Source organism: Populus nigra, chromosome 7, assembly GCF_951802175.1.
Source record: "Populus nigra chromosome 7, ddPopNigr1.1, whole genome shotgun sequence".
NCBI classification, from domain to species: Eukaryota; Viridiplantae; Streptophyta; class Magnoliopsida; order Malpighiales; family Salicaceae; genus Populus; species Populus nigra.
This window is the reverse complement of record NC_084858.1, coordinates 603,486-674,122: the sequence shown is the minus strand read 5'-3', so window position 1 is coordinate 674,122 and position 70,637 is coordinate 603,486. Positions and strand designations below refer to the sequence as shown.

General features: G+C 33.7%; 7 protein-coding genes across 12 annotated transcripts; 2 read left to right on the top strand and 5 right to left on the bottom strand.

Moving 5' to 3' along the window:
• Positions 1–1,102: 1,102 nt before the first annotated feature.
• Positions 1,103–4,474, top strand: LOC133699038 (protein NRT1/ PTR FAMILY 4.3-like). Its single transcript, XM_062122163.1, has 5 exons — positions 1,103–1,406; positions 1,602–1,819; positions 1,998–2,438; positions 3,041–3,186; positions 3,307–4,474. The coding sequence occupies exons 1-5, from the start codon at positions 1,268–1,270 to the stop codon at positions 4,196–4,198; spliced, it is 1,836 nt and encodes a 611-aa protein (XP_061978147.1). The 5' UTR covers positions 1,103–1,267; the 3' UTR covers positions 4,199–4,474.
• Positions 4,475–13,215: 8,741 nt separating this feature from the next.
• LOC133699888 (pentatricopeptide repeat-containing protein At1g71210, mitochondrial) lies at positions 13,216–18,016 on the bottom strand. Of its 3 annotated transcripts, XR_009843334.1 has the most exons (3): positions 15,089–18,014; positions 13,970–14,156; positions 13,216–13,509 (listed from the first exon to the last, which is right to left on the bottom strand). XR_009843334.1 is itself a non-coding variant. In XM_062123396.1 (2 exons), exon 1 carries the CDS (start codon positions 17,791–17,793, stop codon positions 15,112–15,114), a length of 2,682 nt encoding a protein of 893 aa, XP_061979380.1. In that variant the 5' UTR covers positions 17,794–18,016; the 3' UTR covers positions 13,511–14,245; positions 15,089–15,111. The 3 variants fall into 3 exon arrangements, 2 of the variants coding, with proteins under 2 accessions (XP_061979380.1, XP_061979379.1); XM_062123396.1 differs by lacking the exon at positions 13,216–13,509 and having other exon boundaries at positions 13,511–14,245; positions 15,089–18,016; XM_062123395.1 differs by lacking the exon at positions 13,216–13,509 and having other exon boundaries at positions 13,511–14,156.
• Positions 18,017–19,499: 1,483 nt separating this feature from the next.
• On the bottom strand, positions 19,500–23,603 carry LOC133699621 (uncharacterized). The gene is made up of 8 exons (XM_062122942.1): positions 23,352–23,603; positions 22,543–22,611; positions 21,747–21,854; positions 21,472–21,542; positions 21,287–21,362; positions 20,708–20,884; positions 20,157–20,285; positions 19,500–19,881 (listed from the first exon to the last, which is right to left on the bottom strand). The coding sequence occupies exons 1-8, from the start codon at positions 23,421–23,423 to the stop codon at positions 19,720–19,722; spliced, it is 864 nt and encodes a 287-aa protein (XP_061978926.1). The 5' UTR covers positions 23,424–23,603; the 3' UTR covers positions 19,500–19,719.
• Positions 23,604–24,887: 1,284 nt separating this feature from the next.
• On the bottom strand, positions 24,888–37,065 carry LOC133699232 (cullin-associated NEDD8-dissociated protein 1-like). Its single transcript, XM_062122399.1, has 29 exons — positions 36,937–37,065; positions 36,394–36,478; positions 36,073–36,242; positions 35,269–35,479; positions 35,010–35,175; positions 34,366–34,495; positions 33,901–34,015; positions 33,641–33,798; positions 33,427–33,550; positions 33,101–33,151; positions 32,944–33,026; positions 32,254–32,338; positions 32,026–32,127; positions 31,823–31,921; positions 31,091–31,201; positions 30,891–30,974; positions 30,657–30,797; positions 30,392–30,484; positions 30,142–30,263; positions 29,869–30,031; positions 29,548–29,787; positions 29,191–29,439; positions 28,936–29,112; positions 28,686–28,832; positions 28,465–28,581; positions 26,788–26,956; positions 25,945–26,022; positions 25,725–25,863; positions 24,888–25,452 (listed from the first exon to the last, which is right to left on the bottom strand). Exons 2-29 carry the CDS (start codon positions 36,427–36,429, stop codon positions 25,356–25,358), a joined length of 3,657 nt encoding a protein of 1,218 aa, XP_061978383.1. The 5' UTR covers positions 36,430–36,478; positions 36,937–37,065; the 3' UTR covers positions 24,888–25,355.
• A 5,108-nt stretch (positions 37,066–42,173) lies between these two features.
• On the bottom strand, positions 42,174–51,155 carry LOC133700219 (CLP protease regulatory subunit CLPX3, mitochondrial). 4 transcript variants are annotated; one of them, XM_062123762.1, is made up of 15 exons: positions 50,490–51,155; positions 47,738–47,799; positions 47,430–47,530; positions 47,203–47,286; positions 46,688–46,734; positions 46,535–46,609; positions 46,374–46,451; positions 45,797–45,859; positions 44,893–44,963; positions 44,700–44,799; positions 44,425–44,529; positions 44,064–44,126; positions 43,827–43,949; positions 43,327–43,470; positions 42,174–42,485 (listed from the first exon to the last, which is right to left on the bottom strand). In XM_062123762.1, exons 1-15 carry the CDS (start codon positions 51,075–51,077, stop codon positions 42,420–42,422), a joined length of 1,770 nt encoding a protein of 589 aa, XP_061979746.1. In that variant the 5' UTR covers positions 51,078–51,155; the 3' UTR covers positions 42,174–42,419. The 4 variants fall into 4 exon arrangements, with proteins under 4 accessions (XP_061979746.1, XP_061979747.1, XP_061979749.1 ...); XM_062123763.1 differs by having other exon boundaries at positions 43,336–43,470; XM_062123765.1 differs by having other exon boundaries at positions 47,738–47,783; positions 50,490–50,628.
• A 7,809-nt stretch (positions 51,156–58,964) lies between these two features.
• Positions 58,965–64,841, top strand: LOC133700032 (protein root UVB sensitive 6). The gene is made up of 13 exons (XM_062123596.1): positions 58,965–59,442; positions 59,525–59,623; positions 59,724–59,837; positions 61,662–61,733; positions 61,810–61,920; positions 62,001–62,120; positions 62,466–62,567; positions 62,683–62,755; positions 62,903–62,986; positions 63,100–63,164; positions 63,304–63,405; positions 63,494–63,676; positions 64,296–64,841. Exons 1-13 carry the CDS (start codon positions 59,107–59,109, stop codon positions 64,356–64,358), a joined length of 1,524 nt encoding a protein of 507 aa, XP_061979580.1. The 5' UTR covers positions 58,965–59,106; the 3' UTR covers positions 64,359–64,841.
• Positions 64,842–67,331: 2,490 nt separating this feature from the next.
• Positions 67,332–70,049, bottom strand: LOC133698633 (zinc-finger homeodomain protein 4). Its single transcript, XM_062121626.1, has one exon. It carries the CDS (start codon positions 68,540–68,542, stop codon positions 67,655–67,657), a length of 888 nt encoding a protein of 295 aa, XP_061977610.1. The 5' UTR covers positions 68,543–70,049; the 3' UTR covers positions 67,332–67,654.
• Positions 70,050–70,637: the final 588 nt, after the last annotated feature.

Sequence of the window (70,637 nt, the reverse complement as noted above, 5' to 3'; positions counted from 1 at the left end):
AAGCACAAAACAAAATTCAATTAAGATTTTTAAATTAGTGTGGTAGACAAATTAAATCATTAAACACAAAGCTAAATTCATTTAAAAAATTTAGACAATAATTTCTTTTTTATACATATGAAAGGCTGGATTATGAACAAACATCTATTATTGAATTACCCGACCTTGATAGTTGTTAAAAAATCTACCTCAATCTAAAAGTTTAAACTGTTAGATGACGTTTTAAGATATGATTTATATTATTTTCTAACACACATCATCGAGTGAAAGCCTTTTAAACTTGAAGTTTGCACAATTTCACATTATCTTGTGCTTAATTTTTATCAAATAAATATAGGTGGTGAGATTCGAACTCGTGACTACTTGATCATCAAGACTCTGACACCATGTTAAAAAACTATCTCAACCTAAAAACTTAAGCTATTAAATAAGATTTCAATATATGATTTATATTATTCTCTAATAATAGTATTCACTTACAGGGCCACTTAATTGATAAGTTCATGGATCTTTAAAATGGATTGTGTAACAAAAGAATCCCAGTTTCATTAGAAAAAGAAAAGAAAAGAAAAGTAAAACACATTCAGCATGCTAATTTTATTTTATCTTGCTGCACTTAGTAGCAAAAAAACGTGAAGGAGGCAGGTGATATACAGGGAGGGACACTAAGTTTTCGATTAACGAGATCTAATGTGTTGATTCTTATGTTGTGATTGCATTAAAAAAATGAAAATGGATGGAAAAAAAGTATGAGGATAGATCAAGAAGAGTGAGAAAAATAAATAAATAAAAAAACTTAGAACTCTGTCCAACAACACAACACACTTTCTTACCATAAGATTAGTTAAAATAGAAGGTGGACCACCAAACAAACATTAATGCAAGGCCAGAAGGCCACTCTTCAACCCTGTCCAACAACACAACACACTTTCTTCGAAGTTCCAAGTGCGCAAGCTAATCGAGTATTTGTCTGAGTGATTAAAATCACGTTTTACTGATAACAAAAATATATTAAATTGACGTTTTGACGACTTAGCCAGGCCAATAATCATACCAAGCAACACCACTTTTTTGTTTTTTTTCCCTTCTTGGTAGAGGTGTTAACCACGTTTGTTAGGCTGCGTGTGGGTTTAGAAGTTTCAAGGAGGGCTTGAACCTTCTATATTTAGGACAATACTCCTGCCTCAGTTTCAGCATAGGAGTAAAGACAACACTTGTTTCTTGCATTTTTCTGTCAGAGGAGAAAGAGCTAAGACGTGCAAGAGAAATGGACATGGAGGCAAGGAGACATGATACCAAGGGAGAGAGCGTGTGTGTGGTGAGTGAAGAGATTACAGTTGATTGGAGAGGCAAGCCATCCAATCCCAACAAGCATGGTGGCATGAGAGCAGCGGCATTTGTTCTTGGTATGTCTTATTTCTTCCCCAGCAGATCTTGCTGTTTCATGGTTTCCCTTTTCTTGGATATTAACTTTGCCAAGTGAAAGCAATAAGTTTTTTCGCATAAAGTAAGGATATGACTTGATTCTCTCTATGATAAGTCATGATATTGTCTACCCTTTTCTGCAAACACTTGATGTATTTTCTGGCATGGAATCTCAGGGCTTCAAGCATTTGAGATAATGGCAATAGCTGCTGTCGGGAACAACCTCATAACATATGTGATAAATGAGATGCACTTCTCTTTGTCAAAGTCTGCAAACATAGTGACAAACTTTGTTGGAACTATCTTTATCCTGGCCCTCCTTGGTGGTTACCTCTCAGACTCTTATCTTGGGTGCTTCTGGACCATGCTCATCTTTGGTTTCGTGGAACTTTCTGTAAGGGCTCCTTTTAAGCTTTGCATACGTATTCTCCCTTCTATAGTTTAACACAAGACAAACTTGTATGTATGTATGCAAAGGACAAATGAAGAATTATGAGGAAGAAATTGTCTGTGTGTAAGTAATGAAGATTCCTTCTGATGAACACTCTCTCTTTTGTTCATTGAATTCGTAGGGTTTCATATTACTATCAGTTCAAGCTCATCTTCCCCAACTAAAGCCACCCCAGTGTAACATGTTAACTGGTGGAGAAAACTGTATAGAAGCTAAAGGATTCAAGACCTTGATCTTTTTTGTAGCCCTGTACATGGTGGCATTCGGGAGTGGATGCGTTAAACCCAACATGATTGCTCATGGGGGTGATCAGTTCAATCAAAGTAATCCAAAGCAATCCAAGAAGCTCTCTACCTACTTCAATGCTGCCTATTTTGCTTTCTCCATGGGTGAACTTTTTGCTCTAACACTTCTAGTATGGGTTCAAACAAATTCTGGCATGGATGTTGGCTTCGGAGTCTCTGCAGCTGTCATGGCAATGGGATTGATCAGCTTGGTTTCCGGTACTCTATATTACAGGAACAAAGCCCCTCAAGGAAGCATTTTCACCCCCATAGCTCAGGTAATATACCTTAACCTTTTCTTTCGTGCATTATCTCTGGCTACATATTGCATGCAATTCAAATCCTAACTCCTCCTGCTTTGCAAGAGCACCAAAATGAGCTACCTTTGTTCGAAATGCATGCACTCCTGTAGATTAAAATCATGGTTTTCTCTCTAAATTCTAACAGAGAAAGAGAGAAATTGCACTTGCATATTGTTTAGTGCCTCTTTTGGTCTCCATCAAGAACTGGAAGTTAGTGGTTGTTTGGATTTTTTATGTTTTGGACTCAACTGTTTGATGTTGCTGCTTGTGTCCGCAATTTTGTCTTGCTTAATTATGCTATCAGCTAAATAAATACATGAGTTGATGCTTTGGCTACACGGTCATCTTGGGATAGACAAAAATAGAAAACCAGAGCTACTTGCGCCTTAATTTCTTGCCTAACATAAGATTATATAGACAATAGCAGAAAGGATGTCTGCTGACTCATGGTCATGGAAAAAGTTGTTCCAGCCATTTTTGTCCTACTTTCTATAGAATAATTATGAAAGAATGCTGGACCTTTCATTTTTCTAATAGTCTAATTGGACTCTATTTATGGTCTGTCTGGGGTTTCTCAGGTTTTTGTGGCTGCCATGTTCAAGAGAAAGCAAATCTGTCCCGCTAATCCGCAGATGCTTCATGGAAGCCAAAACAGCGTGCCAAGTAATGGCCTGGTAGACCCGTCTTCTGAACCTTGCAGGCTAGTTCATACACAAAGGTTCAGGTAATTCAGAATTTTTCTGAATTAATTAAGCAGAAACAAGTGCCAAATTAACTTGTATTTTCGCTTCTTTTAATTAATCCTTTCAAATATTACATTAATCTCTCTTGAACTAAATTCCAGGTTCTTGGACAAGGCCTGCATCAAAGTTGAAGATGGAAGCAATAGGAAGGAGAGTCCATGGAGATTATGCAGTGTCACTCAAGTGGAGCAAGTGAAGATACTGATCTCAGCCATTCCCATTTTTGCTTGCACCATAGTTTTCAACACCATCTTAGCTCAACTCCAGACATTCTCAGTCCAACAAGGGAGTGCCATGGACACCCAACTTACCAAATCCTTCCACATCCCTCCAGCTTCACTTCAATCCATCCCTTACATCATACTCATCTTTGTAGTCCCTCTATATGAAACTTTCTTTGTACCTTTTGCAAGAAAAATCACTGGTCATGAATCAGGAATATCGCCTTTGCAAAGGATAGGAGCTGGCCTCTTTTTTGTTACCTTTTCCATGGTTTCTGCTGCCATTATGGAGAAGAAGAGAAGGGATGCGGCTGTAGATTCAAACAAGATATTGTCCATCTTTTGGATCACCCCACAGTTTCTAATATTTGGATTGTCAGAAATGCTCACTGCTGTTGGTCTCATCGAGTTCTTTTACAAACAGTCTTTAAAAGGGATGCAAGCATTCTTAACAGCTATCACATATTGCTCCTACTCGTTTGGTTTTTACTTGAGCTCCTTGCTAGTTTCTTTGGTGAACAAGGTCACCTCCTCAAGCTCTACAAATAAAGGCTGGCTTAGTGACAATGATCTCAACAAAGACAGGCTAGATCTTTTCTACTGGATGCTAGCAGCCCTTGGCTTCCTCAACTTCCTCAACTATCTATTCTGGGCTAGATGGTATTCTTACAGTCCAACATCTGTATCCATCACAACACAACAAGGTACCCATGGTGATGACTATGGCTTCACCAACTCTTCAAAACATGTTGGGGATGAGAGCATCCCTTAGCTGATTTTTATACCACTCCTTGATCAAAAGAATATGCTTTCATCGCACTACATATTATATAGGCTTGTAATATAGGCACAGGAATATAAAAATGTTAAGGGATCATCTCCCTTTATCATTAGCCCTTCTGTTTTTTACCTTCTCCTTTCTTTCCTTCCAGCCTCGCTGCAGGAAGTAGGCTCCCTCTAGAGGGAGTTTTGTAAAATGAAGTGAAAAAATAGGGAACCAGTCTATAATTAGAATAATGCTATAAAGGCAGCTTGTGTTGAGCATCAAGCAATCCCAAGCTCAAATCAATTTTTAAGTTTCTAATGATATGGTCAAGAAGCAAATTTCAAGGGTCCCAAAGAAGATCCATTGCATGCATCCTCCTCAATTTAGCACTTTCCTTGATCATGGGGAGCTCATCACTCAATTTGCTGGAGCTCTTGAAGAAGAGAGGTGTTTCCTAGCTAGCAATCTAACTTCTATGAAGTGATGAGTGCATCAGGAACATAATCAAAGGCTCTATCAGGAAAGTCTAAGGGCAAAAACCTGTTACAAAATGTAAAGGAGAAGCTGTTCCCATCAGGAAATGTCCGAAAAAAAAACATGTCTCAGACATGTCTTGGTATTGGAGCTAGGTCCCTCCAAGCACAAACCTTTTTTCCCATCTGTTTTTATCTAAACACTAATACTCATCAAGATGTTGGCTAAAAACAGGCATAGACAGGGCCCCCCTTCAAGAATATTGGAGCTCCTACCTTATGGTCAAGGATCATATAATAGCTGGCTTTACTACATGGAAGCCAAAAAAAATACAGTGATGGTAGATTGAAGAGATACATAGAAAAGACAAAATTATATTTGTAAAATCTCGGGTTAATTCGTATGCTTTAAAAAATAAAATCTAAGAGATGTTTTAATTAAAAAAAATCAACATGTTAGGGTTAATTTTGACTGGCTTAACCATGTTTTTTTTTTTTAATTCGGATCAGTTCAAATTCTTGTTAGCTAGTTCAAATTTTACGACAAAACATTAAAAAAAAAGACTAAAACTTTAATATAAATCGGTTCCATATTATAAAATAATTAATTATTTTAAATTTCATTATAAAAAAAATATCCAAAAAAATATTTCTAATTAAAATTATATTTACTAATCTAACCTGTAAAAAAAAATTAAAAAGTTTTCAAAAAAAGTACATTGTCTAAGTGACACGTGTCCTCAACGGTCAAAATCTATTTCGGCACTAAATTGAAGAGGATGGTGGACAAAGGGATGGAAAAGGACGCCAAAATCAAATACAGGGACTCAATTGTCTCTTATCAAACCACAGGCATGCACTGACCCAATTCCTAAACCATACCCTACGTGTGCAATTCAAGTTCCAATGAATCTCCTAACACGTGACATGGGCATGGGGTATATCATTCGACAAATCACGGTATCCTGTGGATAAGATTTTATATTAATTTTTAATATAAAAAAAATATATAGATATCATAAACATGTTTTTTGATGTAATAAAATTTTTTAATTGAAAATTGAAAATTTAAGATATGTGTTAAATAAAATAAAATAAACATTATATGAACCAATAAATTGTAAAAGAGCTAGGAATGTTAACTAAAAACCAAAATGCAAAGTTGAAAAATAGATATATATTAATAAATTTCATCTTGTGCCACTGGGGGTTCCTTGAAGTTTTTTTATTTTAATTATATGGCAATTAAATTGAATTTTTATAAGAAAAGTTATAATTTATATTTCGTAAAAAAATATAATTTTTAAGTTTAAATTCTCCTTCTCTTATTAACGTAATTTTTTGATAAAAAATATTTTTTTTATCTATGTTCTTACTTCATAAAAACTTAAAGCAATTAAAATAAATATTCAAAAAGATTTTAGCAATAAAATAGGTATCTATTTAATCAAAACCCTTTTTCCTTTATTAATCAATGCCTTTTTTACAAATTTTTTTAATTAAAATATTGTTTTTTAAATAAAAACTTCTCATAATCTTAGTTTTGATAAATAAAAATAACGAATCAATAATTTTAAAGTAAATATATTAAAAAATAATAAACTTGAGAAAAATTATATAAAAAATTCAAAATAAAAAAAAATAAAAGATAGATATTTCATCCGCATTGAGTATTCAAGGTTCATATATCATTATTTGAAAAACAATTGTTAATATTACCATAAAATATGCTAATATTATTTGAAAATAATGGCATAATTAAATAATTATCTAAACATCATTTGAATAAATTTATTTTAAGAAAAATCTAATCATAAAAAAGCACTATGGTTTTGTGATAGGTCTCGATTTATAGATTTTTCACTTTTTTATGTCACAAGAGTTGGCTTTTCCAATTGCTTGTTTGTGGGGATTGTACCAAAAATCATGCAACTAGGTACGAGAATTTATTAAACAGAAATTAGATAAATATAACATTAGTTGATTTAAACTTATCTAGTTGCGCTATAATTTTTCAACACTATCTTGATAAGTGTTTCGTTGCTCTTGTCCACCATAATTTTTTCTTAATTCATTTCATACATCAACTAGTTTTGAAAATTTATAAAACTAGTAACTCTAATTAAAGATTATTTATTGAACTATAAACTTTTCCCACCAAGCATCTATAATATACATCTATTCATATGCTTTTCAAATTAACTCTATTTAAACAATGATTCTTTAAATGACCACTTCATTATAAAGATAATGGAACTAGCAGCTTTAATATAAATGAACTTGAAAATCAATTTAAGCAAGTTATTTTTATATAATTGTAAAACTTAAAATAACTCAACACAAATAAATAATATCATGACATAAAATATTAATTACATTAATAGGTCATCCTTATATTCTATTATAATTTTATCTGAAATGAGCTCAATTGAAGAAAGGATGCCCTGCTTTGTTGTTCTTATTGGTTGAACCTTGGTCAATAACTTCTATATTATGTGTCTCTTCATAATTATCATCTAAATTCATGTCATGATCATTGACACAATTACTTGGACGTGTTTTTTCTTGAATGCATAATACCTAAAAGAAAACAACATAATAATAATAAATCAAAAGATGACAAATATTTCTAGACATTCATAAAATTAGATTTTATGCTTTGCATATTCGTATAAAAGCATATGTCTATTTCTCAAAGTCAATACTTGCACATGCCAAAGAAAAATAATATGATTTCACTATAATGATAATAAAGAAAAGATACAATAAAAAGAGCAACACTCAAACTTTGAACACAATCAACAAAAAAGCAATACAAAGAATACCTAAATATCAAAAGAGGATTACAAGAATCACAAGATGATATTTTATAAAGAGAGAAACATTTAAAATTCTAAAAGACCAATAATATCCAAAGATATATCATAAAGCTCAAACAACAAAAGAGAACCATACTTTGGCATGACGACTTGCAATTCACAAACACAAAAGGAATATTAAAAGTACTTAAAAACACTTAAAAAATCCTATTACCTAGAAAGATCCATCTCAAAATGAAGACATCATTGCTATGAAACTCCTATATAAAACATATGGTTAACAACCTTAAATATTTTCCTTCAAATTATCTCAAGTTTAAAACAAAAATAACTATTATTGTAAACCCTTGATCCAAAATTATAAACTAATGTTAAATAAAATAATCTTTAATTAAAAAATAATAAATGTAAGAGGAAAAAATTACGATCAGAGATGAAGGCCCATGAGGAATTATCTTAAATATCGGATGAAATAAAATAATAAATTGCAAGACAAAATGTCAACCCATGATAAATCGTGTAAATCCCCAACTGGAAAATAAAAAAAATAAAAATAAAATATAAATTTTGTCTCATTATTGGTGAAAATTCTTGGTTATTTAGCGAAAAACCTCAGATACAATAAAGAATATTTTTTATGCAAAAACATTGACGGTCGATGTGAACCTTATGCATAACAATGTATTTTCCAACAAAAAAAAATTAAGGTAAATTTTATTATGATAATTGATGGAAAATTTTGAGATAGCTATGATAAAATTGAATGCAATAATAAAAGATTTGATGCATGAAAAATACTGATGGAAGGGATTTGATAGAAAAAAACATATAAGGGAATTAAATAAGTGGCAATTTTTAAAATAAGGAAAAAATTTTCCCTCCCCATTAAAGAGAGAAGGTGACGGGATTGAGGAGGAAAAAATTTCCATGAACAAACTTTCTTCTCCTCTATTTTTCTTCATTTCTCAACCTATGTTTTTTGAAAATAGAGGAAAGTGAAATCCCAAGTTTATTATGAAAGAGATGTTTATTGACTAAAAATTAGGTTAATTGGTGTTTAGAAATTAATGAATTGAGAAACAATTGAAAAGATTTGGTGTTCAGAAAGTTTTATTAAATGTTAGTTTTGAGAATTTTTCTGACCATTTCCATTTCCATTTCCTTTTAATTTAGAAAAGAAGAAACATGTGGCCTGATTTATTTATGGTATGTCTTATAACTTGGTGCAGTATTTTGTAACCCCATCAGAACTCGTTCCTAAATAGGCTTGACCTATTTTGTTCCTTTATCCGTGTTAATCTTTTTTATGAGAAGGTGGGTGGACTTTGTATATCTTTCCTTCGTTTTTGCACATTCCTTTTATTTAAGAACTTGTGTGCATTTATGCTTTCTTCTTAGCTGGCTAACATCATTGAACTTCGATGCCTTGTTCAGATACCCAGGAGAAAGATGCTGCAAATGTATAATCTTCTGCATACCATGTCAAGAAATGAAAAGGACTTTGATTCCTATCATCAGCATGGAATACATTGACTGGTTCAGTTATCTTTATCTGTCCTGCAAACAGGCTATTCATTGGGAAAACTGGGGTTGACGCTTCTCTTGTGTGTTCTCAGTATCACAAGGGTAGCAACACAATTTAGTCGGTCAATGATAAAAGATAATGAATTTAAAGGACAAGCCCTTTTTGCTCGTTTCTCAACGTGCAATTTGCAGATTAGGATCTCACAAAATGAAACTTGACTTCTGTCTGAGCATGCTGTGCTTGGATGGGGGATATCTTCTTTGTTTACGCTAGAAAATTTAGATATTAAAGTTTTGTAATATGTTATGTTTGTTTCCGGTGGATTTAGAGTTTCTATGCCGTGTCAATAATTATGATAAAGCTATCCATGCAAAACTCTAAATGTCTAGTTTTGATTGAGTTAGGATTTTGCAAGTACTAGGGAATATAATTTGTAAATTTGGCCAACATAATCACTCTTAGATCTGTTTAGCATGTTGGAGGTCAATAAGACAACCTGATACTTGTAATAACAGAAAAGAACTTAGAGCTAACAAACTTTACCTTGAATTCAAAAGCTGCCCATAATATTAAAAATGATGAGTTCAATAAACCTACTAAGTCAGTTGTAGTACTAACAAAGCCACAATATAAATGGTCAGAGTGGTTCGAAATTGATTTTGAGCTTCATTTCTAGAGTTTTGATCCTTACTTGCTCTTTTTATAGTAGACTTTCTATAATTGCATCACTCGCACTTTATTTTAGATTTTGTTTGTCGAGCCACCATAAGCATATTAAAGTAATATCAAATGATTTATCATCTCTTATGTATAGTGCTCTGCTTTTATATGTTAAAATTTAAATGCTTGGTTGTCTTAGAAATCAAGGACAACCGTTCTTTTCCTCACCTGGTCGAGGTTTGATAACTACTATATAACTCTATGGATTACATGGCATATTGTTTTTCCATTATAATCATCTCTTTATCATTGAAAATCCATGTTGACTCTTATAAATAAAAGTAGATGAAGTTACTAGTTCCTTCAAATATACTAATAACTAGTACAATAAGAGATGAAACTGGAATTTCTTAAATGAGATTTCAATTAACAACATCAAAAGTAAATTAAATTAAGATAATATTTTTAACTACAAAATCAAAGGATATTACTTAATAACAAAATATTCAATAACATTTTATTTAAATTTCTTTATAATTCAACCTTCATTTCTTAAAGATCTAAATCAAGATAGGGTGGAGGAGTCGATTATTTACGTTCACCTATAAACCTTGTAATTAAATAAAAGCTTGCAGACTTATAATTATACAGCAACATACCGAAATCTATATAAATATCAGCATTTGTTTGTTTGAAATGTTCTTCTATAGCCTCACCTTGCTCTTTTAAGTATTTTAGTCTTTTAGTATATGAATGTAATGACTAAGATGGCTCTCCCTCATGATCAATTCAGGACTTGGTTTTTCAAACCATCAAATCAAACAATTTGTTGTAAAATAAAATTGTAAATAAAGATGAAATATAAAAATAAACATAATTAATTATAGAAAGTACTTAATCATAGAATCAAATTTTACAAAGTTAGTATCAATAAAAAAAAAAATTAAAATGCATCACAAACAGTGTAGAACTTCATTTTTTTTTTCGAACCTCATCTCCACTGCAAAATCTAATACCATTTTCTCGGCCATAACCTCAACTTTTAATATGACATCTATTTGCAGAATTTCTGACCTACTATAAGTTTTTCAAGTTTTCTCATTCTAGTGCAGGATAAAAGCTCCTAATGCATATTTGTTAGATACATCAGATAAATCACATGCATTGGCAAACAATAACAAATCATAAAGATCTTTCAGGTTCTAGGGTGAAATGGGTTGTATTTTGTAAATAAGATTGATTAGTCTGTGTTTGTAAGAAATATAATGTACTTTGATGTTTAAGAAAATCAATAACAGACTAATGCATATTTGATAAATAAAGCAGATAAACTAGATGCATTGGTGAACAGTAACAAATCATAAAAATCTTTCAGGTTCTGGGACAAAAGGGACTGTATTTTATAAATAAAACTAATTAGTCTATGTTTGTAAGAAAAATAATGTACTTTGATGTTTTGGTTTTTTTAAAAATCAACAATACTATTTCAAATATATAGAAGTTTATTTTAAAATACCATACAAATCCACCTTGAAAATGTTGAAACTTTTTTCATAGTTATGAAATATAGATGGTAACAAAATTTTTTGATCTATATAACTATTAATACTCTATTTAATCTGGAAAAAAAAAACACAATAGTTGATTATTTTAAAATGAAAAAATAAAACAATAAAACCCAAACACAAAATAAACTTAAAACCTCACTTGACTAGCTGTAAATTCATGAGATTTATACTTACTTACTTTTGATAAAATGTCTAAGATATAATATAGGTTGTTTAAAACATAAAACTATTTTTTTAAATAATATGTTTATGGTTTTTTTTTTTCTAAAAATGAAAGATTTTTGTGGAGAGAAAAACGAACTATAAGAAGAAAAACGAACAAAGAAGAGGAAACAAGTAAAGAAAAAAATTGGTCTCTCTTAGTACAAATCATATTAGTTCACTGCCGATCAAGTGAGTTTTTTAGTTTATTTTGTATTCAGGTGTGTTTTATCGTTTTATTTTTTCATTTTAAAATAATTAACTATTGTGTTTTTTTATAAATTAAACAAGTAATTAATAGTTATATAGATAAAAGTTTTTTGATACCACCTATATTTCACAATTATGAAAAGAGTTATTATATTTTCAAAGTAAATTTGTATGGTATTATAAAACAAACTCCTACAAATTTAAAAGAGTATGTTGTTGATTTTCTTAAAAACCAAAATATCAAAGTAAATTATCTTTCTTACAAACACAGACTAATCAACCATATTTACAAATTACAGCCCCCTTCGCCCATAACCTAAAAGATCCTTATGATTTGTTATTGTCTACTAATGCATCTGGTTTATCTACTATATCTACCAAATATATATAAGGATTTTTTATATAGATTTTTGAACATTGCTGCATAATTACAGGTCTGCAAGCTCTTATTTAGTTATGAAGTTTATAGGTAAACATAAAGAATCGACTCCTCCACCCTATCATGATTTAGATCTTCAAGAGATGAAGATGAAAATTATGAAGAAATTCAAATAGAATGTTATTGAATATTTTGTAATTAAGTTATATCCTTTGATTTTGTAGTTAAGAATATTATCTTAACTTAGTTTACTTTTGATGTTGTTAATTGAAATTGAAATATCATTGAAGAAATTCTAGTTCCATTTCTTAGTGTACTTATCATAGTTACTAGTATCTTTAAAGGGACTAGCGAACTCATTTACTTTTATTTAAATGAACAGCCAACATAAATTTCTAATGATAAATGATAAAGAGAAGATTATAATAGGAAAACAATATGTCATGTAATCCATAGAATTATACAATGGTTATCAAGCCTCGACTAGATGAGGAAAAGAATGGTTGTCCTTGATTTCTAAGACAACCAAACATTCAAATTTTAACATATAAAAGCAGAGTACTATAAGTAAGAGGTGGTAAATCATTTGACATTACTTTAATGTACTCATGATGGCTCGACAAACAAAATCTAAAATAAAGTGTGAGTAATGCAATTACATAAAGTCTACTATAAAATGAGTAAATAGGAGCCAAAACTCTAGAAATGAAACTTAAAATCAATTTGTAATCACTTTGATCATTCATATTGTAGCCTTACTAGTTCTACAACTGACTTAGTAGATTTATTGAACTCATTATTTTCAATATCATGGGTAGCTTTCAAATTCAAGATTCAAGGTAAAGATTGCTAGCCCTGAGTTCCTTTCTGTTATTACAAGTGTTAGGTTGTTTTATTGGCCTCCAACATCCTAAGCAAATCCAAGAGTGATTATACCAACCAAACTTACAAATTATTTTTCTTATTACTCATTAAATCCTAACTCAATCAAAACTAGACATTTTAAGTTATGTATGGATAACTTCATCACAATTATTGACATAAAAACTCTAAATCTGCTAAAAGCAAACAAAACATGTTACAAAACTTTAATATCTAAATTTGGTTGTCATAAAGTTTCTTCAGTAGATAGAACAAAATCACAAATATGCATGCACAATGTACTTTCAACTTTCAAGAAACTGGAGATGTTAAACCATCAAGATTATCAAATTTCCTTTGCAGTTCTAGCATAAACAGAGAAGATATCCCCATTTCCATTCCCGTCCAAGCACAGCATGCTTAAACAGAAATCAATTTTCATTCTATGAGATCCTAATCTGCAAATTGCATGTTGAGAAACGAAATGAAATGATTTACAGTAAAAACCAATCTCTTTTAGTTTTTTTTTTTTTTTTGTTAATAATTAATAATACATGTATTCAATGTCCTAAAACGAGGCTCCATATAACTAGTGGTAAAGATAATCAACACCAAACGAACCTGAGAGAAGATTTTAGACTGAAATTAATGCCAGAACAGGGAAATCTGATAAGGGTAAGATCCATTACATTACAACAATTCATGGATACTCCTTTGAAAGATAAAAAAGAAAAAAGAAAAAGAAAAGGAATTTGCTATTCCTCCGGGAAAAAACCTCTTCTAATAATTATGAACCTAATCTCAATGCATTCAGTACTTTTGTGTTTACAAGCCAAAGTTTTAACACAGTCACTAAATTCTAGCTTCAATACAAAGTGAAGCATTTTCGTCTTATTTTTTTAGCCCATTTAAAAAAATACATGATGAAGAAATCAAAAGAATTAATTCAATTAACCCCATATTTTATTGATATATTATCATATAAATATATTTTGATTTTCAATATTCCTATCTATGCTTGTGCTGTTGATTAAATGGCACCCAATTAACCTTCCATTTCACTTATAAAATTAAACGTCACCTGTTTAATCATTCAATCATGCAGTCTTCGCAGCCATTCCTTGGTATTATATTATCAGCAAGGCATCTTGTTGCAGAAGAAGAACAGAAGAAGTCCATTTTGGACCTCTGCCAAATTGTCACTGTTTGTTGCTTTGTAAAGGACTCAACTCTGCTGCGTTAACTGAGGACCATACCAGTTCAGGTATCTGAGAAAAAAAAAAAAAAAAGCTTTTTGACTAGGAGAGACATTTGCTCAATCAAATGCTGCCTTTGAAAGCTTAGGATACACATTTCCCTGGTAAGACAGCATAAAACGAGCAACACACAGTTGTGAAGAAAGTTTATACATACATACATACATGCATATATATATATATATATATATATATATATGATTTACCATCCAGAATTGCAGGTGCAAATATATATTACTTGTTGTAAGGAATTATATATGTCGAGCATGAAAACAAGATACTATATATTGAATGTGTAATTTAGCATCCCTTCAACTTGACTGCCAGTCATTGCCATCTATCCCATCTGTGTATAGTGGAATTCTACTAGTTCAGAAAATAAAATCTATTTGGATCAGAAACAGTTGCAACCTCCATTCTAATTCAAAACTAGTATACTTTTACGTTCACTTCGATGCACACGAGACTCGTCTAGGGTGATAGCAAAACTACCAGGTTTAAAATAATGTATAAATCAACCCCTTTGGATGGTTAGCAGTTACTATACAAACACCAGAAAAGCCCCCAAATCAGCCCCTTCTACCTTACGCAAAAAAGAAAAAAGAAGGAAAAAAAAACCCATGTTCTCTCGATATTTTAAAACCTTGCCCACTCATTTTGATTACCGAACAATCTAACTTCGAGACAGTCCTATATCATTCTTTATCTAAGGCCATGATGAATGGTAACAATAATAAAATTGCATTATTTCTTTTCTTGTAATTGATTTCCAAAACCATGAGACATAAAAAGAGAAGGGAATGATAACAATTTTTAATAATAATCATAATTTACATGAGGTTAATGAGATATTCCATGTAATTAATCAATTTCAGGCATCTTATTTTCATCTGGAAATTTTTTTGTAGAACTCTGTGAATGGTTAAGCAAAAAGTAGCAATTACCGGGGAAAGAGTTGTAGGGTACTTTAAGTTGGATCAAACCCCTTCCTCGACATCTCATCCACCCACAGCCTACCCTGAACTTGTCTTCCATGCTTAAAATGGCCATGTGCCATGATGTCAAAAGTCCATCGATTAGGTTCAAATCCTTTGTCACGTAGTCTATTGAAGTACTTCTGAGCACGGTCCAAATCCCTCATGCATAGCATCCTCAACAACATGTTGCAAGTGTAGATGTCTGGGGGGAAGCACTGTTCAATCAGTCCTTCCAAGTATTCGAGGCTCACTTCAAGATGACCAGAAAATGCACTAATTAGGAGTCCAAGGTTTGAAAGATCAGAAGATGTATCATTCTGCACATCTCTTGATCGAACCCAAGACTCATATAGCTCATTACTCTTCAGGGAATGCAACAGAAGTACATTACCAATAAGGGATGTAAGCTTACGCTGGCATTTCTTCAAGTCATTAATAATTTTTACCACCATATCATAGTTTTTGGTAGAACAAAGCAACCTTACAACAGCCTCGTAGCATTCCATGCTTGGAACCAATTCCTTACTCCGCATTGCCTTCAGAAAATCCAGAGCAAGCTCGGTTCTTTTGACTTCACAGAGCCCAACAACCATGGCACGGTACAGCTTTTCATCCATCTTGCTATCATGCGTTGCTTTAAGGAAATTTAGAGCATCAGAAATTCTTCCATTCCTCAGAAAAGCCTTCAAGATAAAAACATGTGAGCCAATGTTGGGCTCGATTCCATTTCTCTGCATCGTCTCAAATACTTCTCTGGCTAGTTCAGGTTTCTTGCTACGCCCAGCTTCATCAATGAAGAAGTTATAAACCTTAGTGTTGAATTTGTGACGGTACAATTGCATCTCCAGCAATTTAAAGAAATGCATTTCTGGATTTTCCATATCACATAGACAGCGAAAGACAGCTCTGAACATTTTCCGAGTTGGCTGGTGACCCTTATCCTGCATTTCAATAAGAAGCCTAGAAGCAACATGTCCCCTATTGGACTTGCTAAAACCATGAATCAACTGCCTGTAAGTAGCTACTGTAGCAACTCTATTCCTTCTGTTAAATTCCCCATGCATCACATAACCATCTTCAAACCTCCCAGCCCTGCACAATGCTGATATGACTCTTTCGTATGTGGAATCACTGAGCCTAAAATTCTTTGATAGAGCAAGAAGAACCAATTCCATCACCATGTCAAGCTTCCCTTGTCTACACAAAGCATCAGCAAGTATAGAAAATGCTCTTGTACCAGGGAAATAACCTTGTTTAATAGAATTCTTCAGTAGAGAATAAGCTTCACCAGAGGACCCTTCTCCACATAGAGAATTGATAAGATAATTATACGCCATGGTATTAGGCGAGAATCCAAACTCCAACTTCGACTTGTACAACTTATGTGCAACCTCTACCATTCCAACTTTGCAAAAGAAACACAATGCAGCGTTCATGGTGACGGTGTTAGCAGATATCTGATTCTCCTTCATCTCAATCAGCAAATCACAAGCATCCTCAAGACGGTTATCCTTCAAAAGCCTGAAAAGCAATGAATTACACCAAAAAATGTCTGGAACATACCCTTCTAAGGACTTCTTGCTCTTCATGAACTTGAAAGCTGCATCGATCTCTCCAGCATGGACAAGGTTCTTCAACCAAATCCCATAAGCAGACTCCATTGGCACCAACTCCAACTTGCTAATTTCCTCAATCAACTCCCCGGCCTTGACAAACAAACCATTTTGACAAAACCCATCAACAAGAACACTCAAAGCATGTGCATATCCAAATATTTCACCTCTTCTACACTTGTCAACCTTACCCTCATTGACCAGCCCACGAAAATACGCCTCCGCCTCATCCAACAATTTCTGCTTACATAAATACTTCATCTTCAAAACCCGGGTCACCACACCCTCAAAACCCCTCAACGAAATCTGCTTAAAGATAGCCTCAAAACCTTCAAAAAAAAACCCTTCAATCAAAGAATTGAGAAGCACATGATAAGAGAAAGTATCCAAATCAAGACCTTGAAAGCGCATTCTACCAAGCATTTGGAGTGCAACATCAGGCTTGCCCGCAACAGCATAACCCATAACCAAAACGGTCTGGAATCTCATATTATGATGAACATAAACATCTCCTGTCCCCTTACAAACCTCTAAGAAATCAAGCATCACACTCATCCCTTTCGATTCTGTCAAGATCTTAAAAAAAGCATGAAAAGTAACACGAGTATGAAAGAAACCGCCTTTATGACCAGCCCAATCAAAGAATTTAACACAAGAATAAATCTCGTTTCTATTTTTACCATAAGCAAGCACATCCAACACAAATGACTCATTCAAAGGAAGACGCAATTGCGAAAGAGCAAGCCCAAGAGCTTCTTTGTCTTCACCATGTTTCTGAATTGTGATAAAAATTCGATTCAACAACTCGTTGTTTCCTTTCTTGAACCATTCTTTGAAGGATGTGGCTATGTCCTTTGCACTTGTGACTCTATCACGAGTGCCTCCTCCTCTTGCTGCTGCTGCAGCAGCAGCTACAGCTGTTGAGTAATCATAGTAAAAGCAACAGTACAGGGATGGGGATGTGGTGGAGATAAGAGGGTAGTTGTTCTTTAAGTTGAAGAGAAAAAGGGAAGAGAGGAAAACCCTTGAAGATTTTGCTACTTGTTTGGGTGCTAGCATTTCTTTTTGGATTTGGCCTTCTCCTTCCTTTTCTTCCTTCCTCCACAACACAACTCTTCCCAACTTCAAGTCTTCGACCTGTTCGGTTTCGTTTATTAGTGAGCAAACCTCAAAACATACCCCCGAACTATTTTCCTAGAATCAATTTTGTCACCAAGTAGGTTTTTTTTGTGTCAATCTTACGCTCAAACTCCGAGACAAGAATACGGGTGGTAAACCGACTCAAACAGTAGGAAATTGTTAAACCCAATCAATCTCGAGTAAAGCTTGAAGGCAAAATATCATGTTTTAGGTTGCGTATAGATATTAGTTTGTTTGGCTTAGATAACCTTAAAATTTTAAAAAATTGCATATATACTAAGTTAATTATATACAAGATAGTTCTAAATTATATCATTTGAATTTGGAGTTCTAATTCAATTCCAGTTATAAATATCTCTTGAATATGTAAAAATAAATCAAAATAAATTAAGGTATGAAAAATTCATATATGTTCGGATTGAGTTTGGATTCTTTTTATAGGTTCATGTTTAGATATGAATAATACAAAACTCGATCCGTGGATATCCATTATCATTCATAATCATGAATTTTTCATTTTTTTTTTTAAATATATCCATGTTTTTATTTAAATGATATATTTTATTTAAAATTCATATCAGCTGATAAAAAAACTTAAACTTAGTATTTAAAAAAAATCTTAATATCACCTAGCTATGTAGGTATTCTCAATATTATCACTATATAATTCTCAATATCGATGTTATCATTAAACTCATAAAGTTTCAATTAAAAAGATTTTTTAATTTTTAAAGCTTTGCATTCATATTTTTAACTAAATTATACTATTTTATATACGGAATGGCATCGTTTTGTAAGGAATTGAATGTTTTTTAATTGATTTTAATAGGAATAATTGAGAAATTAAAATAATTTAGAAGTAAAATTGATATAAAATATAATTTGTTTTTAGTTAGGTGACTCTAGCAGAAATCATGTTTTTTTGGTAAATTACGAACTGGTACTTGTTATCTGGGGCGAGTTTCAATTAGGCTCTTCCTTTTTCTATTTTATATTTTATGACCCAATAAACTTAAAAAGAAAAACAATTTTTATCACTAAAATGATTGGTACGTAAATTGTTCAAAACCCAATCAAATCCAAAGATACAGAAGTCTTTAAGCATTCGAGAATTTCGACACGTCAATTAATATATTGATAAAAATAAGAAATTAACCTAAATTAAAGGGACATTTTTCAACTCTTTTTTTTTAAAATTGAATTTTAATATCCATCAATCATGATATTAGCCTTGTAATTATTGTTAAAAAAAAAGGCAATGTAATGCGTGCATAATGCTTGCAAAAATACTTTACAATTAAAAATATATTAAAATAATATTTTATTTTATATATAATTTTTTAAAATTTTTATATTTACACATTAAAATTAAAAAAAAAACACATCAAATTTAATTCTCACACAAAAAAGCAACTTCAAAAACATTTAAAAAAACAAACCCTAATCTTCCTCCAACAACCACCCGAATCAACTAAGAAAATGTATATGCTTTTCCACTTTTGCTTTCGGCAGCTGACGAGTTGTCAATTTTTATTTTTATTTTTAATTTATACATGATTCTTCTTTCCGTTTTCTGCACCCAATTGAAAAGGTTCTTAAGAACGACAGATACTTGCAAGAGGAAGAAAATGAAAGATCAGACACTCTCCTAATCGGCGAAAAATAAATCCGTAGAAGAGGTTTTCTAAAAGCAAGACCTACACGCACAGATACTAACAAGCTCACCACATCATCGAGACTCTTGGCTACTGGATCAGTTTGTGCAAAAGCCTATAGAGTAAGGTTACAAGGTAGAGGAAAAAAAAAACAATGTAACTGTAGCATCTAATGTTATGTAACTCTAATCTAATCATCGATCTCAACGCTTCCATCCTTGAGATGCAAGTGCTTTTCCCTCTTCTGGAACTCTGTCAAGCCCTTCCCACTTCCAGTCACACCAACCTTGCCATTGGGATCATCAGGAGATTTGAAAATGCTCTCTCTCTTGCGCCCTGAGAAGAAACCAACCTGAAAGAATAAACGAAAAGGGCATCTTATAAGTGCAGATGGTATAGTAGAAAGGCGAATTCTAAAAGTTACTTTTGTGATGTTTAGTCCCCCAGGGAAGAACCTGATGATAAGAATTTAGAATTCAACCTTGAAAATCCAGAGGTTCAATCTCATTGGGAGAGGGAAGTGGGGGTTTAATGGAATGGGGAAGGGGTGCCCTTTTATGTAGCTTGCAGTTTCCCAAGTATCAAATTACTACAAACATGTGCGTTCTCCATTTTGCAAGTATTTACCTTCTTAGTCTTGCCTTTAGTTGTCTGGAACTGCTGCCATGCATTCTGTCGCTTATTCTGTGCGACTTCAAGTTGCTCGAAACGCATCTTTGACTTGAACGAATGTATCTTCTTACGCTTGGCAGCTTTCTGTAGAAAAAACAAAAATTAAATCAAAACGCTTGTGGAGGAGAAGTAATAGCATAGAAAAAACTGAGGTGGAAGAGGAATAAGGGATAGAGAAATGTCATATAAACCATTTTGCTTAGGAAAAAACTATCAATACACCAACCCATGTTACACACGAAAGAGCAAGTTGCAGAAAAGCTAATCCTTGAAGGCTCAAATTAGAGATAGAAAGTATTCACTGGTGGCCCAGACATAGGTAACATTTTGAATCCAGCCAAGCCCGAACCAGGTATCCTCATTCATTTTTAAATGAAACTAACCAATACGGAAAGCAACTAAGGATTTCAGAATGAGAAAAATGAGATTAATCAATGTCATTTTATTGCTACAGACACCAGTAACATGCATGCATTGTAAAAGTAGTGTATGTAAGCACTACTTACCACATCCTCTGAGTCGTCAGGTTCTATCCGAAGCTTTGCTGGTAAAGTTCGTGATTGAAAGTCAACAGAAGCCGCTTGGGCAATCTTTCTTTTGATAGCTTGTTTTGTAGCTTCAGCTACTTTTTCTGCTTCCATTAAGGCATTGAATTCAACTGGCCTTACATTGTCAGGGTCCACCTGGGTTTAGCAACAGTCAGTCATGATCCACAATCCAATTAAGAAATAAAAAACAGAGAGAGATTTGAATGCGTAGGATGAGGCAAGCAAGGCACAAGAATGAGTAAGTAATACATAGCAAAAAGAAAACAATCCATGTAATAGTATGAAATAAGCCCACTGTTATGACAGAATAGTGAGACAGTTGCTTTTGTTCAAAATAACTACCAGAAAATAGTTAAGAAGAAAGAAAAAACAAGTGAATATTCTACAACTTTTCAAGATTTGACAGTGAAGATAGATGCAATATAGCTACAAGCCTAGATCAGAAGGAGATGCATGCACAAAGTTATAGCCATGATGATGATGATGATGATGATGATGAATTTGAAAATTTTGAAAATGGGGCCACAGAAACCATACCTCTTCCCTGTTTCCCCATCCATCAAAGGTTACATAATATCCATTAGGAGTAAGATCCTCAACCGTTGCATCATACCTGACCATTTAACTAATCAAACACAGCAAAGATAAAAGACAAAACAAATGAAAAATACAAAATAAAGCAGAATGATAATTTTTGGAATCTCTTTGAGCTTATCACATACCATTCCCCATCTTCACTCCATACAGCTTGAACTTTTGAACCGATGGGGAACTTCTCATGTTGATCAGCCTCCTGTTTAGGGGAAAAGGAGGCGTTGTGTCAATGCCTCGCATATATCCGTAAGATATCTGTAACCGTGTAATACTTAAATATGGTATTTATATATACTTTTTTTCCTCCATTCTAAAGCACAGCCTCCCTGCATGAAAGCATAGAACAAGCTTCCCAACAAATGCAAAATGAAAGCAAAGAAGTGTAATTTACTGTTCTATTCACCTGAGGTTCAGGGTAACCAGGAGATGCGCTAGCTCCTGTTCCAAGATGTGATCCAGAAATCTCATTCTGCTTTGCAGTTTCAAGGAGTTCTTCTGTCAGAGCAATGACCTGCATCTTGACTATGTTAGCCAAGTCTAATAATATACAAAAGAAATATATAACATCACAATACATAAATGGCTATCTTCATTAAAATTCAAACTTAATATCTCAGTGTGAACATCACAAATCAGGTGACGAAGGGAAGCAGGCTGGCCATCACGACACATAGCACACCTGCAAATGAACCAAGATAGAAGTGATGGGCATCTTGATGAAGTTCTAAGCTTTTAGAAAGATCTCCAATATTTTAACTCCACACAGTTCCAATTTCCGGAGTGTCTGAACTAGAGTTAGCACAAAAACCACCTCACCTTTTTAACACTGAAATGAAAACAAATCTCCTCGAGAACCATTAGCTGCTAATAACTGTTGCTTGGTTTTAGCAACATGTTGATTCCTTCAAGAGAGATGCGGTAAAGACAAAGAAAGAAAGGCAACTGCATCAAAAACCTAGACGCTCAAATAGTAACACCCACCTAGACACCTAAATATGAACACCATCAACTGGTTTGTGACCCACAGTGACAGAGAAAAGGTTGTCCATTTCCTCAAGACAACTATACAAACCGTAACTACAGTACACAACGCAAAATGGGAAGATAAAACCATATAAACATTGTGCAATCATTTCCAAGGAAAACCTGCAAGAAAAGAGAGAACCAACTACAAACAAGCAATCATAAGAAAAGATCACCTCAATAAGCTCCTTCTCCATGTCTACATATTCAGAGTTTCCAGGATCATCAACCAAAAGCTGTCTGACCTGGTCCACAAGCACAAGAGAGGTCATAACATGCAGCAACACATGGAGACAAACCAAGAGAAAAACACTAGTGCTGACTTAGCAGATAATACAGCAAATGTCCAAACAGAAAATTATAATTCTATGATACAGATTACTCGTCTTTTATATTAGATTGTGATGGCAAAAAGTCCACTAAAACACAACACTTCTTGACACTATCAAAACCGTCTAATCACATGATCATAATAAGAAGCGGGCATTTATTAAGGGATATACATGTATATCATCAGAAATTAAGCTATATAACCAATAAAAATCATGAAAAGAAAACCCATCACTTTATCTACAGCAGCGCAAACCCCTGTTATTTTATAACTGTTACATCACATGATTTTGAAATTCATTCCGGCTATCACTTAGGGTAATAATAATCAAAATGAAATCAGACCCATAAAAAGGCATCAAGAGTATAATACTAACCAAGAGAAACCCTTAATTCCATAAAAAAGAAAGAAATAAAAAAAGAGGAAACAAAAACCTTAATTCGATATAAAAATTCATTACAATCCAAGATTAAATGCAAAAAAAAATCCCAAAATTCAATCAAACTTCCAAGAGAATAATAACCTAAAATATGATTTAAACCTCAAAATTACTCTTAACTAACCCCAAATTGACAAATGAAACAAAAAAAACCCTAATTCGAGGAACCCAATTCACAATAATCTCGAAAATAAAGAAACAATAAAAAAAGGTACCTGGTGAAGCTGTTCTTTGTAAGTGGAGAGATTAGAAGCGAGCTCCTCTATGCTTACTTCTTCTCCTTGCATTTTTATTTTCAGTTATTTCAATTTGATTTTATTTCTTATTAGGGTTTCGTTTTTATTATTTTGATTGAGAGAGAGCGAGAGAATATTTTGACTGAGAAAGAAAACACAGGCACTAACCTATAGAGGAGTACTTGACGACTATCGATATATCTTTGCTTTTTTCAGTTGTAAATCCCGCACCGCCTCACGGCCAGGATAAATAATAAAAAAACAAAAAAAAAATAGCTGATACCATTAAAAAAACAATTTCGAGTTAACTCATTAATCACTTAAATTAAATTAATTTTAAATTTATGAAATTTTTTATTAAAATAATATTATTTTAATTTCTAAAAAAATAATTAATTAATTCTTTCAATTTATAACCTTAACTTCACGCAGTGAGAGCATTCAATTGTTTGCATAAAAGCCTCTCTATTTTTTCGCTTTTTATTTTCGGAGGACTAGTTTGCTACTAGAATTAATGCTAAAATTTTATAATACTACGAAAGCTTAATTATAAAATGTTTTTACCCTTTTTATTTTTAATTGAATTCTTGTAATAAATTATGTAAAAAAAATTTATAAATCAACAAGAATTAAGAATTTAAATTGAAGCGAAATGTAGATAATATATATTAAAAGAATTAGTTTAATTCATTTCAATCAATAAATAGCAAATCATATTATTTAGTAAATGTATGGGCGTGTAATATTAAATACGTCCTAGCTTAAAAAACAATCCAATTGGTTAACACCTACAAAAACTAGGATCCAATGGTTATAAAAAAAATAAAAATTGGGATTTAAATTAAGCATTTTAAGTTCACGAGCATCAAATTCGATGTCATTCTCAGTTAAATACAACAGAAATAATGCAACTGAAGATAATTATATTTTCTTAACACAATGTTTCAACAAAATTATTACACAGGTTGAATGTTATTATGGTTAAACAAAATTCCTTATTTACAAATAAATAGACATCAAAATCAAATTACCTCCTCAAAAAAACATTGATAAACAATATGGCTCCAACAATGCATGCAATTTAAGAAAAAAACACGACCAAAGTTGTAGGACCTGAACAGACCCCGCAAGTTAAACTAGAGCCTGTATTAGATCAAGTTTGAAAAAAGAAAAAAGAAAAATCAGAACTTGATCAAAACTCAAAACTCAAACCTAAACCCATTGACTTACAACATTATTTTGATAATTTAATAAATAAAAAAAGTCAACTTTCTACCCTTGCCCTAGACACTTGCCTCAGTACAACCATGCATGCCTTTTATATTTGTAATGAGACAATGGAGGTTTCAAATATTTTTTATTTAGAAATATATCTAAATAAAAAAAATATTTTTAAAAAATTATTATTAACATTAACATATTAAAACGATCTGAAAACATTAAAAAAAATTATTTTAAATAAAAAATTAAAAAATCAAACAGCATTACCAAACAAGCCTAAACATGTAGAATCAATTATTCAAGTAAAAATTCATTTGCTCGAACGAAGACTGGCCAGGCAAAAACATCAAGTCTCCAATCCAAATATTGAGGTCAGATTCTATGAACCATATCACTTACATAGCACAACCAATTGTGTACTCATTGGCTCCAAATGGGAAAAGCAATATTTCCATTTTCTATGCTCACAATAGGGCTAATTTTCAAGATGAGAGTGAAGTAATTTGACACCCTATACACGAAAACAGAGATTCTAAAAATGTTTTTTAGTATGCTGGGGACACGAAAATGGGACTTCACATAATCCTACCAAAACTTAGGATTGGTAACCTCCATTAAACATCCAACTCAGGCTATAACTTTTTCACCATTTTCTTTTTACCCCAAAAGAGCTTGGACTGCAGCCGCAGTCATCAAATATTTTCTCACCCCCTAACAAGAACTTCAGAACGATGACTGGTTAGCATGGAATCAGCATGTTCATCATTCATTTCGGATGGAATAATACTTGTCCCAGAGGGTTGGAGATTTTGAAATTTCACTCATAAGGTTTTTGAATTTAAGGCTGCAATCTCCTCCGCTGCAAAATAAGAAAGCAATGATCAAGCACCAGCAGAAGAGGAAGTATTCCATTCATTCAGCTCATGTCGTGTTTCCGTTATGCAGTTAGAAATAAAAATCCGAAACAATTTTTATCCAATCAGAGTAGAAATATGTCTAACGTGTTTTCTACCTACAGATGAAAGCCATGCTGAAGCATTAAAGTCATACCATGGCACAATAAGGGAAGTTATCTATAATTTTGGCAGAAGAGCAAACAGCTTCAATTTAAACAGTATAAAATCCACAAACCTTATGCGATTCAAGGATGCAATTGCTCGAAGAGCACTGCGAATCATGTCTTCATTACGATCCACTTCTTGCTTTACAGCAACTTGCTTAGGCTTAAAATTGATAGTTTTTTGGAGGGGGTCCACCAATGAGTCCAACACTGCAGTTCACAATTAAGAGATTAGAAAATTTGTAGCACAGAGAAACCAGCAGACTAAAGTAGCTTGATCAACTCACTGACCTGCCAATACAGCAGATGGACACTTATCTGCCAGTTTTGAGAGGATAAGATGGCAAGGCATTTTAACATCATAATGATCTGGAACATCCAAAATAGTCAAGTCAGCCAACAGTTGATAAAATTAACGATAACCATCATGTATACTCCAATCTTCACAGACGTCATTTGCTAACTAGATCTAATTATTGATATTGAATAATCATTTGAAATTAATCTCACTATCATACGGAAAACCAATGAAACAAGTAGTCTTAGTGAAATTTAGATAGTTAAGAGAATAAAGAGATTAGAATTCTTCTCACAAATAGTCTTTTTGAAAAATAAGATTCATATATGTACATGGATTTTATCCCTTAGTGATGATGCAAATGTTGCAAATTGAACGGTTTCTTGTCCTAGTTAGAAAAAAACCAAACATGTTTGAAATGTTGTAACCCAACGATGCAGATAAAGAAAGAAATTTAGTAATTAATTTCATTTATCTCTTAATTCTGAAAATTTTAGTTTTTCTAAAAAGATGAAAATAGGAAAATGAAATCATAACAAAGGAAAACTCCAGATTAATACTATCATTTATAGATAAATTTAATCCTGAACAGAATTAAAGATTGCTAAGATAGATTGAATCTTATATAAATAGGTTTTAAGAAAAAATGAAAGAAAGAAAAGAAATCAGGCTTGAGAAATAAATCAATATAATTCCCAATTTCCTTATATTTATTTTGTTTGGTTGCATCACTCAGCATCACTTTTCATGCATAAAACCAAACCAAATGAATCACAAAATTAAAATAACCATACAAAAAATAAGCGGGCTTAGGGAGGAGGGTATGGAACACGAACCATCCAAGCCTGATTTGAGGTAAGGAACAATGAAAGATGAAGGGTTCACTTGATCAAGACAACTGTCCAGCAATGTGTCTACGCATTCAAAAGCTGCTTTCCTCAACTCAAGGCCATCATCCACAATATGCTTGAAAGGCCCAAGATCTACTGTTCGTATCAATTCTTGCTGCAGCAAGCAGGGATTAAAAATCAGAAAATCTGACAGATATAATATGGGTGATTCATTATAAAATAGCCAGTATGGTAAAAATCAGAAAATCTGACAATTTGAAAAAACAGAATCATTGTGAATGACAAGAATATTACTCACAAAATCTGATACAGAAAAATGGTTTTTAAAACGAAGTGACAATCACAGCCATGCTGCTGCAGACAATCGCAGATGTTTCATAACTGTCACAATGATTTTGGGATTGTGGATGCAACTTGTTTGAAAACCAAATAATTTTGCATGTGGACAATCTATAATGCAAGCCTAAATATTGTAATACCAGTCTCCAATGTACACAGCAGAAACTAAGCGATTTTTAACAATGTGCTGCAAAAACAATGAAATAGCAGCTTTTTCAAGTCTAGCAGCTGAATTATTTTGCAATGTGACAGCCACAACATAATGTGATGTAGCAGCTGTATCAGAGCTGCCATTATTTGAAAACTTGGTTGCAGAACTCGTAAAAGGCAAAGCTCAATGGTGTTTTTTTTTTTTTTTTTTTTTTTGGGGGGGGGGGGGGGGGTTGGAAAGGAAACAACATCCACAAAACAAAGCAAAACTGGCCACACAAAGGATACTGATACTCAATCATGGCAGTGCAAAAGTACAAAAATTGATTTGAAGGACAATTCCATCAGTTCAAGCCTTCCCCATGGTATCCTGCCCTAGCAACTGAGAATCCTTTCAGGTCAATTCACTTTTGCATCCCCTTATTCATTGTTTCCGATCAATAGCAATAGATATATTGGCTCAAGCTTTAATTCACTTAAAACTTTCTTATTTTTTCGTGATCTTTCAATCAGCATTAATATAATCATATCATACATATATTGTTATAATAGCTTAAGCCACAAGGAATAAAACCACCAAATGTTTTTTAACGAGCATTATCTTGTAACTAAGCTCCTTGAAAAATATTTATAATAACTTGAATAACAAAGCAGACCTCAAAACAAAATTTCCAGAAGTCAAGAGAATATATGCCCTTATAAGCTGATCTAAGTTCATCTCAATCAATCATCCTATGAAATCCACTGGAGTTGCTATTTTTCATGCATACAAGAATGCATAATCCTAGGCTCAATGCAAAATGAACCAATGATTGTGCTCCCACATATGATGCCAGCATGTACATTATACAGACAGATTCAAATAACTAATTCAACATTTCATACAAAGACTAGCTAATACAAACTCTCGGCACTGCAATAAGCAAATTAGAAACAAAAAGATTAAACACAAATAATAGTTATAATATTACTAAAGCATTGAAATCATAAGCAGTGCATATGACCTCTCAGCACCATGCTAAAACAAATATAATGCAATGGGATAAAAAGATATCATTATAAAAGACAGGACAAGTTAAAAAGCTCAAGCAATAATCCACTATTTCCACTGTATTTAGACAAGCAGCGCATGAAACTCATCATTAGCTCAGAGAAGAAGAAGTTTTCAATTACCTTAACAATTGTTTGATCATAGAGAAGTGGCAATAATTCAGGAAGGAGTCCCTTAATAAGGTTAGGTTTGTTGTGAGCAAATGTGCTCAAGGCCAAGATAGCTGCACGCCTGACATGCTGCATGCCATATTGAAGAATAATCATTAGGTTCAAAAACCATGCAGCCCACCAAAAGAGAACACTGTGCTTATTCATTAGAGCAATATATAATTGCAACTTACCCGGTCATGATCCTTGATAAGCATAAGAAAAGATGAGATTTCAGGGTATATAATCTCATCAATCTTCTCAAGTCGCTCAACTATTGAGTATTTTACAGCAATTACTACTGTTGCTCTGGTGAAGGCAGCTGGACTCGTTGTTCTCACCTATAATGAATTTAGAGCACAAGTAAAACACAAGCCTTTGGAGCCACAAAAGCTAAGAACAAACTTAAATGAAACCCAGAATGCCATTTGATGTGTTAGATACCTTAAGCGCAGGAACAAGCTTTGCAGGTTCAACGAGTGCAATTTTACCGAGGCACTCAGCTACAACATTCCGGACGCCCTCTTCGTCACTTTCACAGTGATTAAATAGTAATTTAAGTATCTTCTCAACAATGGAATCCTGGAACTCCGCTTTATCTACCGACTGTCTTACTATAACCTGCATATTCAGGAGGTTAGAAAAGGAGACATGGTTTGAGGAAATAACCTTCAGTTTGATATATATATATAAACATACCTCCTTCAGAGAATGAAGCAGGAGATACTGTTTCTTCTGTTGATTATCAATCTGGTCCAAGATAAATGGTAGGTACTTGGAAAGATTACTGACAGCAATATTGCCAAGAGCATAAGAAGCAGCAGACTTTATCTCTTCAAAAGGGGATTGGAATGACTCGATAATAATGGTTTCTATATTTGCATGCAAGCTCAGATCTTTCCTTCTCCCAATTTCTCCCAGGCATAACAGTGCAAGGTGCTGCTTAGCCTGAAAAACAGTTACAAAATGCAGAATTCAGATATTTTTATAGAGAAGGGTATCATCAATCCAAAGACCATGTTACTTGATAGAAAATTTTGATAGTGGCAAACTTACTGAATTGGTGCTGCTGTCATCTTTAAGAATCTCAGTAAGCATGTCCACAGTAGATGAACATTTTAGATCGTCTGCAGCAAGGCAGAGAACAGCCACACATTGGGCTATTGAATGCAAAGCCTTTTTTGCAACACCTCCTGACTGTGGAGCTGGCTTGGCACTTGAAAGGAGCGAGTCCAGTAAAGTGTCGAAACTTGTATTTGCAGAATAGACTAAAGCAGCAAAAAAGTTTCGCAAAGCCTGAAATATCAAGCAGACAAAGTTTAAAACCAAGCATTAATTTGGACCAGATGTAATCTTTGGTACGGAAGAGAGTGTTACCAACAGGGCTTGACCCTGTAGCAATGGGCTTTTAATTAATGTTAGTGCCTGAGGAAGAACTTTATTTCTAACAGCCAAACCAACATTCGGGCTTGATTTCCTGTCAGTCATTAAGGTGCAGCAAAGTTCCAGAGCAAGAGCTGCCATGTGCAAATCTGAATCACTGGCACACAGGCAAAACCAAGAGAATTAGCATTTCGAATGTAATCACAGACAATAACCATTCCACGCTCCAAGAACCCACAAAAGCATAGCGTCAAAGGTGTGCAAAACCTTATCAGAGTAGAAAGTTCCACGATAATAACTTCATAAGCAGATGAACCAATTTGGTCACCATATGCTACAATTAGATAATTCAGTGTCCCCAAAGTTGCCTGCCTTAAAGCTCGATTAGCCTATGTTTCAAAACAATAATGCAGAGTTCAGAATTTATACACATACTCAAATGCACATCAGCCTATCTACAAATCATCAATCCAACATATTAGTATGTATATATTTTTAAGTAAGCAAACTTTCATACCTTCCGTAGGAATGCAGTCAGCTCTGCAATGACATTCTCCAGGACACATGACAGATCAATCCGAAGAGGAGAAGTCGCAATTACAGCAAAAGCCTAGATTCAGAAATTCAAAATGGCTTGAGTACTTGTGCATCATTGTGATCAAGAAAACACATTATAACTTCAGATGAGAAGGCCTAACTAAATTGTCACCACGACACCCATGACTGGTGCCAAAAAACCCATGGAATATAAACAATCACATGGCAATCTATGCAATACTGACCTTCACAGCAGTAAGTCGTGTTATCTCATTCCCCATACGATCAACAAGTACAGGGAGGCACACAGGTAATTCTGTTTTGAGATTATCACCAAATGTTGAAATGACAAGCCCCATGCAAGATATTGCACACTCCTTAACCTCCTGGATAAGAAGAAATTTGCCGCTTTAGAAAAGAATACAGAGGTTAAAAGGATTCTCGGTATGAGAAAAGGCTGCAGAATCAACTCTACTGACCTGGTCTTGATCTTGGTTTGTCAAGCGTGACATTATGGCATTATATATTGGACGAACATAAGGTTTGAAGTCAAAACCAAAGCCCTACATCAGAACAACAATTAAGTTATAAGAAATGGACTTTCATAAAAATAAAAATAAAAATAAAAATGTCAAACAAAATCTTGAAAAACATCAAAGTTAAAAAATAAATATCTAACCTGGATATTGGGACGGACAACACGAACAAGCTCCCCGCATACTCTTAAGGCCTCTGCTGTGACCTTGTAGTATCTCTCACCAACAGCAGATAAAACAGGACTAGAAAGGGCCTGCAATCACAAGCAATATAAATAACAGTAATCTTATTATTACTCACGAGTCGTGATTGTTTTTCATTCATAGAGGCTGTTGTTGAAAATAATCAAACCACAAGAAAGTTTCCAATTCATAGCAATACAAATAGGAATGTATACAAAATTTGTAAATGCATTCATAATGCAGACTAAGGGCAGCAATAAATAAGAGATCAAATTGGAAAATTTGCAAACCTATAAAAAAATGAAAAAACACTATTTCCATTAACTATTAAAACTCCTCTTGAAGATGATGAATTGTTACATCAATCCGGATGATGTTGTTGTTTTCAGGGGGACTGATCATTATCCCAACGAATCCTATTAAAAGAAAAGATCTTCACAGTGTAGCATTGACCGGCAAAGTTTTTCCAGACTTTAACAAGTTAACAAAAAATCATATATCCTCAAGCCATACAAGAGAGAATTCTTCAAAAATTAAAAAAAAAGGCTTAACATGTTATCTTTTGACATTTTAAGTTCATGCCAATAGAACATTGCGTAAGAGAAAAATGCTAGCAAAAAGATTAGAAATGAACTTGAGGATACTTGAGTATTATAAGAGGTTTCAAATTCCCGAATAAAACTATTAATTACCTTGATATAAGGGTGGAAAACAGGAGGTGAATGTGAAGCCAGTACCAATTTTGTAAAAGTAAGAGCCTCAATCTTCAAATTTGAGGTCGAAGATTTGTCCTGAGGAATGTTGTACAGGAAAAATTGCACCAATTAAAGATAGACTGTGAAAGGGAAAATCAAGCACCATTGATACACATCTGACTCGATGAAAATTCACTTACATTTAATGCCTTCTCGATTCCTGGAATAAGTGACCCAATCTGTTCTGAAAGGCAATCTGGCAAGACAACCACAAGTTCTCTCAACACTGAAAATGCCCCAACCTATTGGCAGACAAAGGTAATACATTTTATTTATTTTCTGTAAGGTGTGGGTACAATTCATCTAAGAGATGGCATACAATTTTTTGAGCATGCAACCCTTAATCCATGACATGTATCAGCTCTTACCTTAGTCTTGATGGATTTCTCACGCAGTTGCCTATTTATAGATTTGACAATCTTTGGCACTTCTTGCTTCAGTAACCATCTTGGGCTGCATAACATTAATGCTTGCAAAATTAGTAAACTGGGAGACCACACTCCTGAAACAATAAGCTAATTACAGACAAAGCAATTTTGTGGACACTATTTTATCATCTAATTCCAAAGTATAGCCATTATGTAGGCCCATGAACCCAAGTTTTAACACTTGGCCAACTTGTTTTGCATTGTAGTTTACAACTTTCAGGAACTGTGATTTTGTCCCTTTTGGATGGTACAGAGTAACACCATTCATTAGGCTTATAAGAATAAAATAAAAAGAAAAAAGAAAACTAAATAAAGAATCTCATCCTCTAGGGGACTAACCCTGATAAACCAGTCTCAATGGAATAGTGGCAGAGAAGGGCTGTGGTTATCAGTACACCCATTAATGTCAATGACACTCCACTTGGTTTCTATACAAGCTCTTAAAGTTGATTTAAAAGCAATGTCTCTGCCCTAAAAATGTTTCAAAACCAAGAAATTTACTCAAAAAAGAGAGGTGAAACACACAGTAAACAAAGAGAAAGAAAATACCTAGACATTTACCAGGAGAAATTCAAATAAATGATTTTAATATAAGGTAAATTTTCCATGCATAACAATACAGAAACTTGCCTTGATTCATTCATGTCAATCTTCCCTTTTGTAACGTTTCCAGTTTGACGTAGTAGCTCAATGAATGTATTGAAGACATCCATCTGAATCACAACAAACTCAGATGAGGATTCAGATGCAGTGCCCAAATTTCTCCAGTTAATTGATCAGGCCTTACCTTGACATTTTCTTCCCTTTCTTTAAATCTATCAATCAATTTAGGACAGGCCTGCACAAAAGAAAAACAGAAGCTTAACAAATTTTGTTTTTGATACCGGGATGTTGAGCAAGTTGGAATATAAAGAAGTTGAAAACCAATTTCTTTGATAAATCAAAGGATGCCATATCACATGAAAAAAAGAGAAGGAAAAAAACCATCCATGTCATCCACCTAAAGGCTTAAATCCAAATTCAAACATAAACCAACCACCAAAACTTTAGGCAGGTTCATACCAGACCACATTAAGAAATCACTTTACATGTGCCTCAATTATGGCAGCATACCTCCTCATACAGTTTTGCAAGAACTTCCGGACGAGAAACAATTAATGCCGCTAAGCATTTAGCGGCTGCCCTTCGAACTTTCCAGCTGACATCTTCATCATCGGTATATTCATTTTCACTCTCACTACAAAAAACAACGGGATTGAAGAGATTAATAACAAGTTCAGGAAGCATATTGAAATGAATTACAAATATGAATTTTTTAAAAACATACTCATCCTCCTCCTCCTCATGACTCTCGTCATCAGTATCTTCTTCCATGTTATCAGTAAAGTTTGGATCATAACTTAGGTACTCCAGAGCAAGATGAAGAATTTCGTCACAGTACGAATAAATGTCTCTGGGACATCTGAGCAGAAAACTTTCCAGTGCCTGCAGCAAAAATTTTAAGCATGCAACCAGAAGCCATGATCAAAGACAAGCAAATGATTAGAACCACAAGAGTAATAAAATGGATGGAGACATTTACAGCACCTGCAAGCCATATTCACGAAGCTCCTCATCATTCTCTGATGCACTTGTGCAGTAACTAATTAGCACTGGCACCGTGTCTCCAAGATGGGGTCCAAATCGATATCCCACAGCACGGCTTAAACACCAAAGCATCACACAATTTGTAAGCATAAAAAGTGTTGGCTTGTTAGGATGAGTAGACAGTGGGACAGGTGTAATCTAAAGCTCAAAGAAGAAACTTTTTCATTTCACACTTCGATACATTTAAAGTTCCAAGTCTACAAGTAGATATACATAAGCATGCCACAGTTCACACATTCAGACTACAAATCTTGTTATCAGACTGGCTCACATCTTGTAGTGCCAATGGTTTACCCTCAACAATACGAAGTTTGACCTGTCCTCCACAGTTATCAGAAAATTCTTTAATAGTGAACCCAGGAAAGTGAAAGCACCATATGGTAAACAGATACAGCATACCATTACCTCAAAGCACCAATCATTTGAATGTTTGTTCGGATCATCTCAGGTTTTGCACCCTTAGTTCTCAATTTCCGAACAACCTCAACTGTCGCCTTCCCCAATAAATCATCTGACAAGCTTGAAGCAAGAGATGCTGAACATCAAAGAATAGTTTAAAGCCACGTCAACAATCTTTAGGGTGGATGATTTCACATCATACTTATCAAAGTCGTAAATTAGCCAGAAATAAGGAAAAATCATAGAGACAGCAGGTTTGAAGGAATCTCCCATCTTAATTTGAAGTAAAAAGAACTTTGAATTGTTTTTATAAAAAAAAACACCCACCCTTCTCAAGTACATATCTGGTTTTAGGTCTCGCTACACAACTGCTACCAATACCAAGTTACATGCATAAAAATCTCATTGTTACCCAGGAGTGAGTGAGGGAGGGAGAGATGAAAGATGGGAAAGAGAGAGCAGAACACCTAATTTTAGCCATGCCTAATGGTTGAGGATGTGCCAAATTTCTGACTGCTCTGATATTTTGGTTAGGATCCAGGGCAAAAACCTTTCTGTTTCCCCCAAAGAGTGAATCAAGAAAATCTACAATTAATTCAAAATAATGGTATTGCAAGGGAAATCGATGACGAATATCAGTTCAGTCTTACCAATGCACGAAACTGTCCTCTTTCTAACGGTGGCTTGATTGGAATTCAATTGGGACAAAAGTGCATTTAAAAGCAACTCATGATCATTTGCCATCAAATTTCCAAATTTATGAAGAACATCACACAAAATATCAAGACATTCACATTTGATCTCCGTGCTCATTCCCTGTGGCAGAAAAGAATGCAAAGGGAAGTTATGGAGAAGAGGAGAAGAAACTTCCAGATGACAAGACCTTGACACATTGTATTTAGAACTCACCGGACTTGTTATTCCTTTTATCAACTGTGGAGATAGGGTGACAAGAATAGACTGAGCCAGAGATATTGCTGTGACTTCAGATGCAATAGTCTTCAAAGCAATGCTTGCGATGTCACGATGCTGATCTTTACCATGTAGCAATTTCTCACATAGTTTATTAGTCATCTCCACAACTCGAGCCTCGCTGACCTTCTTCACCAATGGAGCAAGACTGCAACACCACATTAATAAAAAGCATAAAAATCAAGCTTGCAGCAACACTGATATTTAGCATCTCCTTCATCTTCTTTTCCCTCTTGTTGTTCACACTTGAAAGAGCGCATGTATATGGGGCATCCACAAGGCAACAACCATGCCAAGTTGAGTCTCTCAGAAGTTACAATGTCCATATTGCATAAATGAAGAAAAAACAAGCCCCAAATCGAAACACGAGAAACAGGAAGCAAGAGTTCCAGCGGTAACTTTTTAACACTATTGACACAAAGCATCCATAATTTGTCCACATGCAAGTTGGAATTTTAAATAGCAACTCTTTGATGCTAAATCAGTATTGTCACATAAAGCACATATATACGAGAGTATGCACTACAATTTATGTAGTCTACACTCTAAAGGATATACAATACACAAGGACCAAAGTCTTAACGTGTGGAAATATAATGACAGGAGTGAAATATCTCTCCTTATATCTCTCCCAAATTTTGAGGAAACATTCCTGGAAAATTTTGGATGGATTTGGCCAACACCAAATACACAAATGTCATAATGTTTATAGCAATCAGAGAGAGAGAGAGAGAGACATACCACTTCACAGCCAATCCAGAAACATCACCAGCTACATCATCAAGTTGCTGTAGAACAATATTTGACAACTTTATCTCCAAATCAGTATCAGCTTTAAATCCCTCCTTGTTTAACTCATTCAACAAATCAGATGTTGCCATGTATCTGTAATCTTTATCCTTACCCGTCATCTGCAAACAAAGCCAAGCAAATCAAAATATAAATACAATTAACTATCACCAGCTGAAACACCCGAATGAACCATCACAAAAAATCTCCAACACCATCTCCTACCAACAAACAGTTCATCAAATGAAATCCCTGATAAAATAAAAACCATACCTTTTCCAGAATACCCGTCATTTGTAAATTCGCCATCTTTGCACGGCTATACGACCAAAAACACTCTTCTAACTAGAATCACACCCTAAGCACAACAATGAAAGCAAAAGATAAAGCAATTGCATAACCACACTACATAAAATTTCATGTGAAACAATACAAAAGCTAATGTTTTAAGGCATAAAAAGCACTAATTTTTCTTAAAAAACAATTAATCATACAATTTCTTGATTCAATAATCCAACATAATTTGAAACAAAAATTTAAAAAAAAATAAAGCAAAATTAAAATATTGAAAGAGCAAAAAGGGAAAGTATCTAAAAGAAACAATGTAGCACACTAGTAAGCAAACCCTAATCTAAGTTAAGCAGCCAAGAACCAATTTTTTGTTTTCCTCCAATATATTAAAAGCCGAAACCCTAAATAGTTAAGTGTGATCAGTGTGATGCGGTCAAAACCCAAGAAATCGAGAGGGACACTCCCACCCTGCACTGAAATCGAAAGCAGAGAACAAACAATAATCAATCAAAGCTCAAAACTTACCCAATGAGAGAGCTTAGCAAAGAAGATTTTGATTTTGATTTTGATTTTGATTTTGAAATTGATTTTTTTTTTCTTTTTATCGGACTCGGCTGGCTGGCTCCTCCTTTTTCCAGTTGTGGGCTCAGAACCTCTCCATATACTGCACAGTCCACGGCCCAGAGGGAATTAGAGATTGTCTATTATTAATGTCAATTAATAATTATAAAATAAAATAAAAAAATAATAGAGTCTTTTTATTAATTTTATGAATGGTAAAAATACTAAAAATGTCTTTTGAGACAAATAATATATGCCTAGTATGGGGTAGTTTTGGTTCTTCATTTTTAATGAACATTTAGATTTCTTCAATGCCCTTCAACATAATATATATATATATATATATATATATATAATTGAGGGTTTTTTTTCTTTAAGTTAGTTTTTTTTTATTTAGTGCTTTGACGAGGGCATTATGGTCTTTCAACAAAAAAAATGTAAAATTTTAAAAAGTTGTTACGCATGAGAAGTGATTGTGCGCTTTAGATAACACATGTGATATCTTCTAGTATTGAAATTTATCATTCTATTATGTCGTTGGATACACCTCAACATTCTCTTTCTCCTGGCACAGCACGTGTAGGCATTGTATTGGACGGTTTGTCATTAGTGGATTTTTTTTTATTTTCTCTCTCCTCCCTCTTAAATTGTATGTTGGTCTTCTTTGTTTTTTATACTTCTACTTAGTTCCTTTGCTTTTAATTTCTAATTTTTGTCTTTGGTCATTTCATAAAAGTTTTATTTTTTTTCAATTCAATCCTTCAATTTCAATTTGTCATATATTATTGTTTTCAATTTGATCTTTATTCTTTTTATTTCTATTTTTTTCTTGGCCCTTTCATAAAAAAGATATTGGTTTTTAATTTCACCCTTCAATACAAGATTATGGTGTGTAATTTTATTTATTTATTCCTAATTCTTTTTTTTGTTGGAGTTATTTTTATTTTAAATTTAACCCTCCAATACAAAATGTTTACCACTTTTCTTTTAATTTATTATTTTTGTCCTTGACACTTTTTTACAAGTTTTATATATTTTCAACTTAAGATATCAAATTTAATTTTTAACAAGTCAATTAATTGAAATAGGGATAAAATCGCAAGAAAATCAAAGTTTTGGGATTAATTAGAGGTTAAATTAAAGAAATTCACAACCAATGACCATTTTGCAAAAGGCGTTGAACTATGGGACTCAATTGACAAAAATCATGGGTAAAATTGAAGAAATTAAAATTTTAGTGGTGAATTAGGGGTTAAATTAAAGAAATCCGAGATTGAGGAACAAAATGAAAAAGGTGCTGAAATCAAAAGCTAAAATTGAAGTTTTTCCAGGGACCAAATTGCATAAACTTTAAAGTTTGAAGACGATCAGGTGTGTAGATGAGAAAATCAAAAATTGAATGACCAAAATGGTGCCATTTTGGTTGCTGGCCATCTTCTTCTTCAATTTTCTCTGAAATAACAGCTTAGTGAGGCTATTTTGTAGGTGCATTTAATGTCTCTAACCTCGACCAAATTTGACAACACCTAAATCAAAATGATTGCCTAACATTTCTCTAATATCTAGTATGGTTAGCTTAGACTAATTGACAACACAACGGTCGTGGCGTCGGCCTAAACATGCGAACTCATGCAGCCTTCTACTGACAAATTTGATAGTTCATGGTAGCTACTTTGAATTAACAGTTGGGATCCTTCTTAGCCAAACCAAGGGCCAAGATGTGGCATCATTAAAAAAATATCTTCCACCCCCTATAAATAAGGGTGGATTTCATGGCCTGAGCATGGAGAAAATCGGATCCAAAGTTGGCTAGAAGTCAGGTTTTTCTCCCCATTTTTTTTTTCCAACCGACATCTCTCTTTATCGCCTCTTCAACCATCACCACCTCAAAACCACCATGAGAAACCACAACTCAACCTTCTTCTTTAACCTATCCTCTTGTCGGTGACAGAATAGCCAACACGAACATCTCTCTCTCTCCTCTACAAAACTCTTCTTCTCCTTATAATCAACGTCGACCACTATTCCTTCTAGTGACGCCCCCTGAGCCATCGCCCAGACCTCATCATCACAGTCACGACCCCCACGCCAGGTAACTTTCTCCTTTTTTCCCCTTGATCCTCCTTCCTTGCCTGCAACGAGGTTGCTACATGCGGAACGATAATTTGTTCAGCATGCAGCACAAATAATTAACCCTTATTTTGGGCTGGATCCGTGCCAGCCCATCCAAAAAAAAAGACCAGACCCGTTAGGCTGAAATCGGCCCAACCCTTTTGGGGCGATGCAACCCAACTAGGTTGGGCTCGTCCTAGATTGCCGAGTCTAGCCCATATTAAAAATAGAGGAAGGAAATGGATTTGTTGGGCCGAGATCAGCCCAACACTTTTAGAGACTAAGCTCAGCCATATAGTTGGGTCGACCCATCCCAATGTATTAAAAAATTATAATGTTATTATAATAATATAATATTATATAATTAAAAAAAACAAAAAAAATCCAAAAAACAATCCTTTCAAAAAAATTATGATTTTCTTGCATATTTTTCTATCAATTTTGCATAATATCGGGTTGTATATTTGCATTATAAGATTCAGATCCGGTATCTAAAAATACGGTTTTCTCCTAAATATTTATTAAAAAAAATAAAAAATTTCAAAGAAATCTTAAAACTTTTAAATTAATTTCCCCTTTTAAAGAAATAAAAAAATATTTTGTTTTCATACATATAGTCAGATCCTAAAAAGTTTTCCAAGCATATTTTCATAAAAAAAATGCATCTTTTTTATATTTTAAAATGCAAAAAAATGGATACCTAGTTTATGTTTATCCATTAGGATTTGATCAAAATATCAAAAACTCTTTGCCAATCATTTTGTTCATTTTATATTATGGTTTAGATGTAGACTTTAATATTTAGAGGTATAAAACTACACGGTAGAGTATGCGCTCAAGTATTAATGATACAAAGTGCAAAATGAACGTGTTGCTAAAATTCAGGTTTTAGAATGATTAAGATTAAACTTTATGAGGTAAAGACTTCCTGACGAACGAAGATTTGCCTGGGACCTTAGACGAAACCAACAAATAGAAACACAACTTAGAAAAACAATCAAACAACAATGCAACTTACCTTAGGTAGGTTACACTGAGGGTGATGCGTCTTCCCCTTGCACAACCAATCCATTACTCAGACTCTCGTAGACCATTAAGTTTCCTAATAACCTTAATATTAAGTGGCGACTTCTGAATCTTAATCATAATTTTATGATTAAATCCAAAACTCTTTTTCTTCCCAACAACAATACCTCTCAAGAGGCACAATAGCTCGTCAGCCCAATGTCGCCCCCGCGACAACGTCGATGGCCATTCAATTGAGATTTGATAATGATGGTGTTGAATTATTCCAATTAGGTTGTTATGAGACATTAATATAATACATAAATTTGTGTCATTTTTTTTAGATCTAGGTATGGATCCAAAATTTATGTAATAATGGCAATGTGATGATCCTGTTTAAGAGGGGATATTATCGCAGTTAAACCTTATGGTGTGGAGGTACAAGATCGATATACTAGACCAATAGGTATCTTACATCATGGTATATCTAAATTGTTTCACTTAAATTGTGTTAGTTACAATTTCATTAGGGAATACAATTTATGAACAATAAGTGGAAAAATAATAAGGTGAGAGAAAAAAATGAATGGTGAACTTGATTAGTTGTCCAAGATAAATTGAAAATTGATGATACTCTGATATTGACATTTACTCGAATAAAAACTTGATTAGCCATTTCAGGATATAGATGCTAATGATCTCAATATAATTATATTAACATCAGCACGTTACCAAAAGTATGGAAAGGAAATTGTTGAACGAAACTTGATTAGCCTTCTGGGTCATGAAGGTTAATGATAACAACATGATTATATTGGTATTGACAATTACATGGACTTGATCAGTCATTCCAGATCATGGAGGCTAACGATGTTAATAGGGTTGCACTAGCATCAACATCATTTGAAAACTTGATTAGTTATCCATGAAGTAGAAGCTAATAATATCAGAATAACAAAAATATGATGTCAACATAACCTTAATTTGTCACCATTGAGATGATGACTAATGATATCGATCTAGAATTGATATTGACGTTGATTTGGTTAACCTGAGTTATGGATGATAGAGGACATAAAGGTGTTTAATAATAGGAATTTCTTTCGCATATATAATCCAATGAAAAGAAAAAGATTCACCACATTGAATTATTGAAATACAATGATTTACATTCTTATCATTAATGTTAAGTAAGAGGTTCATCTCCTTCGAGACAAGAATAGTTCTTAGGTGAGGCTATATTTATTTTGCTATAGTTTAAGCAGAACTTCCTCTTAATGGATTATAATTAATGTAATGTATAAAATATTTTGGCGATGTTAATGTAAACTTATGTGCAAATATCTTTATTTGGGGCCATTTCATATTAATGTCTAGCTAGCATCTATCTAAATCAATAACATGAAATGTCATTATTATAAAAGAAATTTTGCTAAAATTTTAAATTAAAAAAATTCCAATATATTTTTTGATATGAAAATATGTATTTTAGTATTGGAAAAGTGGGACCATTACACTTTTTGTTCATATTGTTACAATGATGTGATTGTTGAATTGATACACCAACAATGCCTATATCATGTTATATTTCGTGTTTGACAATATACTTGTTCAATTATTTGAGTTGGTAAATGTCATTCATCTATATTATATATGGCTAACTATTTATTAAGACTATAAGCTTTAAATAAATTACTTCTTTTTATGTGTTTGATTTACTTTATTTTTATTTTTTAGGTAGCAAAGCAAAGGCTGGAATGGTGGAGGTATTAAGTATATTGAGGTCTATGATATTTTAAATTATATTGTTTTTATTTAATATTGTATACATTATTTGGATTGCTATTTGTATATAATTTCATTCATTATTGGAAAGTCTTTGATGAAACCAAAAAAAAAAAAAAAGCCACAAGCTTTCTCCTCCCTTTTGTTTTCTCTTCTCCAACTCTTTTTCTTTCTCTCCTCTTTTCTTCATGTGTATTTCTTTTTATAGTACAAGATGCTATTAAAAATATGTTTCATTCAAATATACATTAAAATATTTTTTTTTATTATATCAACACACCAAAATCATAAAAACACCCTAAAAAAAACATCAATTTAATATTTTTTCAACCAAACACAAAAACAAACAGTGCTGAATCATCTTTTTCCCGAGGTTTCTCTCATCCCAGCCACCAGAATGTATAATTTTCATTTTGGGTGGGGTGCATCTCGCTTTAAGAGAAGAACATGAAACAAGAGCTTGAGAAAAAAATCCATTTGCCCTAGTGATTGTAATGTTTACATATTGGCGTTATGTACACATGGTAAATTAGTTAATGACATGCTCAAGGCCCTTGAGCAAGGTTCTGGCTCACCCTGCATTTCTCCATGGGCAGCCCCACCACCTCTTCCTGCAAGGAAAAGTTTAATTTGGAAGTAATTCAACACACCAGGAAGTGCTCCTGGATGGCATTTTAAAAAAGGACTAACATAATTATGAAGCTGAAAGTATCATCAGCATAACAGATTCATCACTGTATATAGTTCAACAACACCAGCATAGAACGAGTCCGTTTGGCATGGCTTTTGACATAAAAATGAGTTAAATTTGAAGTATGTTAGGTAGAAAATGATTCGATGTAACTATTATGAAGAAAAAAAGCTAGTATAAGTTGGAATACATATATCAAAAGTTTCAAATTTAACTTTTGATTAAATCAAAATTTTGAGTCAATTTTGTAACGAACTTTTGATTTAAGTCAAATTATTTCTAACCAAACATGATTCCCACTTTTCTTTTAGTCAAAAGTTAAAAACTAACTCAAAACTGAAATCCAAAAGTCATGCCAAACATAACCTAACATAATCTTGATAAAGAACTTTTGCATCAGATCCTCTCTCTCATTTTCTTTCCATTAGTTCAAACCACCCAAAAAATTGAGGAGAAATTAGGATCTTTCATCATATTCCCTTTTCTTTCCCTCCCTATTCTCCCCTCTCAAACAGGCAGTGTAGAAGCTTGTTCTTTTATTTACTGACAGCAGCCATATTGATGAACACTAAGGCCTGATCTCAAAGGAGAAAAAAAATCCAGTCTCCAAATAATGACATCAAGGGTAGAAGAAAACCTAGTTTGGCATAAAGAGCATGCCAAACTGAGGAGGATATTGAAAAACAGACAACGAGGATAGAAGAAAAGCCTAGGTTGACAAAATAGGTGGGGCAGGAGAATTGTGTTTTAAACTCCTTTACCTTTCTCACCTGCAATTTATGCTCCAGTGCACTGTCTCCATGGATAATTTTTGCTCCGCATCCCCGTGTATCCATCAAGCCTACAGCCTCTTCATCGACCAAAACAGCAGTTATGCAATTAGATTGTGACTTGTTTTCTGGAGTCTGTGCACCAAGAGGATAAGTGTCAAGAATAGAAGTTCGTACCTTAATTTTGTTTCCCTATGTCTACTTTTCCTACTTTAAATTGGTAGCTTAACCAGTTTCATCAAAATGTCACTCCCATAACTCATTGCAAATACTGATATGTTGTCAATCACAACTTTCAGAAAAAATAGAACCTAGCACTGCCAATCATTTCACCTTCCATATCAAGGACACGAGGTCTATTAACTCTCTTTCACAGAGAAAGTATGTAAACTCAACTTTGTGAAGCATCAATAATTGACATCCAAGGAAATGCAATAAAAATAAAAGGTGAATCAAACTTTGACCATATACTCAGATCTATCAATGTATACCTCAAACATTGCTTCTGTCAGGATGTTTTCCAATATGGCTCTTAAACCTCGGGCCCCAGTGTTCTTTGCCATTGCTTTCTTCGCAATCAATCTCAATGCATTCCCCGTAAAATGTAAATTAACCTGAATTATTATAGGTATAACAAGTTAATACTATTTTGGTAAATTACCAAGTTGCTATTGACAAGGCTTGTCTCGTCAACATCAGTCACTAGGAAAGAAGGGACGCAAACTTACATTGTTCATATTGAAAATCTTCTTATACTGTTTACCAAGAGCATTTTTTGGCTCCATGAGGACCTGTAGCACAAAAACCATGCACATCCTTGTAATTGACAAAATGACAACATAAGGTAGACAGTGAAATAGAATCATCAGTTTCAACGTTCCAAGTCTTCTTTTGTTTGTTGCATGGTAAATAAAATACTATCATTCACTTATAAGTGAATGAGGAAACAAAAGAAAGTTCAAAGGAAATTTGAGTACTCCTTTATATCTCTGCATGCTAACAAAGCAGATTCATTTTCTCAACAAGAATACCAGAACACCAAACAAGAATCAAAAGAATAACAAATGTCATCAGAAAGACAGAACACACCTGAACAAGTTGGTCCTCATTTAAAGCTAATAAGCTTGCTAAAACAGGAAATCGTCCAACAAATTCAGGAATGAGGCCATACGCAACAAGATCACCACTTTCTACCTGCAAGTCCAACAAAACTTGAGGCTTCCTACTCAAACAATTGAAGACCATGGATCCAGTGCATATTTGTAATAGAATAACTCATAATAACATCAAGCCAGGAAATAGAAAGTATAACACCATAAAAGAATACATCTGTTTCTTTAAGCATTTTGGGTTTTGGTTCTCACAGATTCCAGCAGTGACGACGTCACCATTGCATTAGTTATTGCACCAGCCCTCATGTTTGCACGAACTGGTGCTCCAAAGCCAATAGAAGCATCTTGTCGTCTGGGAAAGAAAAGACAATTCTGATCTATCAAACTAAGCAAACTTTGGCAAACAAATTCTATTAACATACATCACCTAGAAAATGAAATTTACCGTTCTGAAATGGTTTTCTCCAAATTTACAAATGCCCCACCACATATGAAAAGGATGTCTTTTGTATCTACCTGCCACCATAAAAACTGAGTTATAAGATGCACAAGATAGTGATATTAACGACCAGGAAAACAAAAGCAGAGACAAGGAATGGTCCTCAGGTTGGTATGCAGGAAAAAAAAGACAAGAAAACAATGAAGTATTAGTTGATTGACATTCTTAGAGCTTCTTCAGCATTGGGCATAGGCCTCAGTTTTGTCTGCAAGAAAAGCCATTACGAATCCTGATAACTTGAGGAATTGGTCAAAGAAAAAGAAGAGAAAAGCAAGCATTAAGGACCTCCATGATGACATAAGACAAGAAGTACACTCAGAATAAAATCACCAAGTTATGTTTTCTCCTCTTAGTCCTTTGGTTGGAAGAAAGAAGCAGCAGCTATATATTTACTCGTTCTCCTTTTTTATTCTTTAGCCTGGGAGAATCACCCCACTCCCATCACAATATTTTCAAATTTAATTTAACAATAAGGTACAAAGTATTCATCCCAAGCAGCATATCAAACAACGGGAGAGCATATACCAAACCAAAATGAATTTTTCAGGTTTTCATTCAGACTAGAGCAACAAAAGCGGTAATTTTACCAAACCACCTGTACTGGATATTTGACATTTTGAATGTTAAAATGCCTAATTGAATATAAAATACCAATATTCCTCAATAAAAGAAATATCGAACAAAATTATGTTTCCCAGACATGATCAACACTGAGCATGTCAGCGTAGATAAGTTTCTATTCAACAACTTGCCAAGCAAAATCAAGCACAATTTGGAAGTTGCATACACATGCACAGAAACAGAAGGATGCCTGGGCGAACACAACCAAATAGCTTTAGGCCTAGTATACCTGGATTGTATCACCACGAGGATGCTTCCCAGGTCCTTTATCAGGAACTGGAACATTTACTGCCTGGAAAAGGAAATATTAGATCATATAAAACCAGATGAAAATAAAATCAAATTTTTCAAACAAGAAATCTCCAGTGGAACATATTCAATAATACAAATACCTAAGACAGATAATTTGGTAATTATCAGTAAGCTACCTAACACTATGCTGTCTCTTCCACAAATTTTTAGTATCACAATGTTGTAATACCTAAGACAAACTAAGCCAAGTGCAACAATGCAAACAGTGGGAAAATCGCTATTGCAAAAACTTTGAGAAAAAAATTCCCCCCACGTTGAACATATTCTAAGATTTTAAATTTCAATCATGCTTGCATATTAAATTAGGGATAAAACATCCAATAATACAAATTTGACTTTCTTCCCAAGCTCAATTCATCTAAAACTAAGAGGTGCAAAATCAAAGAAAGAAATTAGTAGATTAACTGTGAACAGCATAATTCTACAAGTTCAACCAGATAGTATAGCTAATAAGAGTAAGAATTCTTTAACTGAGAAATAAATGGTTCACTCACGGTTCCTTCCAACATTTTCAACAATGCCTGTTGAACACCCTCTCCAGACACATCTCTTCCAATGCTGGAACTCCCGGCCTGCACACAACTTGAGCAGTTATCATACACTGTGAATCAAATTATAGATGAAGGCAGAATCCACTTGTCAACAAATCATAGACCTTCATGGTTATTTTGTCAACTTCATCAATGTAAACAATCCCTCGTTGAGCTGCTTCTACATTGAATTCAGCTACCTAGATTGCCAGCTAGAAAAAAGGTTATCCAAGATGAACACAAGCAAAAAGTTGTAGCCAAAAGCTGGCAAACCATACCACTAGTAGCTTATATAATATTGATTCCACATCTTCTCCAACATAACCTGCCTGGAGTGAGAAATGGGGAGTCAGAATTTAAAAGTCGAATTTAGCCAAGTAACTGGATAAAGCTTTCACAAACAGCATCAACATCCTTTTAATATATATGGTGTAGTACACTGAGTAGAAATTCCATCCCTTTTCTTTGTTTATTTTTTGCAGAGAAGAAGTTCAGAAAAGTAACACTAAGCCCACAAATCATATGCTCCATGTTCATATCATAAACAAATATGAGCAATGCCCAGTTCATTTAAGATTTTTCTAACCTAACATAGCTCCAACTTATAGGAATTACTTTGATTTCAAGATGGAAAAGGAATCTGAATATACAACTTACCAAGACCAGCACGAGTATTAGAGTGGAAGCAAAGGAAAGGAAAGCAATTTAGACAAGGGTATGTAAACAAACAGCACCAGAAATGACATTAAAATGTGGAGAATGTGAAGATACAGAACTGTGCAACGAAATAAACTTGCCTGTGTTAGCGATGTTGCATCAGCAATGACAAAGGGTACATTCACAATACGAGCTAGTGTTTTTGCCAGTAATGTCTTCCCTATCCTTAGAATCAAGGTAAAATTACATGAATAAGAAAGCAGTCAATCTTGGTAGCAGGTTTGCAATTGTGCCTTCAGAAGAATAATGATTTAGCTATGTGCAATAACCAAACCATAAAAGCATGAACAGCATTTGTCATACCTGAGCCAGTGGGACCCATCAATAGTACATTGCTCTTATCTAACTCAATAAACTCGTTCTCATCATTCTCACCATCACTGTGACTCCAGGGTGCATGTGACCTAGTATCGCAAAGTATGTGATAAGTAAAGAAGCATCAAATAGACAAACATCTGACTTTGATAATCACAACAGCCTAATCATAACTGTCAATTAACATTAAGAATGATATTGAAAAGAGCATTCAATGTGATATCTGAATAGATGATCGAGTAAAAAGCAATAAAAACCCCAAACCAATTCCAATAGAAAGAACATGAAAAACTAACTTTTTCTGCTTGGAGGCATGATATATCCTCTTGTAGTGGTTGTAAACTGCCACAGAAAGCACCTGATATATTATAATAGGTGTCAAAACAAACACCAAACGTGGAGAAACTAATATATATCTGTAATACAAAACTAGATTCAGATCCATCAAAATAAACTTTCATTCCTTTTCATTTAGTTGCAAAGAAACAGAAAAAAAATTCAATATTTAAAAGTGCAAAAACTTTAGAGCTTTCATTTACTTGATTCCAGAAATAAACAATCATAAATGAACTCAGATTGACTAACAAATTCACAATAAGATTGATGTATGGGAAATTCACCATGAGCTATGATACCAGGTGGAGAAAAGAGCTTGAGGAAGATGAAAAAGTGAATAAATGGGGTTGAACAATGACTCTAAGCTAGGAAAACAACCGTGCCTACATTTCTACATCTAGACACAAAATTCAAACTAGCAGATGATAAGATCTACACGGTGGCAGATTTTCTACCAGGGCTGCCAGCATGTGATTTCTATCCCTAGTGCTAAATAATGATTTTATTGAAGCAAACTCAGACCACTTGACGTCGGGAGAAAAGATAAGATAGCTAACATACCCAAAGGCTAGTTATCTGGGCTGAACAACCAAGAAAAGAGAACAAACTCTAGTTATCTGGGCTGAATAGCAAGGAAAACAGAACAAACTCCTTATAAAATTATCAAAATATCAAAGTTGGTGTTTATTACAACAGTAGCAGCCCTTAAATACTACTTAAAACCCTAGATCCTTGTAGGAAAAGGATTCCTAGTCTTATTCCACAAGTAAAACTACTTATCTTATAAAGGAAATACTTTAAAAAGTCGCATGCTAATCACATGACCCTAGATCAATTAACCCTGAAATAATAAATATTCTAAAGAAAGCTCATGCGTCATTCTCCTTAGGGTGGAAGAAACCAGTCCTCAAGTTGAAACCATTCTCACTTCGATCTCATGGATATTCAACCAAAACTCTCGGACCCATTTTCTTTTTTCTTTCTTTTTCCTGTTCAGATGTATAGCAATTCTAGATATAAGCTTTAGTCTCTTCACATTAAATTTTGAAAAAGAAACATCAATTGACAGCTTATTTCTTTTTCACTGACTTCTACAGTAATGAATTGCAAACCTCAAACTTGCTTTGCAACATGTGTTGTATTCATATCGTCCCTGAACAAATTTGCCATTGTGATAATAGCAAACTTGTAATCAAAAGTATCAACATTGCCTAAATCAACAATTTTCTTTTGTTGAGCAACTTCCATGTTTTCTTTGCACTTAACCTCTAGCTTATTAATGAGGATATCATTGATGACATTATCGCTACTATTACTTTCATTATTAATGACATAATTAACATCATAATTGTCATCAAAATAAAAATCATATATTGGTGGAGAATCCCAATCACAATTTATCTCGTCAGAGAATGGTGAAGAACTCCACTCTTTCTCAACAAATAGTGCTTGTTGCTCTTCAACTCTCTTCCTCCACTAAAGTGCAGTGTTTTTTCCCTCTTCCAGTCCACCTCACGCCATATGATTTATGGCTCCAGTATCATGAAAAGAGTCTTGATCTTTATGACTACCTTTCGGTATGTCTAAGGGATTATGATCACCTTCCAAAGTCTAATTTCAAACAGGGTTAATACCTCTTGCTTGAGTTAGTTTAGCATCCTTCGCAACTCCAACATCTCTTGGTTTTGGTTGAACCTAGGCACTCTCACTCACTTGGATGCCATCACCAAAATCAGGATTGATTTTAGGCTTTTATATCAACTGACGTAGGGAGAAAAGACAAAAGATGGCTAGAGATAGCTAACACAGCTAAAGGATAGTTTTCTTGGGCTGAACAACCAGAAAAGAGAACAAACTCTTTATAAAGTTATCAAAATATCAAGGTGGTTGTTTATTATCGCAGTAGAAACCCTTAAATACTAATTAAAACCCTAGATCCTTGTAGGAAAAGGATTCCTCGTCTTGGTCCGCAAGTAAAACTACTTGGCTTATAAAGGAAATGCTTTAAAAAGTCAAGCTAATCACAGGACCCTAGATTAATCAAGTAACCCTGATATCATAAATATTCTAAAAAAAGTCACCACTTATTGACTACACAAGCATTCATGTGATCTTTGGCATGATTGTCATAGTTCCATGAGCTGGTTGTTGACCAAGAAGGCAAAATTACGCAATTTAAATTCAATGTTAGGGAGAGATTTCGGATTTCCTGACAAGCAGCACACTTGGGAGTAAAATTGTTACAACTCCCTCTAAAGAGCTCCGATTCTCGCACCATTTGAAGCATTGGAAACTAGGCACGCGTACCTTTCTAGTCATGGATAGATTGCCTAGTGTTTTCTGTAGAATTAATACAGTTTTTCCTTTAAATTAATCCTAAAATTTGGGCCTTTTACGTGAGTTTTCAGCTGTCCTAAACCTTGTTTGGCACCATTTATCCCAACTTCATTTTTCTATGTAAAATTTTCATTTACCAGGAATGCTCCTCTATCAAGCTATAAAATTAGCAATTCAACAACACTATGATGTTAATAACTGCAACAAGTTTTACAATCACAAGAAAAACCACACATGTAAAGGCAATTCGCAAAACATCAATAAAAACTCCACTAGTTTCAACTGTAAAAACAAACTCGATCATTGAAAACCCTTTTGTACAAGTTACCACTAAGTACACAAATTCAACACGAAAGAGAAGAAAAAAAGGCAAACCTTTTTGGCTTTGTCCTGACCAATAACAAACTCATCGAGCCCTTTACAAATCTCTTTAGGCGTAGGCAACTCTCTCTCCAACCCCCCACTGCCATCTCCACCACTAACTTCCTCCGCGTTTCTCCCACTTTTACCACATTCTTTCTCAATAATCCCCTCTACATCCTTACAGTTATTATTATTATTATTATTATTATTATACAAACCCTTAACCCTACCAAGTTCAATGAAGTTCCCCTGTAGAGGCTCCAACTTAAACGGCCTAAAATAAAACGCTGTTTTGCAAGTAGGACAGAAATTGACGGCTTGATAGATACCGGTTTCTCGTCCGGTAATTGATAAAGGCCGGTTCGAGAATAGGACCGGCATATGAGAGGTGCATCGAGGACAGTTAACGTCAGCCTTGATGTAGTCGTAGTCTGTTGTAGTCTTGTCGCTTAATCGCCGAATAAACCCTAAACCTAGGGTTTTTGTCGATGTTTGTGAGAGAATTAGGGGTTTTGTTGGTGGCGAAGTGAAAGTTTTGGTGGTTAGGTGTTTGAGTGCGGTGCTTGCGATGGCTTTGGAGTGTTTGAGAAGCGAAAGCATGATGGTTAACGTGGTGGTCGTGGTGGAGCTGACAGAAGCTAAGGAAACAGGCTCCAGTTTTACCTTTAATGCTTTTCTTTGTTTTTTTTATTTTATTTTTAGAGAAATTTTTCTTATTTTATTTTTATTTTTAAGTTAATTGAAACTTTTTCAAAACAAGAATTCAAAATAAAAAAAGAATACGAATGAAAGTTTGTCGGTAATAATAAAATTGCTTCTTATTCATTAAATCTTTGAAGTGCATATTGAGACAGCATAGTTTCATCGTTTAATTAAAACAATAACCATTTTAACTATTCATTCTATCGAACGACCGACCAAATTAATTAATATACCCAGTTGGTCAACCGATTTAAAACAAAATCATGCATTTTTATTGGTTATCATTTGTTTATTTATTAACTTTTAGTGAAGCATTTATCATTATTTATTTTCATGAATAAACGACATTTCTACCGAATATTTGATAGATTTTCCTATAATTTTAGATATATCAAATTATCAACAACTTCTTTTGTATCACAATTTACATCATAGTTATAGACTCATAGTTCAACTATCCTAGACTTTATTTCACGTATTTTCGTGATTCAAAAATTTTACAAATAATAAACAAATACAAAATATTATACAGGTTTATCGAGAAACATTATAAATTAGATTCATGCATTCTAATTTATAATGTACTAAATAAAATTCATAATATTATAATAGTCTAATAAGTAATTTTTTTCAAAAATGATATGTACATCATACATCTTAACATTATTTATATGCCAAAACTTACATTGTAAAAGAATTAATATTTCAAAATTACATCTTCATTAATTAAACAAATAAATCCTAATGCCTACCATTATATCTGAGGTTCTACAGTACCTAAAATACATTTAACATTAAGTATAATTAAAAGCATATAAAAACATACAACAACAAGACAATTCTCACAATATGTTCAATCATTTTTATGATCTTATTAAAGCGTATTGCCAAATTATACTTTCTAATCATTCTTGAATTGATGCCATTAATGATTGCTATTATAATTCCCGAATACTATACAATTTGAGTTATACTTCTTTTCATCTTTTAAAATTTTCCTTTTAGCAATTGAATTTATTTGATTTTTCATACATATAACCCCATATTTTTTTATCACATGGTTAATTTCAAGTTTTCTTTTTTGTAAAAGTTTATTTTAAGGTTTTATATTCTCCTCTTCTAGTAGAAATTTCATCCTTGAAATTTAAGTTACATACCTGCATTGGAGAATAGATGCAGATATTTCTCCTTAATTTTGGTTTTCCTTTCCCACATTTTGTCTTTTATTTGAGAATTCCTCCACAATACTTTCACCAAGGGAACTCTTTTATTCATTGGTACCTTTTTCACTCCAGTCCATAATCTTGACTAGTTTTGTCTCAAATGTCAAATCCTCTCTTACTTCAATAGGAACTAGCGGTAACATTCGCAAACTGGTGGTAACACTCGCAAGGGATCCATCTTTGCTTTCCATAATAAGGACACATGGAATATATTGTGAATCTTGTCCAAAAGTGCGGGTAGTTCCAACCTATAAGCAACTAGCCCTATCCTTTTTATAATTTTAAAAGGGTCAATGTATCTTGGGGCAAGTTTCCCCTTCATTCCAAACCGAATAATGCCCTTTCAATGTGCCACCTTCAAAAACAATTTATCTCCCGTTTGGAATTTCAAAGGTCTCCTCCGATTGTCCGTATAACTTTCATGTCTATCTTGAGCTTTCTTCATTATTTGCCTTATTGTCTTCACTTTATCAGTCGCCATTTGTACTCCTTCAAGTCCTAGGAGTTTCTTTTCCCTTACTTCACCCCAGTTAATTGGGGTACAACATTTTCTTCCATACAATGCTTCGTACGAAGCCATACCAACAAAAGTTTGATAGCTATTATTGTATATAAACTCTATTGATGGCAATAGGTATTCTTAGTTTCCCCTAAACTCCAACACACATGACCTTAGAAAATCTTCACGTGCCTGGATAGTTCTTTCAAATTGACCATCCGCCTGAGATTAGAATGTTATACTTAGGTTCACATTGTATGCTTTGTCATAACCTCGATATGAACCTTGGATTCCAATCTAAGATGATTGATATTGGTACCCCCATGAGGTTTAATCACCTCATTCACGTGTAACTTGGCCAACCTATCCACTTATCCACCAAAACCCGTCATTTTCATAAATAGGAATGAACTCGACTTTATTAGTCGGTCCATAATTACCTAATCACCCTATTAAGTTTTTTTTTTGTAAAAAAGTTTATTCTTGGGGTTTACACTTCTCCTCTCTATGTCTTGATTTTTCAGGGAGTATTTATAAGATTTCAAACTAGAATTTTGATCAAGGTTTGATCATGGTGGATCAATGCTTTACCCTCTCATCCAAAATAGTAGGGTTTTAGGTTCGTTTTTACAGTTGTAAGCTTCGTACCTCGATATAATTTTTAAAATTTTTCGATCCCAATCAATTAAGCAATCTTGTTCACTATTTAAGTCAATATCATCAATTTGTATTTCATTTTAGTTAATATCATAACTTTTAATCATAATCTTCACCTTCCTCGTTTAGTTATACCATAAAAAAAGATCTGCATCACGTCACAAACCGACCTAAAATTTTTTCAATATAAAAAACAATGTTAAGACGACGCAAGCATTCATAACAAAAAAGGTCGTTGACTTAGTTATGTTTAATAAGCTCGATTAATTTAGATATTATGAACAAAAAAAGGCAAAATAATAAATGAACTTACAAAAAAAATGACATAGTAAAAAAGGCCAAAAAACTTAACTCAGGCCCATCCGGGTCAGTATGCCAAATATGCGACCTACTTGTGACACCAGGGTAACCCTATCAAACACAAACTGAATAAAATCATGAAACTCAATTATCAAACAATTCAATGTTAAAGGGCAGAACTAAAAAAGTAATTAAAAAAATATATATATTTAAATCAACCCGCTAACTCTACGACCAGGGATATAAGATTGGGGTAACCCTATTGAAAAGAGATTGAGAAAAAAAACATAAAAACCAATTCTCAATAAATCAATGTTAAACGATGAAATTAAAAAAAAGACAATTTAAAAAATGACCTGAAAAAAAGACAAAAATCAACCCGTGTTAATCTTCAAAGTTTGTGACCCTAATCATGAATCTGAGACTAATTCTATAGAAAATAAACTCTAAAAATAACAAGGTAAAATTTCAAATAATCAAAATATTAAGGGATGAAGTTGAGAAAAAAAATGCAATAAAAAATGATCCAAAACAAAAGAAATAATAATTAAAAGAATGGAAACTAAGTTTCATATAAAAAATAATTTGAAATTAAATATTGAGGAATAAAATTGAAAACAAAATTCAATTAGGAAAATGATTAAAAATAAAAAAAATAACAATCAAAATAATGAGAATCAAATTTGATATAAAATTTAAACGAAATTAAATAATGAGGGGAAAAATTGAAAAAAAAATCAATAAAAAAATATAAAAATCAAAAGAATGAGGACAAATTGAAAACTAAAAAAAAAAATTAGATGACACCTTAATATTTTAGCGAGAGAAAGAGAGAGAAAAGAGGACGAAGAAGAAAATAAATCCATCTGAGCCCAACCATGGCTATGCCATGCACACACATAGCATCATTGGAAAAAGGACGTCAAGACGTCTATAATGTCTCCCTAGAATGCAGAGTTTGGAGGTAGGGCGACATTACACACGCCACTCGAAAAGCACGAGTGTGGCTCACTTGCTAGCACGTGCCTCACAGACACCAATGATTTTTTAATAATATTTATATTATTCAAAAGACTAAATCACCTCCCTCTCAACTCGCTTACTACAAAAAAAAAAAAAGATGTATAAGTTCATGGATGCTAGTTTATTATTTTTGCTTGTTTGTTGTGTTTATACTGTATCTTTAAAATGTGAAAACATGCAATATTTTTAAATATTTTGTTTTTAAGAATAATATAATTATTATATTGTATATTTGAAAGGTAAAAAAACTTATTGTCCCCAATCTATCGATATAGTAACTTATGAATCTTTGAAACATGTCATTATACCCCAGCCCTAATACCATTGATTTTTTATTGAGAAAGCAAAACGGTAACTATATTATTGTGGTGAATAATAATTTACATCTAGTTGAACAATGAATTTTCATGCATTTTAAATTTTTATTTCTTTTTAATTCATGAATTGGATTATATATGCAGAGGTTATTAGATAAATATTTATTTGCTACTTTTCACTTGCATAAAAATGAAACTCTAGCTATTATAGCGAATCTTATTTTTATATAAATGAAAAAATAAAATAATTTTTCATCCAAGCAACTAGAAGAAAAAAAAAACAAGAGTAAATTTTGCTAGCCAGCATTAGGCAAAAGTGTTATCAACTCATCATCATTACTGTGAATAAATAAAACAACGGTGATTAACGTAGATTATCTAAACAAATTTATTTTATATTCTCTTTTCCATCAAACAAATTTCTAGATTTCTGTATTAATAATTTTTATTTGTTTGGTAGTGTAATAATAATTATTTTTTAAAATGTGTTTTTTAAAATAGATTGAAATAATATTTTTTGTTTTTTGTTTTATTTTTGATTTAAACACATTAAAATAATATAAAAATAAAAATAAATTGAATTTTTCTTTTCTGTAAAAACACTTTCCAATGACTAATTTGATAAAACAGGACAAGATTAACCTATTTTTTTCAATTAATAATAAATGATTGATCGTACTTAACTTCTTCCGACAGGTTCAGTGTCTCGCATCTCTTGCTTTGATTTCATCGAAAAAGTGGATTAATTTGTCGCGTTGCACGTCCACGTGCGCAAGATGGAAGGAAGCTCGGATACCACAGACAGGACAGGTTTTTTGTGAAACCGAGTTGCTTTTAACACGTGGACTGATCTTGAATCAGAGAGACGTCAGATGCAGTGTTCCACGTGTCTACTGTATCCAATCCCTGTAACCCCAGCCGTTCCCACGTCAGCAGGAGCTAGATGCTCTTTGCTTTACAGCTGTGTGGCTCTCTTGTCTACCGGGACTGTTTGTTTTTGCTGTATATTTTTGTGATAGAATTCATTATTTTTTTTTAATTTTTTAATTTGAAATTATATATTTTTTATTTTTTTATATACTAATATTAAAAATAAATTTTTTAAAAAATAAAAAATATATATATTATTTTCATGTATTTTTAAGTAAAACATATTTTAAAAAGTAATTATTACCATTCTTTCAAACACTATTTTTAAGAGAAACAAACAAACAATTAGTTTGGTATTCATCTAAAAGAATCCTTTTTCTTTCCAAGTTTCAGCCATATTTTTTTGTAGTTAATTTTTTTAAATGATAGAATTGGAGAAATAATTAAAATTAAAAAAATATAACCAATAATTTTATTGATAATTTAATTTTTTTTACTTCGTGAAAAACAATATACAGGAAAAAAAAATTTAATGTAGGAAGATAATATAAAAAATTTGCAAAGAAGGAATTTAGTTTTGATTAAAATTTAAACTGGTATAAAAATATTTTTAATATCAAATAAGAAAATGTTAGTACGTAATTTCACCTCTAGAGAAGAATCTAGTTGTTGAAATTTACAATCTTACCCTTATTAATTATCATGTAACCAATATCACACAGAATTAGCTTGATATGCTCTTTGTAATTTCCAATATACACCGTCAAATGGAATTGCTTCTGATCTGTTTCTATATTTTAGATTATTTTCCAAGCCATCTCTTTTTAGACATTCCTATACAAATTCTTGAAAATATAATCAAACGAGAAACTCAAATCTGTCATGATATTGAAAAAATAAACTTGAATAAAAATGTTTTTTTAAGAAAAAATAAACTATAATATATTTAAGGATAAATTAGATACAATTGAATTAAATTAAAAAGAAAAAAAAAACTATAAGTGTCTAGCGTGTGCACCGTGGCCTACGAGATTATGTACCGTACCGTACCGTACCGTAGATAAAAATATTGAAGTGTTAATTTTGTCACTCACTCCAAAATCTTAAAGATGTTTTTCTTCAATGATAAAAAAAAAAAAATTATTTTCAAATTGAAAAAGAGCAATAAAGTCTCTAATAATTTTTCAGTGTAATAAAATTACTTAATATCGTTTAAAGCAAAATTTTCTAAACTTGGCTCTAGGAGCTTTATCATGTTTTAAATAGTAAAATAACTCATTTCATCTTAAAAAATAATTTTTTTTACAATTTAAGTTCACATGGTTTTTATGTCCTTTGATATGGTTTTTTTTCATGTAATAATCATGTTGATCGAAGGTCTCCTTGGTGATTGACTTAATATAAATATTATTAAATAAACTTGGCTGGTGAGTGTGTTACACGCGCTAGCGCTAATATGTAGATTTTCTCTACACCCTTTAAGCAGCGTGTGAGATGTTATGTGGTGATCCTGTGGTGGCTTTTAAGATGACGTTTGATTCGTCTCAATTTTTTTTTTGACATGGTGCGACATGTATTCTAAACGGATCTCTGTTTTGGCATATGCGACCTTTATTTTTTTTTTCTCTTCTTCTTGATTTCAGTATTGACCCTGCAAGATTTAAAAGCAACCATTTAATTTGCTATTTCTTCACTTTTGATCCATGTTCTTCTAATTACTATTTATTTTATTTGAAATTATCTATGAAATTTGATTTTTTTCAATTTCATCCCCTTTTAATTTTTCTATCTTTTAGATTTGTTTTTATCAATTTTTCTATCTCATGATATTTTATTTAATTTGCTTTTTAGATCATTGCTTTGATGACACGTGTGGTCTATTTTGGTGCTATTATAGAACCTTTCGTAATGAAGTTCGAACTGTCTCAAAAAGCTCTTTCTAATGATTGATCAAAGTTCACGGCAAAGCAACAATAATTCTCTAACATACCTTTTTTATTTTTATCTCGAGTATGATATTGATAAATTACTTTTTTTATAGTTAATTATTGTTTTTTTGTTGTTGTCGTAGTTGTTTATGATGTATTTTTTAAATTATATTATTAAATTATCTTTTATTGTTTAATCATGTTAAGTTAATAATCTAGATTTTATATTTTCTTACTTCTTTGAAAATACTGGAATGACCTTAACATATTTTTTACACTATAAATTTTTTTGACTCGGCTCGTGACCATTTCTTGCTGTTAAAGATCAATTTCTAAGGCTAGTGGCATCCCTCGTAGAGGCCATCTGTTTAAGATATTCTTCTACGTTTTGGTTGAAAAGCTTTATTTTATTTAGTTTGTGATTTTATTATGGTAGTTTTTAAAATATTATAAATTATAGTATTTTCTTAATTAAAATTTTAAAAAATAATTTTTAGTAGGATATATATATAAAATTATTAATTAACCAAATACTTTTAAATATATAATTAAATCAAAACACGGTTGCGCTGCACCACTAAAACTTAATAAATATTATATTTTAAGAATATTTTTTATTTAAATATATATTTAAATATTTTTTTTAAATTTTTAATATTAATATATCAAAATCATAAAAAAAATAAATTTAATACTTTATAGCCATCTTACTCTTGAAAAGTAGGAAACTTTGTTTTTGGAGTTAAAACTATATTTAATGATTTTTTTACTTAAAATTATTATTTTGTGTGTGTTTTTCAATGTTTTAATATGTTAATATTATTTTTTATAAATATTTTTATGTACTTTTAAAATAAAAAAATATTTTAAGAAAGAACCGATATTTTCTAACAGTAACTTCACGACAATCCCGAACACGAACTTCAGTTTTCCCCTTGGTGGTTGCCAATTGTAATCTTCTTCCGTGTAGGGACAGGCCACCTGCCTATGTTAAATGGCACCCGTTTCCTCTCTCCTTTTCCCGTTAATTCCAAAGCCCTCTCCTCTCAATAAATCCCACCCGCTTCCCATCTCCACGCCCCCACAACACAAAACGACACCATATCTTCAATGCCTCCGATCAAAATGAAGCAATCGCCGAATCACACTGCGCAAAGCCTAACCACGTCTACCACTTCCTCACAAGAAGCGCGTCGTCTTGTCCGTGAAACGCTGCGTATAAGCGCTAACTTGGCTTCTTCTCCTTCTCCTCCTGCCAATCCACCCACACTCTCTCAATCGGCTCTTCTAGAAGACGAATTTCTCGGTTCCACATTGAGATTGATTTGTTGTGAGGAAATTGATGGCCGGAGATGGAAGTATGTCGCCGAGAGAGACGCCTCTGGACGGTTCAAGAAGAATTCTATTCGCGCCGTTGGATTGCAGACTCCGCAAGCTCCCGTTGAGGTTTCTGGATTTTATTTGATGAATTATTTATTATTGTTAAAGAAATTGTGGATTTTTATCATGAAGTGATTTAATGGTGCAGGAATTGATGGGATTCATTAGATCCTATGTAGTCCCTGAAGGTTTTCCTGATAGTGTTATTCCATCCTATGTGCCATACATGACTTGGAGAGCTTTGAAGGTATGCGTGCGTTTGTTTCGAGGCTGGGGTTAGGGCTGGCTTGGCTTTTAGGGGGAGGGGCAATATACTTAACTACTTTTTTGTTCTGCTTTTATTGCAGCATTTCTTTGGCGGAGCGATGGGAGTTTTCACAACGAAAACCCTTTTGAATTCAGTTGGAGTCTCTAAGAGCCAAGCTATTCCTGGGGCTGTCGCTATCAATTGGATTCTCAAGGTAAGGGTTATAGTTATACATTTCGCAAAAAGCAAGTTTTTTTATGTCATTTTGCTTTTGTTTTTTTGTTTGTCATTTATTAGTTATGTATGACAAGGTTTCACACACTAAATTTATAATTTTGACACTTGCTTTTAGTTGCGATTAGAGATTTGTTGTGGCAGACTAACTGGTTGTATGCCTTAATAGTAACGGGGATTGCCAATTGCGCCTTATTGTTTCTTAATAAAATGGACTTATTCATAAAGATGTCTTTTTGAATTTTGATGTTTGATGGGGGCCTATGCACAGACTCATGATTTTCAAAACAATTTTAAAATGCTCAATTATCTTGCCAAGCAGCAATTTCTAAGGTGCATGAATGGCCGACAATGCATGCCAAGCCTAGATTTACCTTGTAGAATTGCTTCATCCACAGGAATTGTAAATGAGTGGTAGACAGTGGCTTTCCACTACTACATTCTTCAAAGATGTAGTAATTGTAGTAGTGCTTGATAGGGCATGGGATTAAAGAAAAACAAATTAAGGACGAGAAGTTGCAACTAATATTATCACTATAAGCTCATGTTACTAATCTTATCATCGTAAGATTAAAACCTAAGCAAGCTGTCAAAGTGTAGAAGTCATCTTCAAATTGAATTTAGAAACTACAAGATTAAAGTCCCCTTTCCTGCGTCGAAATCTACACAGCTGATACTATCACTATAAGCCCATGTGATTGATTTTCCAAATAAAGCTAAAATAGGTCCCACCTGATCAAACAACAAAATCCAGAGACAATAAAAAAACTGAAAGAATCACTGAAACCAGAAGCTAAATCTCAACATCAACATCAACACCAGATGGGATTAGAGAAGGACTTGGTGAGGCAAGAGAGAGATCATGTATAGGGTGCCAACATTGGGAGTGCCAAGTCGGCAGCGGCAGAGTGGGTGGTGGGGAGTTAAAGAAAGGACGTGGTGTTTCTTGGATTGATTAGGTGTTCGTAATGATTTAGGGATTCTTTGTTTTTTTCATGGAAGGGATAGGGTAATCTATGGATTAAGGAGAGACACAAAGAGAAAGATCAGTGATTTGAGGTTATTGTAGATATTGCAGAGAGAGAGAATCCAGTTGTAGAAAAAAAAGCAGGTTTTTTTTTTTTTTTTTTTTACATTCTAATTAGATTTAGGTTTAATTTTTTAATTAAATCATGTTTTTGTGATCGAGTTAAAAAAATTTGATTTTTTTAGTTTTCTCATGTAATTGTTTTTTGTTAGGGACTCTATCAGGTCAAACTTGGTTACAATGGCAGATTTCACACATTTACTGTGTCATTCATCACCTACTTGCGATGTCTCAAATGGAATGTCCTGATTGTAAAAGGAATAAAACATAGTGTGACTTATGCACAAAATTTTTATTCGAGGAACTCAACTAATCAAATTGATCAAGTACAAGGATGGGGCGTGTATCAAGCCCCACATCTGCATAAATAGTTATGCTTCTGGTTCAATTACTTTCTAGAGTTTCATGCAGCTACCATCTAAAAGATTTTCTCTTGCATCCAGAAGCAATTGCAAAAGAAAATGTCTTAAGTGCTCACATTGTTCTTGAGTCTCAAGTCCCACATGCAAGCATGCATCCATCCACCCATTTACAAAAATATACAAACATGTTGTGTTTGTGTGTCTTAGTCACAAAAAAGCCTTATACACAAATCAGTTGGGTTTCCGCTTTATGGATTTTTGCACTATCCGTGCGATCATAAACCAAACAAGCCTTTATACCAAGGTAGCATATAAATTGTGGGTGTAAATTCATCATGTTATCTAATATTTGCAGGATGGTGCCGGTCGTGTTGGAAAAATGCTTTATGCCCGACAAGGAAAGAAATTTGATTATGATCTAAAACAGGTACAGTTGCTCAATTTTCAGTTAATTGCACAGGCAGTTCTTACAGGGTGGTAGCTGACTTAACAATGCATTATAGTTGCGATTTGCGGGGGACCTTCTCATGGAATTGGGTGCTGCGGTGGAGTTGGCAACTGCAGCAGTCCCACACCTTTTTCTTCCTTTGGCTTGTGCTGCTAATGTGGCAAAGGTTTGATAGTCACTTGTTTGCAAAATGTATACATGTTTGAATTGGTTCTACAGTTTCATATTCTTCATTACTTCTTACAGAATGTTGCTGCTGTAACGTCAACATCCACTCGTACACCAATTTACAAAGCCTTTGCCAAAGGAGAAAACATAGGGGATGTCACTGCCAAGGGAGAATGTGTTGGCAACGTGGCTGATTTGGTATGGTATTCAAATCCTACTCAAATTTATGAAGTGCAGAGACTCTGATTTATAAATCAATTTTTAACCAATTGCGAATCTCTGAAAAAAAACGCCACAATATTGGATCAGTTTTATTAACATAATAAGGATTGCCAAAACAGTATTTGTAAATTGATTTTTGTATGACGGCATTGCATTGTTTTTATCAACTGCTTTAATGCAATTACTTAAAAAGTATTGAATAGGTATTGCAATTTGGATGCTTTGAAGTTCATATAGAATATCGTCTTTGTATAACAAATGAACCATGCAAGTATTTGTCTCGCTTGGATGTTAATTTATGGGAACTTGTGCCTTTTGAAGCTGGGAACTGGGCTGAGCATAATGATCTCAAAAAGAAATCCATCCCTGGTTACCACATTTGCATTACTTTCATGTGGGTACGTCCTCAGCTCTTACCAAGAGGTATGATTATGAAGAGAGAGCATTGGTGTTATATTGGCACACTTCTAATTTTCTTTTTATGTGATAATGGAAGTTGAGTTAATTGTCATGACTGCCATCATGTGCTTTTTTATAGGTTAAATCTGTAGTTTTGCACACCTTGAACGGGGCCAGATTCAGTGTGGCTGTGGAGTCTTTTCTTAAGACAGGTTATTTGTGCTCTGCATGAAACAAGATTATTGTATTTATTTCTTCAATCTGGTGGCTGCATGATATTTACTAAATTAAGTTGAGTTCCTTGGTTAAGCAGGATTTTGTTTTTTCTCATGCACATTGTGTTTTATATTCATCTGCAGGGCAAGTTCCCTCATTGCACGAGGGGAATGTGAAGGAAAATATATTCAATTTTCCATGGTTGAAAGATAGGTCTATCTCTCTAGGTATGCTTATAAAATTAGGATTGTTTCTCTTGCAAGCATACAGGCATACAATCACACGTACATGATTCATCTGTCCCTGATTTTATATGAGGTTTGTTCCCACTGTTTGGCAGGACCAAGGTTTAAAGATGCGTTTCAAGATCCAAGAGCATATCTTGCCATCGAGCCTCTCTTCGAGGTAATGCCCCTATCTGATAGGAAGCATATTTGAGTGTGGTTAATCTATCTTTACCACTATGGATCAAGTACTTCTTTTGCATTGATTGCCCATTTATAATTCTTACATCTGTTGAATGTGTGTCACTGAACGATGACAGAGAGAGAGATATATAGTGACTTATAATCCATCAAAGGATAAAGTGTATGCATTGCTCAAGGATCAAGCAAAGCCGGATGATATAGTAAAAGCAGCATTCCACGTGAGAGATATTTGACCGCTTTGAATTCTATACTTGTTACATTAGGAAGAAAGAATTTGCCTATTTATACACATTATTTGTACTACAGGCCCATGTGCTTGTGCATTTCATACATTCATCAAACAACAATTGCTCTTCACCCAGCAAGCAGCAGGAATCTGGTCATTCAAACTTTATCCTCTCAGCTGCTGATCTTGAGTCTCATATTGCTGAGTCGTGCAAGATGGTCTCCACCTTGTATGCTCCTTTCAAAAGTAAAGCTGCAGAACAAGTAAGTAGAAGTCGATTGATCTTGTTTATGACCATTATATCTGCTAGCAAACAACTGTTCACTGTAGAAAGGGAAAGATCTTAGATGTGCCGTGCACTGCACTTGCTGGCTTTACAGATTGTTGGCTTTTGTGATGATTTCCTTTCTTGAGAAATATTTTAAGTGCCAACAAATAGGAAGACTAGACATGTACTTGTATACAGTAGAATGTTTGGCAACTAGATCACATTTACAATTGCAGTTCTTTTAAGAAGTAGAAGAGATGAGATCGGTTGACGTCCCCTTTTAAATTGATGTACAATCAGTGGTTCAAGTGCCCAACTATACAACATCAGGCTTCTAGAAATATTAATATTAACTAACTCAAACTTGGTGTTTGAAAACACCCAAAATTGCCTTTTGGTGCAACATTGCCCAGGGGTTGCTATTGGAAAGCATTTCGGTTTTTAGCCCGAGCTAGTGCCATCTTTGAACATCTCTGCTCTGTTGCAAATGAACCCAAGAATGAAATCAAATTCCACAATGTGATTGGGTGTTCTGGACATTGATGCTTGATGTCTGATATGGTTATGATACTCATGTTGACATGCATGCTTTCTTTTTTCTTTTTTTCTCTTAGGGTTGGAGAATGTCAGAATCGCATCTTAATCCCGGCAGAGCTAGGCTCGTGTTAAATAGCTAAACAGGACAATTTACCCTCAAAACTTCCATTTTTGTGAAGTCAGGTGCTCAGACAACATTCGATACTGTGGACAGGTCAACTGCCAAATCATGGAAAACATGCACCTAACCAAGAGCTGACAATAGATGGCAGGGCCATGGTGAACATGGGCACATCAAGCTGGTCAGTTTTTTCCATTAAGCACCCTCAATGCAGTTCACAGTGCTGCTTAGAGATAAAGTTGGATATACCAAGGCGTGGCTTTGAGTTGTATATTCAAGTCATTGCATGTTGTAGAATGAAGCTGTATCGTAATACATATACGAGAAAAGTTTTGGGTTTTCTTTTTTTCATTTTGTATATTTTTGCTTTTTATTTATTTATTTAGGTTCTTTCTTTGTTGTTTGTCTTTTTTCTTCTTGTAGACAGTCTGCATTGCCTCAATGTTCTGTAAGAACCCATTGAAATGCATTTTTAGATCAAAGCTTTTCACGTTTGCTCAAATGTTAGAAGAGATTAAAGAATGATGTGCTATTTTCTTTTCTGCGACCATTCTCTGTACACAGTAACTTCCAAGTCACGAGCACCATTATTTTTAACAGTGCAGGTCATAATAGAACTGCTTTTCAGCAGCATATTCAACTTCAATCACATCTGCTACCTGTCTGCTGCATGTATCTCTTGGCATCCTGTGTATGCCTGGTTAGCTTTTGCTTTTTCTGGGGATAGAAGTGACGAGACATTGGTTTTTTGGTACTTGGATAGCAGATTTATTTTGTTTTCGCTGTCGTTTTAATTTTAACCAAGTGTGAAGTGAAAACTGCCATGCTTATGCATTTACGGTATACACAAACGCACACAAATATTCTCATATACATGAAATGAAGTATGCTTTCCTGATTGATTGGATTGTCGTGGAAAATATATCTCAGTGGCGAACAAGCCATGTTGTTTTAAAAATTTATATATTATTCTTCAAGAAGTTGGCGTTATTTTTATATTTCCCTTCCAGGAATCTTGATTTGTGGGCCCGATTCTTGTGAACATAATCCATTCAAACAGCTAGCAATGTATGGGTGGTAGATTGGCCAGACGTCCCAGCACTTTTCACCAGAGTTTCACACAAGTTTTTATTAGAGTAGGTCAACGGGGATGTCATCTCATAAAATATTTCCTCAATAATATTAAATACTGGCCCAGAAGATCATGGGGACTCTTTAACGAGGATGACTTCGTTTTTTTTTTTTTTTTAATTATTATTTTTGGGTTTCATTCTCATTTTCAATTGTTACCCACATGGCTGTTAAACCAGGCTTCTTCTAAAGTTGAATCGGAAAAAATAAAGATAAGGAAAATAAAATAGAACAAGAAATGAAAATGAAATTATGTTTGGTAGAATATATAAGATATAATAATATATATTATTTTTAGTGTTTTGTCACGAAAAATCACTTCAAAATTTTCTTTATTTTTATGTTATCTTCAACCGAACAAGTTCTTCAATTTTTATTTTTTATTTCAAAATAGTAATCAAACACTACCTTAACTATTTACAATACCATATCCACAAACACACACACTATCATTTCTGCTAAAATATCATTTCAGAAGACAGAGAAATATATATAGGTGATCTATGTTGATATTTCCACTGCATAATGAATCTGCATCTAGGGATGCCAATTGAGAAGAATGTAAAGTTGTTTTTTTATTTTATTTTATATTCCTACACTAATGTTGTACAATTTTATTATTTGTGTAGAAAACTGAGAGAGATGCATTTCAACCACTAGTATTAAACTTAAACTTGGTTAAGCCTAACAGGTCAACTCAGGACATGGTTTCTTTTTTTCTTAGCCCAGGCCGAGTCTTAAAAAAGCAACTAGGAGTTTAACCGGTCAAATCAATCTGTGACTTGATTAACCGGTCAAATCCAATTAATTTTGTTTTTCTTTTCAAAATGATGTTGCTTGATTTTTTTTTAAAGAAAAAAATTAGGTTAACTTGGGATAATCCAGATTAACTTGTTTGATTTATAACCCAAGCCTCGTGTGAGAACAATCTTGAGATGGGTTACTTGACCTAAAACTCAAATGGAAAATCTCAAGGTTTAACCACCAACAGGGGCGGAGCCTAAAACTTGAAATATAGGCCGTGGATGGCTTTGGTTTGATTCATGTGTTTCAATTAACGACACAAGTCAAGTCGAAAAAACAAAACAGAATTAATGACACAAAGTGATGCATGTGAAACCATGCAGATATTAATGTTGATGGTGGGCAGCTGCTCTTTTAACCATCAATACCTACTTATTGAAACATGCCAGACAGAGTCCTCCTCCGATTACATGAATTGATTTAGGATTATAGTTTTCATGCCCTCGATTAGGAAAGAGATCTGGATTCCTTAAATCATTCGAAAGGATATAGTTTACCTAGCCGAGTCGAGTCGAGAGTTAATCAAGTTATTAAAAACTCAACTAGATCATTAGATTTCATCATACTATTTAATTAAAAATTTATTTAGATTTTTAACATCAATTTATTAAATCAGCCTGAGATTAATAATTATATAAAAATATTACTAATCCAACCCTGAATTCGCTCTCTCTAGATCTTCCTTCTCTTACTGCTATTGCTATTGCTAATATTTGAGATTGAAATTAATGGCCATTTACTCTCATTTAGGGTTATATTAAATTAAATGAGAAACTATATATTATAACCTGTATACCAACTGAGATACCCGTTTAATTAACCAATCTTAAGTTAACAAATATATAGTTACAAAAATCTTGAATAAATCTAATTAACACCAGATTATGTGCAATATATATGGATGATATGCTCAACATGCCAAGTAATTAATTGGAATACGCACGTCCGATATATTATAAAATATGGATGCGAATTAATTGATGCATAATTATGTTATGGTTGTATTATAATTAATAGTACCATAATTAAAGTATGGAGTATATAATGGATTAATTAATTATGATGAATTAATATATATCATTTAATAGATGATGAGTACTAATTTAAACTCAAGCATTGCATAATCAATCCACTTCTATGTACTAAAAATGGATTGATGGACAAAAACACCACCCGAAGACTGAGATCTCCAATGATTAATTAAACCCCAATTTTCCTAAATACTAGAAACAGGTCCGAAAGAAAAAAAGGGAAAAAAGATAGTGTAAAAAAGTAGCAGTAGTAGAGTAATTACTTTTCACTGACAAGTAGGGTTAAACCAAATCTGGCTACTTAAGAGAGAGATAGAGAGATGATAATGTGCTGGGTTAATTAATCTTCTTAACTGTTTGAAGTGGTTGTGGTGGTGGAAGGGTTCTTTTTAGCAAGACTGTGCTTGTTGTTGTGCATCCAAACCTTGAGTACTCTTCTCTTGACACCAATCTCCTGGCAGAACTGCTGCACCACTGTTTCTTCTTGCTTTTGTAGCTTCCACCCAACTTTCTCTGCAAAGTCGAGCATTTTCTCCTTCTGTTCCTGTGAGAACTTTGTCCTAAACCTTTTCTTCATCAGCTGTGCAGGCCTGGCCATCAGTACCCCACCTCCATCTTCCTGCTCATCAGATTCTGAAGGAAGAGACCCCATGTTGTAGGACATTATCATCGGGTGGTGGGGTGCTGATGCTCTTGAGGGTATAAGAGTACCAGTAGCTGTAGGGTAGCCTAAAGCCTCAGGGGCTAGAATGCTCTTGTGGTGACCTAAAATAACTTTCCTTCCAAGCCTGTTGAAATGTGGGCTGTTATGGTAGCAATGATCTCCGGTACATGAGGTGTGTTCACCTTCAATTTCTTTCCTGTGGAAGTTTCTGTGACAATTGCAGGCTGAGCAAGTGAGAGCTTCTATGCTACCCTCTTCACCACTGGGCATGAACTCACCACACCCATCAGTGGCATTCCCTCCCATGGAAGCTGCATGGTTCTTGAGGCATTCCCTGTACCTAACCATTTTCTTGTAAGGCACATGATTGTCGTCTATACTTGCTGTTGTTATGGAAGTGCCATTGTTGGAGCTGGGGATTTGTGGTGCTGTGGAAGAGATGATATTGTTGTGGTTGTGGGGCACTGCAGGATGATCATGATGGATCAAGTGGCCATGTCCATGCCCATGAGCCCCCCCAAATGTACTGTTCAGTGGGATGGGGATCCCCGCCTCATGACTTGAAAGTTCCATTTCCTTCCTCTCCACTTTTTGGACAAATATTTTACTTGTTTCTTGTTTGTTTGTTTGGAGACCAAAAGAGAAAGAACCAGACAGGAAGCACAATTAAGAGGCTTAATGATTAGAATTAAAAAAGTGGGCTGTTTTCTTAAAATCCCAGGCCTTTTCCTTTTTAATAATGGCAATGGTCTACTTTTCTTGAAGCAACACAACACACTTGGAGACTATAGAACCTAGCTTTGAACACTTGACACCATATTTAATTATCGATCTTAGAAACTCTTCTACCCCCTCGAAAACTAAAAGGAGACAAAAGCAAAAAACAAAAGACCTAATCTTAGAAATCACAGGAGCTTTGGACTTTGCTAGCTTAAGGTGATCGAGTAGCAGAAAGAAAGAGAGTTGCTATATGATGAAGACAGACAAGGGTGGTCAATCTTTTGATAAAAAAAACTCAATTAAAGCAAAAAAGTTTCAGCAACTACCTAGACCTTCATGAACACCCATCTTAATTCTTACTTCAACGGTCAACTTAGAAGAAAAGGAAAGAAGCAGGAGACTCAGTAGCGATGTAGACTCAGGAGCTGTCAATACCAATATGTATGATCAAAAGAACCACTTTGTCTCTCCAGACATTTCCATTTCTTGAAAGAGAGTCGGAGAGATCGGGGGGGAGGGGAAGAGAGAGTCAACCCTCAGACACTAGACCCTATATATATAAAATTACAAGTAAGAAAACGATGGAGCATGGGAGCTAGCTAGTTGGGAACCTAGCTCTAGAAATGGATAGAAAGAAAGAAAGAAAGAAAGAAGTGGCTTAAAGAATAGGAAGACAAGATATATACCATCAACAATGAACTCGTCTAATTTGATGACGCCGAGCTTAAACACTTTCCGCAATGGTTGTAAGAGATAACAAGAAGGTTTTGGCTAAGAGGGGGGAGGATTTGAAGAGAAAAAAGAGTGTAACAAATGGGCGGTGAAGGAGAAGAGATAAGAGAGAGAAGGGAGACGGGAGAGAGTTTGAGAGGAGGTGGGTTTTGCTGGGGAAGCAAGCACTAAACAAGGAGCTTATAGAAGCGTTGAGGGCCAAAAAGAAGAGAGAGGAGAGAGAGAAAAGCAGTTTTTTTACTGACAAAGAGGAAGACAGTGTGTCTTAGTGAAGGGCATTAAAAAAGAAGAAGAAGAAGGTGGGGGTGCTTCCTTTGCTTTGCTTGCACTATCAGGCATCAAGGGTTTACGCCATGTAGAGAGCAGTGTGTCAGAGAGTGGAGAGGACAAATGAGAGAGAACCACAAAAAGAATTATGAAAAGAAATGTTCTTCGAAAAGAAATTGGACCCTAAATCTCTCCCTCCCTCTAGAACTCAAAATTAATGAGTTAAGAGGCTTATAATCCCATCAATTCTGCTTGGAGCCATGGTTATATGGCGCCTAGCTTGCTAGCAAGAAGACCCCGCCTGCCATATCTTGATAGGTTAATTTGATGATGATGAGCCGTCGAAGAGGGCCTGGGGTCTGACCAAGTCGATCTGTGATTCAAAAATGATGCTCATATTAATTTATAATCTCACTAGCTGGCTATAGTGCCTTAATGCAGCGACTGTCCCATTAATTTGAACTATATACAGTGTCATGCAACCCATGTGAATGGTTTATATTCCAGACCATGGCATCAATTACACCAATCATTTATCTTCGCAAGCAATTTTGTTAATTTGATCGAAAATAGAGAAGGAAAAAACACAAAATATTGTTTAATGAAGTAGTATAATAGCGAGTTGTTAAACACGGCCTGATTAGTAGGTTGATTTAGAACACTTCTCATCTAAAACTTAACTTGCCTAGGTTTTAATTAAGTTAAACTGATAATCAAGTTAATTGATCCATGATATTCCTGTTGACTGAGCAAACTTATTCAATTCCTTTCAAGTTAACTCTAAAGATTTTTTTTAAAAAATTAAAATAATATTATTTTAAAAAAAATAATTAACTTGAATTAACTCAACAACTTATAAATTAACCCGATAATATAGTGACGAAACCCTTTTCCAAGGCAGATTACTATAAAATATTCGACAAGAGACCCTTTAACATATATATAAGAG

Excerpts from the sequence above, each read along its gene's own strand:
- LOC133700032 (XM_062123596.1), top strand. The coding sequence starts at position 59,107 with ATGCCTCCGATCAAAATGAAGCAATCGCCGAATCACACTGCGCAAAGC. Across the intron at positions 59,443-59,524 it reads CTCCGCAAGCTCCCGTTGAG|GAATTGATGGGATTCATTAG; the intron begins GTTTCTGGATTT and ends TTAATGGTGCAG. Across the intron at positions 62,756-62,902 it reads GGAGTCTTTTCTTAAGACAG|GGCAAGTTCCCTCATTGCAC; the intron begins GTTATTTGTGCT and ends ATTCATCTGCAG.
- LOC133699621 (XM_062122942.1), bottom strand. The coding sequence starts at position 23,423 with ATGCAAGGAGAAGAAGTAAGCATAGAGGAGCTCGCTTCTAATCTCTCC. Across the intron at positions 21,543-21,746 it reads CTGGTTACCCTGAACCTCAG|GAGGCTGATCAACATGAGAA; the intron begins GTGAATAGAACA and ends TCCCCTAAACAG. Across the intron at positions 20,885-21,286 it reads GATGGGGAAACAGGGAAGAG|GTGGACCCTGACAATGTAAG; the intron begins GTATGGTTTCTG and ends TGCTAAACCCAG.
- LOC133699038 (XM_062122163.1), top strand. The coding sequence starts at position 1,268 with ATGGACATGGAGGCAAGGAGACATGATACCAAGGGAGAGAGCGTGTGT. Across the intron at positions 1,820-1,997 it reads TTGGTTTCGTGGAACTTTCT|GGTTTCATATTACTATCAGT; the intron begins GTAAGGGCTCCT and ends TTGAATTCGTAG. Across the intron at positions 2,439-3,040 it reads TTTTCACCCCCATAGCTCAG|GTTTTTGTGGCTGCCATGTT; the intron begins GTAATATACCTT and ends GGGGTTTCTCAG.
- LOC133699232 (XM_062122399.1), bottom strand. The coding sequence starts at position 36,429 with ATGGCGAATTTACAAATGACGGGTATTCTGGAAAAG. Across the intron at positions 31,922-32,025 it reads GAATCGAGAAGGCATTAAAT|GACAAATCTTCGACCTCAAA; the intron begins GTAAGTGAATTT and ends AACATTCCTCAG. Across the intron at positions 30,975-31,090 it reads TTGTCCGTCCCAATATCCAG|GGCTTTGGTTTTGACTTCAA; the intron begins GTTAGATATTTA and ends GTTCTGATGTAG.
- LOC133700219 (XM_062123762.1), bottom strand. The coding sequence starts at position 51,077 with ATGCTTTCGCTTCTCAAACACTCCAAAGCCATCGCAAGCACCGCACTC. Across the intron at positions 45,860-46,373 it reads TGAAAATGTTGGAAGGAACC|GCAGTAAATGTTCCAGTTCC; the intron begins GTGAGTGAACCA and ends TTCCTTTTCCAG. Across the intron at positions 44,800-44,892 it reads GAGAAAACCATTTCAGAACG|ACGACAAGATGCTTCTATTG; the intron begins GTAAATTTCATT and ends TTTCTTTCCCAG.
- LOC133698633 (XM_062121626.1), bottom strand. The coding sequence starts at position 68,542 with ATGGAACTTTCAAGTCATGAGGCGGGGATCCCCATCCCACTGAACAGT.
- LOC133699888 (XM_062123396.1), bottom strand. The coding sequence starts at position 17,793 with ATGCTAGCACCCAAACAAGTAGCAAAATCTTCAAGGGTTTTCCTCTCT.